We start from the raw sequence: 72,089 nt of genomic DNA on the forward strand, positions 1-72,089 counted from the left end.
CTTTGTCACACACTTGAATTTCACCACCCCTAGCTAATCTGACATTCTAGATAATAACAACAACAACAAAAATGGGAAGCACTACTTCCTCTAGATTGGACTTTGAATACTTTCAAAGTTAGAGAAATATTCGCCAAACAAACTACTTCTTGGCAAGTAGTGTAGTATGGTGATACAGTTCTCAAAGCTTAATGAGCCTAGATTACTTTCTTCAAGTGGAAGTTCAAGCATAAGCCCAAAATATAAAATAAACAAAGGAAGCACTGCTCCAGTTAAAGTGGGAGTGGGGTCTGAAAAGTCTTACTTAGCCTCCCTCTAGGTGTGTTTGAGGATCCCGGAGGAGTCCTCAGAGAGCACTGACCGGGCGTGTGATTGGATCCCTTTCTAGCTCTGCATTGACCAGCTATGTTATCTGGGACCTCACCCATTCCAGCTCTCACTCAATCACTCTTGTCATCAGCACTCTTTTGCCCACTCATCTGTCGTATTCTCACCAAAATCACACATATGCTCAAGCACCTTTCACTTTCTAACATCTCACCCTTGACTGCAGGTAACCACTCCATTTCTCTGCTCCCTTTCACAGAAAACTTTTCATATTGTGTTGATTTTTTTAACCTCCTATTGTTTCTGAAATATATTTGACTGCATCTACTCCCTGTATCTTCACAGCCACCACTGGTCCAAGTCAACATCGTCTCTTGCCCAGACAACTGCTGGTGACCTCCTATATAGTCTTCCTATTTCTACTCTTGCCTGCTGAATATCCACTCTCTATAGAGTGGCTAGTCAACTATTTTAAAAGTATAAGTTAGGTCATGACACCTGGCAATTAAAATATTTCAATGCCATCTCAATGCCTTTAGAATAAAATCTGAACTCCTTCCTCTGGTGTATAACACTCTGCCAGACCTGCCTTCTTCCTATTTTGCCAAAGTCAACTCAGACCACTCTCCACTCAATGTTCAGGGCCTCTGCTCCTGCTGTTGCCTGAATCTGGAACATTCTTGTTTCCATCTGTACCTACCTGATGCCTCTTCAATATTTTTAAAAATCTCACTGGCATGTTATTTCCTCAGAGAGGTTGTCATTGACCCTATGATACAAATTTAGTCTTCATTTTTTTTTTCTCATTCACCCTGTTTATTACCACAGCCTACAATTCTCTGGTTACTGTATTTGTGTATGTCTGTCCCACTTATACTTAAGCTGCTCAAGGGTTGGAACATGTCTTTTTTTGTTCATCCACATGGTCTAGTGCATGGCACAGATCCTGACACAGGACCTCATACATAGGTTATACTAGTATATATATATTTTTAAATTATATATTTTTTAGATATAAACATAATCCTGAGGATATGTTTATTGAGTTTTTTAGAGATAGGGGAAGAGAGAGAGAAACATCTATGTGTGAGAGAAACATTGATCAATTGCTTCCCATACGTGCCCCACTTGGGCTTGAACCCGAAACCTAGGTATGTGCCCTGACCATGAATCAAACCTGCAACCTTTTGTGTATAGGACGATGCTCCAACCAACTGAACCACTCAGCCAGGGCAGTATTTGTTTTTTATTATTGCCAAAACAAAGTTCATTTGGACTGACAAAAATGTTCTAAAATTATATTATGGTGATGGATGCACAACTCTGTGAATATACCATTGAGATTTGCACTTAAAATGTGAATCATGTGGTATGTGAATTATAACTCACTAAAGGAATGAGAGGGGACTGCTGAGGGCTCATGCAGCTCTATCCTTAAGGGTTACAACACATCTCAGCATTGTCCCAGGAAGATGCATTTACCCACCAACTCCCAGCTGTTATTACTTGAGAGCTGCTTCTGAGAGCATTTGCTCCCTAGCACTTTGGCCTGCCCTGCATGGGCCGCGCACACTCCTATGACTGAGAGTTGCAGGTGCTTAAAGGAATAAGACCTCATGGATCTGTGGTCAGACACAAATGGGGTCTTCTGTGCTCCAGGCATAATTCCCGGGCATACTGTGGCCCAGAGAAGCATTCAGGAGCAGCTGTCTACCTTCCATGGTATTCAGTGGCAGCAGTGGGTGGGCAGACCTGTGCAAGTTTTCCTGGACTCGGAATCTTCTTATTCTCCTTCATAAACACCTCCTGAAAACCAAGGCAAATTAGGATCCTGTGGACCTCATTATCACAGAAGATATTATTAGTAGCCAAGTCGAACTCTGGATTCCATGGTGGAAGTTGCTGCTCTGTGCAGAATGTGTGTGGAGGACACTGGTTTAATTAATTGTGAGACACATCCTGCTGTCTTCTCTGCCTTAATGTTTGTTATAACCCAAGTTCAAGTCTAAATTTCCTTACCCTATGAAGTCCACACTTCCTCACGACTTTTATTTGGCCCTACATATGTGTCATAAAGCTGGAGGTTTCTTGGAGACATTGTAAAACTGTAATAACTCTTAAATAATATCAGAAAAGATAAGTAACTTACTGTAGCACATAAATGTGTACATAACTTTTAGAGACTCTCTTTTCACACTTGCTACTTCAAAATTTAGAGTTGAAGCTATGTTAGACACTGCAGTTAAAATGGCCCAGTGATATATTATTGCCTTGAAGTTTCCCCTCATAAAACCAATGCTGCAGAAATTACCTCCCTGTACACTCAGAATTTCACTTCAGCTCTGTTTCATTTTGATATTTTAAAGTTATTTTAAAGATTATATGCACCTGCCCTTTGCTGTGTTAAGTGTGTTGGAGTGACTTTTGATCAAATGTAATAAAATCCTATCCTATTGAAGCTTACTTATCTTGCCCATCTTATCCATCTCATACTCCCTGCCTGCTCTACAGAAGTTGCCACTGTGGGGATCTGATAGCTCTGACCTTATTTGCTGGGGTGGTGCCTTGGAGTCTGAACAGAAACCCATGTGTGGAACTGAAGGATGCCACTGATGCCACATTAGCCCACAACTCAGGGTAGAGTGAGCTGACCTCATCTTCCTCAGCAATGAGAGTGATCTCACAACTGGTCCTCAGCCCTGGAAGATAGAACACCTTCCAATTTTTAGTTTTACTTGGTATCTGTCAATTCTTTAGCCCTGTGTCCCTGTGTATCTCATCAATGCCAAGGTAAAGGATGGGAAACTCTGTCATGTCACAACAATGTGATGCTATCACATTAGCATGTTCCAAGTCTCCCTGCTGGGCCTTTGTTCATGCCTAGTTCTGCCTGGAATGCTCCCCTCAGCCTGTCTCATTTTAAATTTTCTCCACTCATTTAACAAGCAGTGACTGGTGCTTATTATAAGCGAGGCACAATGCCAGGCCCTAAAGACACATGGTACGTGAAATGGATATATGACCTCATGGATCTTAAGTCTAGTTAGTGAGAGGAGGGAGACAATGAAAATACAAGGCATAAGCAAGTAAATAAACATATAATTACAAATTTAGAAAATTACCATTGAATAGGTTTAAGATGTCATTGGGAAGATATATCTGTGGACTAGCTCTATTTATATTGCATCTAGAATTACTGTAAATGTGAGCTTCAGGTTTTACAATCTGGGTATAAGGCATCACATGAATTGTATTTAATGGTAATGTCTGTCTTTGTCTCTTCTTAGAATGATGGAGTTATTTCTTCTATTGTAGTTTTTGAGTAGCACCAACAATTCCATGCTATTTAATAACTTTATTAGAAAGAATTATCTTTTACAGTTTGCATTTTTATTTAAGCAATAAAATAAAAATTCCAGTTTGTTATTTGAAAGTTATTATAAACAACAATTAGATTATTAATCCAGTTTTCCATTATTTCGTTTTTAAAAATATTTTTATTGTTTTGAGTTAGAAAACTCAACCAGGACATTACAAACATATGTGATTGTTTCTTTATTAATTCAATTTTATCATTTTAATGCATGATAATATGCTCAGCCCAGTATAACAACTGAAAACTGTGAGGTTCATCCCTGTTTTGAGGACAATAGAATATATATTTTGAGAAGCCTGGGATAGAGAACCTAATTGCTTTAAGCTCAATGTTGGTAAGTTAGTCCCTTATCTGATTATTTCAGAATATGTTTTTATCCTGGAACATTAAATGGAAGACCATTTAAAAGTGTCTCCTTTGGTTTCTTAAGAAATATAATTTTTCCTAAAATTAAAAAAAAAATCCCTCCTAAATCTTTTCAACAAATGGTACTGGAAAAAATAGACATCTACCTGTGAAAAGAATGGCTCTAGACACAGATATTACACCCTTCACAAACATTAACTCAAATTAGATCATAGACCTAAATGTAAAATGAAAAGCTATAAAAACTCCTGGAAGATAATATAGAAGAAAATCTAGATGACTTAGTGTATAGAAATAACTTTCTAGATACAACACCAAAGGCACAATTCATGGATGCAATAATTTATAAGCTGGGCTTTATTAAAATGAAAAAAAAAACACAAAAAAAACAAATCTGTTCTGTGAAGGACAATGTCAAATGAATGAGAAGACAGGTTGGGAAAAACATATCTGCAACAGACACAGCTGATAATGGACTGTTATCCAAAATATACAATGAATTCTTACAACTCAACAATAAGAAAACTAACAACCTAATTAAAATGTTGGCCAAAAATTGAACAAACACCTCACCAAAGAAGATGCTCAGATGGTAAATAAGGGTATGAAAAGATGCTTAACATCTTATGTCATTAAGAAATAAAAATTTAAACAACAATGAGATACCACTACACACCTATCAGAATGGCCAAAATCCAAAACACTGACACCACCAAATGCTATGACAGGGGTGTAGAAGAACAGGAATTCTCAATCATTGCTAATGGGAATGGAAAATGGGACAGCCATTTTGGAAGACAGTTTGGTGGTTTCTTACAAAGGTAAACATCCCCTTACCGTATAGTCCAGCAACTCCTTGATATTCACTCAAATCAGTTGAAAACGTATGCCCTGCACAAAAACCTGTACATGTAACTGTTTATAACTGTTTTACTCAAAATTGCCAAAACTTGGAGGCAGCCAAGAAGTCCTTTTGGATGAATAAAAAAACTGTGATATATCCAGACAATAGAACATTATTCGCACTAGAAAGAAATGAGCTAAAAAGCCATGAAAAGACATGGAGGAAACTTATATGCATATTACTAAGTTAAATAAGCCAATCTGAAAAGGCTACATGCCGTATGATTCCAACTGTATGACAACATTCCAGAAAAGGCAAGACAGTAAAAGAATCAGTTGTTGCTAGGGATCCGGGGAAGGAAGGCTGAATAGGCAGAGCACAGAATATTTTTTAGGACAGTGAAACTATTCTGTATGATACTATAATGGTAGATACAAATCATTACACATCCGTCAAAACCCATAGAATGGCGCTGGCCAGTGTGGCTCATTTGGTTAGTGCGTCATGCTGTGCACTGAAGGATCATGTGTTCAATTCCCAGTTGGGGCACACATACCCAGATTGCGGGTTAAATCCTCGGTTGCTGGCACATATGGGAGGCAACCGGTCGATGTTTCTTTCTCTCTCCCTTCCTCTCTCTCTAGAATTGATGAAAAGCATATCCTCAGGTGAGGATTAAAAATAATTAGTTAATTAGAAAACAAACCAACCATAGAATGTACAACACCACCAATGAGCCTCAATGTAAAAACTATGGACTTTGGGTGATAATGATGTAGGTTCATTAATGGTAATAAATGCACCACTGAGGTGCAGGATTATGACAGTGGGGAGGGGCTGTGTACATGTGGGAGCAGGAACTATACGGGAATTCTCTGTACCTTCTGCTCAATTTTTGTGTGAACCTAAAACCACTATAAAAAATAAACTAAGTCTATTGAAAACAAACTAGGAAACCCTAGTCTTCAGGATAAAGATTATTCTGCTAGCATGGTATTCCTGGTTCTCCCTGATTCCCTTCATCTATTGCTCATACTTTATATTCTACCACATCCACCCACCCATCTATAAAATATTTATTTTGATTCTTTACATGACAGATATTGCTAGGTGCTAAGGCAAAATGGTAAAAAAGCCAGACACTATTATAATATTTATAACCGTAAGTTGCAATCATTGATTTTTTTATTTTAAGAAATGTTTGATAACAAAGATTTTATCTTGTTTACCTAATATGATAGGTACTCAAAAAGTCTGTGGTTAGATATACAGTATGAATAAATAAATACATAAACAATGCTTTCTTTTATGACATTTTGAAATTTTGAATTCAGTTTGCATATTTACACTTCTGAAAATTTTCTTCTGAAGACTTTTAAGTAAATGGGCATTTTAGTCTACCTACATTATTAAATTATTAGACCTACTTATCAGCACCTCCTGAGAAAGAACCCAAGAGTAAGAGTATGTTTTATGTTGCAACAGCACAGTTTGCTAATGCAAGGGAATTTACATTTCTTTGGAAAAATGCAAAAGTGTATACTTTCTCTAACTGTTCAGGTTGACAATGATTGACAGAAGTCTTAGCAGAGTAAAAAAGTTAAAAAAAAAAAAAAGAAGACCTTGGATTTCAGTTTACTAATTAAAAGTAAGATTTCTGAGTCATCTCTATTTCAGATCTTCTTACTTGGTCATTTTCATACTTCATATACATAGGAAGAAAAGATATTAAAACAATTTTTAAAAAATAATCACTTAAATACGGTTCACTTGAAGGGCATATTCAAAACCTTACAAGTAAACTTATGAAGAGTAGAACTGCCCATAACATAAAATTATTTTAAAACCATCTTGAAGACAAAAAAATATGCAATTATATTTTATCTTATATAAATATAAAATATATAGAGAGAGAGTGCATACACCACAAAATGATTTTGGAAGAGTGTATGCCACTGAAAATAAATACATATAATTCATCTTTAAAAATTTGAAAACGTATTTTGAATAACAGTATTCCTAGAGTGGGAAAAGAAGCTTTCTTTCTACATTATACACTGCATCCTTAGCCTAACCAGCTTTGTTTCTAGAATAATGGGCTGATTAATTTCCAACCTTATCAAATTTCCTGGTTATATCAGATTTGTTTCAAGTAAAATACTTTTTAGACATCCTTGTTCATTTATATTCTGTTACATCATGGTTCATAGTTTTTCAGCATTTTCATCTGTACAAGCATTTTCATCCATTTGCAAATAGATGAGAGCAGAGAAAAGCAGAAATAGCTTTACCCCAGAGTCAATTTCCCATACATTCTAATTCAGGAGTCTGGAGGAGAGACAAATTATGAAGTCTCTATTTTTGTCACAGTCTCTTGCTCTCCACCATTACCTTCTCATCTCTGAAAGCTTTTCATCCTATCATTAAAAGGACTGCCAGCAATGTGTGCCTGTATTTTCGCATTTAACTTATAATTATTGAGAACACGTACCAATTTCCCCTCCAGCTAGATGATGAATAAATCCTTAACTGATCTAATAGGCGCCCAGTCACAAAGTTCAGTACCCACCATTTCCATTTCTGTGTGGCCTCTGATGCTACCTGACTCCTGAGAAACCAGCTTAGAACTGCAACGGATCTAAATTTGCACAAAGAGCAGTTGTCAGATGCCTGAACTGCCGGCCGCCTGGCAAACCCAACCTGACATGGCCAGCAAATACCACACTGAGAGTACCATCCTGTTCATGCATGGTACCAAGGTTTTGTCACTCCACACGAAATAGGATGTGGGTAGAGGGAGAAAGGCCTAAGTACATATATCAAAAGGGAAAATGAATCTCACAAGTAAAGAGTTAAAAAATATGGGCAGTACTCTTTGGCAGGAAAAATCTGGCTTTTGCTGGCACCACAGCTGGGCTGGGGAACTGAGGATAGAGGGGACGAGGAAGGGTGCAGGGACAGATTAAAGGTCTAATCTTTGACTTCTGGATTGACATTTCTTTCCAGAAGATATGCCTTCATTACATCCCACCCATTAGTTTAACACACATTTATCTCAGATGCACAATTAAATTTCACTACAGTGTGAAGGAATTTAGGAATAAAGATAATTGAGGGGGATATAATAAATATAATCTTGGGTTAATCACAAATATAACTCTTAGCACAAATCTAAAACAATTCATGCTTTCAGGTGGTCACTGTTGACATGTTACATTCAGATGACAAGAACTCCCTAAATGTAAATATGAAGTGTCATTTCTAGATAAGTGGCTTTTCTTTTCTTTTTTTGGGGGGGAGGGAAGGGGATGAGGACTGAGGGAGGACAGGAATCATTGATCCCTTTGAGAATTTGATGCCTGCTAAGAATCTGATCTCCCAGGAAAAAATGCAGAGACATACATTTCTACACACAATTTTAGAGGACCATGGGACCTCTAGTTTGTTTCGTTCCATTTCTATTTCACAGCACAACGACAATTTATTGCTTTAGAGCTCCTTTCTGCTTCTGAAAAGAATAAAGTCCTTCCCCAAGGGAATAAAGTCCTTCCCGAATTGAGCCTAGCCCTAGATTGATCCAGTTCAGCTAAAAAAAAAAATCAGTCTTTTCAGTCCCTCCCTCACCCAACAGCCAGTGTCCATGGGCCCACCCATCAGGGGTGGGCAAACTTTTTGACTCGAGGGCCACAATGGGTTCTTAAACTGGACCGGCCGGAACAAAAGCATGGATGGAGTGTTTGTGTGAACTAATATAAATTCAAAGTAAAGGAGCGGAGGGGAGAGCAAGAGAACCGGATAGAACAGCCGGATCCGGCCCGCAGGCGGTAGTTTGCCCTCGGCTGGCTAGATCTTCCTCTCTAACCTGACTTTCTGAACTATGTCCCCTGCTCAGGCATCCTAACTTGACATCTCCAAATCCTGGAGTCCTGGAGTGCGGGCAGTGCTGCCAGGCTGGCCATACCAGCTCAACTCTGCAGGAAGCATCCTGGCACTAGAAGTTCAGTTCACCACCTTCCACCCCTCAACTTTACAATTGCTCCTGTGGGGGAGCCCCAAGAATGACAGGATAAAGACAATTCCACAGTCTTTTCTCACAAATTCTAAAGCACTCAAGACCACTCCATTTACATTTTAATACAATACTCATTAGTCCCTTGATAAAGAGTTCAGCTCTTTAATTCACAGCACTGTTTTTTCTTTTTCTTTTCAAAGTAGGGAACATTTAATCACAAGCCTAGATAAAGAAGATAAAGTGTGTCTTAATGGCTCTCTTCATGCATATATTTTATTAGAGATTACTCTATTTCCAGGGCTACCAAAAAAACACACTATTTTCATAACTTAAAAATAAGCCAAATCAGCATATTTCTTATCTGACCTGTTTCTTTTTTTCCACAAAGATGCAGTATATGAGAATTAAAATTCTGTATATTGAAAATTAAATCCCTCTTGCAATTTTCTTATTTTATTGAGAAATAATATAAAAGTATACTGTATAAACCTGCCTTTATACATGACATGTAGAGTATTTAATATTGTAAATTTAATTATAGAAGTCTTATATTTCCAGGCATGAAGTAATTTTGAACAGTTCTAATTAATTACTGATCTGAATTTCAGGCTATCTGTAGTTTATTACCAAGTTTATTATTTGCTTCCTTTATGTTTTTTAAAATTTGTATGTCTCTTAAATAATGTCAGAAATAATGTCCACTAAAATGCATGCCAATACAAGATATACTTTTTATGTAGGATTATTTAAAGAACTTCCAATGTCTTCTTCATTTGAATAAACAGTAAGAAAAGCAAAGATTTTTGACAAGACATTCTCTGAGTAACTTTACTTATTCTAATTTTTAGAAAACTTAATAGTGTTAGCTACTCTATTTCTCTTAGTGAAAACAGATGAAAAAGATGGAGACAATAGAGTAATATTTCCAACTTGTTGACATGTCTTTCAATATATTATTCTCATTGACAAAGGTGATATTAACATGAAATTTACTAGTGCTACTTTATTTGGAGTCCTTCTAAGGACAAGATAGTCAGGGGGCCAAGTACAGTACACCAAGTCAAACCTCTGGCTGTCACAGAGAACATGGGGTGCCTCCCAGCACCTACGCTCTCTCATGGTGCTTTGAACACAGCTGTCATCCAAAGCTGCTCTACATTATTTACAGCAGCCAAAACATGAAAACAACCTAAGTGTCCATCTATGGATGAATTGATAAAGATGTGTACACACACATAGAGACATACACACATGCATACACAAATATTATTCAACCATAAACAATGAGGAAATCCTAACATTTGCAACCAACATTCATGGAACTTGAAGGCCTTACGCTGAGTGAAATAATTCAGACAAAGGAAGACAAATACTGCATGATCTCATTTATAGGTGAAATCTAATTTTTTTAAAAATCCTAGAAAAAGAGATTAATTTGTGGTTATAAGAGGAGAAGTGTGGGGGAAGGGAATTAGAGAAAGGTGGTCAAAACATACAATCTTCCAGTTACACGATCAACAGGGATGTAATGTACAACATGACTATAGCTCACACTGCTGTATGAATTATAGAGAAGTTATTAAGAGAGTAGATCCTAAGAGTTCTCATCACAAAGATAAAGTATTTTTTCTTTTCACTGTATCAGTATGAAATGTTGAATGTTGACTAAACCTATTATGGTAATCATTTCACAACATATATAAATCAAACCATCATGTTGCCCACCTTAAACTTATATAGTAATGTATATCAATTATTTCTCGATATAATTGGGAATAAAAGGTGCTCTAATTCTCCATTTATCTGCTTCCCTCTGTAACTACTCAAACACATGTAATTGAATGTAGTTTATGTGTTTTTGTGTCACCAGTGCCAGCTCCTTAATGGGTGATCAGTAAATGCTTCTTAAATGTAGATATGATATCAGTTCCTAATATGGTCTGAATGTTTGTGTTCCCTCTCCCCAAAATTAATATGTTAAAACCTAATGCCCAGCACTAGCTGGTTTGGTTCAGTGGATAGAGCATCGGCCTGTGGATTAAAGGATCCCAGGTTCGATTCCGGTCAAGGACACATGCCAGGTTGTGAGCTCTATCCCCAGTAGGGGCATTCAGGAGGCAGCTGAACATTGATTCTCTCTCATCATTGATGTTTCTATCTCTCTCACTGTCTCCATTCCTCTCTGAAATCAATGAAAACATATTTAAAACAAAACAAACAAAAACCCTAATGCACAGTGTAAAGATATTAGGTGGTGGGGCCTTTGGTAGGTGATTAAGTCATGAGGGCAGAGCCTTCATGGTTGGAAATAATGTCTTTGTAAAAAAGAGACCCCAAAAGCTAGCTCACCCCTCTGCAGGTGAGGTTACAGCAAAAGGTGGCCATCTAGGTAGTGGGTTCACACCAGACACTGAATCTGATAGCCCCTTGATCTTGTACTTCCCAGACTCCAGAACTATGAGAAATAAATGGTTGTTGTTTATAAGCCACCTAGTCTTTGGTATTTTGATATAGTAGCCCACATGGACTAAGAAAGTTCTCCCTGAAAATTTTCTTAGGACTTTCAATTAGGCTATTTTAATTAACTTATTGAGTGTCAACCTGATTATGCCAAGCTGATCCCTTTGCCTAGATTTCTTCTGAGCGGCTTTGCCTTATTAACAACTACTCATCTTTCAGTCTCAACTAAGATCAGGAGTTCCTTCCTGATCATCCTGGGGTAGGCTCCCCTCCAAGATTTCCCTACAGTTCCCTGTGCTTCTGCTTCCATAGCCAACCACCACCAAACCTGTATTGAGATTACTTAAAAGTGAAAACATCTGAGCTACAGAAAGTACAGAAAGAATGCTTATCTGAACTTTCCTTATCAGACTAGAACAGATCTTTATGAGAGCCAGTTGCCACAGTATCTCCCCTCCAGGGAGTTTCCAGTCCTGGAGGCACAGATCTTAGGCACCAGGACATTCCAAAAAATTTTTGGTGAACAAGCCTCAGCAAAACCCTACATTTTTGAAGCCCTTAAATTAGCTCCCCAACCCCCCACTCCAGCCTTTACTAAGCTAGTATATAAACCTTTACCCCAAGCTGCTCTGGGAACTTCTATTTATATAGGGTACTACTATTTATATAAGGTACTCCTGCATCCATAATAACATCTCTTGTTAACTGTTCTGTTCTCACTTAATTTGCAGGTCCCTGACCAGTATGACCCAAGTTGGTAGAAAAGTTTTCCTCCTAACACATGGCACTACTTATTACAAACTGAGTTTTGACATGACTACAAGTTCACTGAAAGCAGATATTGAGTCTCTCTGGTACTCATTGAATCCCCCAGGAGGTTCCTTAAGCCCATTCTTATGCTCGACTATTTTTTCACTTCATTCACACATGAACAACAAAGTAATTGGATACAGAATCCATATCCATGTACTGTAGTGGCCCCCACCCCTCCCAAAGCTAACTGGATATTTCTCAATTGGTCTAGTTGTTTTTTGTTTTGTTTTTTTTATCCTTGCTGGATATACCAATTATTCTCCTTATCCACATCCTATCCCATCCCATCCTCTAAATCTATTCCATGTTTCTCTACTCTGACCAGCTGTTTTTTGCCTCTGTTTGCACGATTGCTGGCTGTCTCTGGGTTTCTTCAGCCAATGAGAGGTACCAGCAGGAGAGTAGAGGGCAGGAGGGCAGAGAGAGAGGTCAAAGTTACCACTTTCCCCTCAGTGCTAATAGTAGCTACATCCCTTTGCAATTTTAGAACCCGCACAAAGTCCCTCCTCCAGAATTCCAGCTCATTAAACTCAGGTAACTCAATTTTCTCCCCTCATTCCTTCAGTTCAAAAGGTACGGACAGCTTCTCATTGTTGCTAATCTCTGTGTGCCTCACTTTCCTTGTTTACACCTCCAGTCCTCTCTGTAAGTAATGCCTTTATATGAAGTCTCTTCACTGAACCATCAGAGGTGGCTCCTGTTTCCTGAAGGGATCACAACTGAGACAGTAGATAACTTGATGGGTGGTTGCTGGTTTCATTTTGGGTGTGTCAGGGAGCGGGGGCATGTTGAAAATGTAAAGGTTTGATGGATAGATATATGAATTAAGGAGTTCAAAGTTCAAGAGTTTTTAAAGTTGTTACTGAAAGCAATTTCCATATTAAAAAAATTAAACTTTTAAATATCATTATCTTAACACACTGTCATTTCAACAAAATTGTGGGTTTAAAGAAAAGATTAATGTTTTTAAGCCCTGAAGTGTCATTTTTATTAAAATGTTATTGTTTACTAAGTCCTGAGCAATATCCTTTCTTTCTGTATTTGGAGAGAACAAATATGTAGATGAATTATTTGATTTGCAAATAGATCATGGGAAACATGGTGGTGTCAAGAAAGGAGGAAACTGATTTATGAGACGATATCGAAGTTCCATTTCCACCATTCTAGCCATATGACTTGGGTATGTCATTTAAGCAAAGTCTCAGCTTTCTTACCTGAAAAAATAAATACAGTACATTAAATTATAATAATAACACCAACTAAGATTTGCATAGCACTTCATGGTTAAAATGTACTTTTGTTCCCTCTTTTGAAGTAAATAACGCATATTTTTCAGAAGGTAAAGAATACAAAAGACTTTAAAATGGGAGAAAAATAAACCCAAATGATCTCTGGCTGCACTGAAGACGGAACAAAAGTAAGTGAATTTAAATAAAAGCGGAAATTAAGAAAGTACTCAAGTCCTCGACTTTCAGAATGATTGAACACCAGCATAGTCTATCTGAGAAAATCTGGGAGGTTCTCCTAAACGAGCATAAAAAAAGAGAATATACATGGAGTTTTCTATGATGAAAATGTCTGATGAACTGCCTTTTATTCTTCTAAGCCATGGCCAAATCTCATTCCTGTGAGGACTTTTCCTAATTTTCTCCCATTATTCCAACTCTCAGTCCAGGAGCAATTAGTTATCTTTTACTTCTGTGCTTCCATAGCACTCTGTATCCTACTCAAGGACTTCTAGTACATGTAACTTTCTGCATCCCTATCTACCTTCCCTACCACACTCTAAATAAAATCTCTGAGGCCAGGGACCCCATCTTACTAGTATTTATTATTCATCTACTTCAGTTCTTAAAATGATAGTTATTTCAAGATCATAACTGAGTAAAAGGTTTAAGGGAATATATAATTTTCAGTGAACATTCCCCAAAGAATGGATAAGTAAACCAAGAAATCCAGGAAGAGTGCCTGTTTTTCTATTTCTTTTAGGATCAATCAATACTCTTATATAGACCTTTTTGATTAATAAGTGATATTCTGTGGGAAATGTTACCTACCACAGGGATCCAGAACCAGCCTTTCAAACATGTGCCTTTGAGAAAGGACAGCAGGCTGGAAACATTGTAATCATCTGTCTACTAATACTTGCAGTCTCCTTCCATACATAAAATTTCAAAAAGTACTTGTTATAGCATAGACTGAAGGAAAATTGCCTGACACACTGCAGGGCACACCAATCATAAACTCAAGTGACAAAGCTGATGGACCAAACCCCCAAAACACTGTAAGACCACCTTATCAATGTCAAAAGCAGAAGTGACATCCAGTTTTTCACATTGCTTTAGAAGAGAAACAAAAGTAAGAGATTCGATTTGCAATAGAAAGACTGACTGAGAAAAAAACCATCAAGAATGAAATATCATAAGAGAGATTTCTTGACTCCTACTAGAGGCCCGGTGCATGAAATTTGTGAACTGGGGGATGGGGGGTTTCCCTCAACCCGGCCTGCATCCACTCACAGTCTGGGACCCCTCAGGGGATATCCATGGGGAATGGGCCTAAGCCAACAGTTGGAAATCCCTCTCATAGTCCGGGACCTCTTGCTCCTTACCACCTGCCTGCTCGCTGCTCCTTACCACTCGGCTTGCTGCTCCTTAGCACTGCCACGGAGGCAGGAGAGACTCGCGCCACCGCCACTGCACTTGCCAGCCGTGAGCCCTATCTTTCTGTGTAATTGTCTGTGGGCCAACTACTCTCTTCCTTCTAATTTAGGGCGAGCAGCATGTGAGGGCAGAGCGTGCTGTCGTGGAATGCAGAGGGCTGCCGGAGCTGAGGGGAGTGGTTGGGCCCACAGGGTGAGAGGTGGACACAGAGGACGCCATCTCACCCAATTGTGGGGCAGGCTGGCCAGCCTTCATCTGCCTGACCCCACCCAGGGAGAGACCGAGCAGGGTGTCTGCCTCTCCATTCTCCATCCTTCTATCTGTGACACCTGTCACCCTTGCCAGGCCTCCCCCAAAGTGAGTTCAGCTCAATCCCTGAATGTAAAATGGCACAGGGGAGGGCCTCCACACCAATGCCCCCTGATTCCCAGCGACAGGACCTGGTCTCAGGATAGTGGCCACAGATGCAGAACATAGATCTGTTTCAAAAAAAGCTGGGAATGCAGACTTTCGTATGAGCCGCTATTCCAAAAGGTGGCAGTTTATTCACATTGTGGCAAAGACACCTTCAAGAGTAACATAAGTGGGTAAAGTCAGGGCCAAATCGGGCCATTTCCTCATTCAGTCTCTCTGAGGCGTGTGGACAGAACCAAGTCTCAGCTCTTCACAGGACACTTCCGGGTTTTTTTTTTTAAGCCTAAAGGACAGTAGTCTGTCTCCATTCTTATTCTTTGGGGTTTTTTCATCGTCGGATAAAAGGATACGTACATCGGGGCAATCCTCTCCAGATACAATATTCCAGGTGCACCCATGTGATGATGACAGCGCCCCTCAGAGGGAGGGAGCCAGCAGATGGGGAGCAGGGAATTCTGAAAACCAAAGCAAAGGTCCAGAACACGGAAGAAGTCCTTGGTGTGCTGCTGAGAAACTTGGACTCCTTCCTCTGCGGTCACACAACTGTCATACGCCAGGCAGTCACTCAGAAATATCTTGGCATCGTCCAACTTATGGAATTCTCCCTTCTCTCCCTTTTCCTGAGCTGGACTCCAGACATTGACTGCAGCATTCTCTTGGTCATCATTTTGTTTTTGTTTTTTTCTAAAATGTTACAAAGTTTATATGAATATAATATACAAAGATGCAGCCTCCTTTGTAGGAACAGGGAAGGAAGGGGTGGTTGAGTAAGGCACATGGAGCTGCAGCAAGCACCAGCGGTGGGGAGGGCCAAGGGGGAGAGGAGGTTGGTACTGGGGCCGAGGCCCTAGAGCCGCTGCTGGGGAAGTAGGGATCCCCTCTGAGTGCCATTCTGAGGCTGAACTAATTGGTCAAGCTGAGGCAGAGGTGAGTGGCCATATCAGCCATCTTTCATGGTGTTTACCAATTCCCACCCCAGCTCTGTTGTAAACCCCAGAGCCCTGGATTCCAAAGGCCCCATCCAGAGCAGAGGCCCTGGAAGGGGGTGAGAGGAAGTGAGTAGGGCAAGTTTGAAAGCCGATATGCCTGTGTGCTGAGGGATGGCCAGAGACAGTGGTGAGAGGTAGCAGGGGAAGGGCTCTCAAACATACCCTTCTGTGGGGGCCACAGTGAAGGAGGCCAGGGAAATAGGGTAGGGATGGGGCACCGTGGCCCCAGCCTCTTAGGCATCCCTGTCTGTCCTCTGCAGTGTACATGGAGGAAAGGGCTGCCTCTGAGGAGGGGCCAGGCCAGTCCAGGTGACCATCTTGAGTTCTGACTGAGGGGATGGTCCTCCCCCTGAGATGCCTTCTAACTGGTGATGGACCCAGGCCTGACTCCTGCCACTGCCTTTGCCAGGACCCAGGTGTTCAGTCGTCCATCCAGTTGTGACAGCCCTAGGCTATTATTAGTATAGATAATATGCTCACTTAGAAAAACATGCATAACTCTGTAAAATATTCCTGTGTAAGAGTGATCCAGTACAATACTGGTTCTCCATGACCATTAGAGTAGACAAGTAGATGTGAGTTAAATAAGTTTGTACAATAAGGTTTCTGACCTTTGAAACTTAGGCATAATTGCATGGTGAAATAAGAGTAACATCTGTCACATCCTAAATAACAAAAACCTAATATGCAAATCGACTGAAAGGTGGAATGACCAGCAGAACGACCGGTCTCAGGACAGTGGCCACAGATGCAGAACATAGATCTGTTTCTGACCACCAGGGGACAGATGCCCAATGCAGGAGCTGCCCCCAGCCCACAGGCCCCAGGCCAGCCAAGGTGGGTGCCAGCGGGAGCCCCCCGATCACCCCGCCAGTCATTCACAGAGAGAGGCGACCCACAGCAGCAGTGGGGGGCGGGGCCAGCGAGCAAGTGGTGCCAGGCTGGCCAAGGTGGGTGCCAGCGGGGCCCCCCAATTGCCCCACTAGTCACCCTACAAATTGGCCCTGATTGCCAGCCAGGCATAGGGACCCTATGAATTTCATGCACTGAGCCTCTAGTCTTTCTATAATCTCAAAAAAAGAAAGTGATTCTTTATAGAATGCATTAATTTATTAATTCAATACATGTTCTTAAGTACCAGTTAGGCACTGTTCTCGGTGCTGGAATTAAAATGATGAGCAAAACATACAGAACCCTCTACTCATGGAACTTGAATTCTGGTGGATGGAGCTGACATTTTAATGATGATTGCATATTTCTTTTTAAAAAAATTTCAGGATCTTGTGGAATTATTATAGATAGTCATCATTTTGGACAAAGGATTTTCACATTATGCAAAATGAAAGTCAGTAAACAGTAATAGATCATCTTAGGAGAATAAGAAAGAGACTGAAAATATTTAAAGTACAATTGAATAGTATTTTAATTATGTAATTCAACATAATAGTTAAGTTCATTCTGAAAATATGGGAGTCTGGGCAATGGTTAGCATATTGTATAGTAACTTATATCTCTTGTCCTTGCATTCTCCTTCTACGCCTGAAACTACTAGTTACCTATCATAGGTTGAATGAAAATACACACACACACACAAACACACACATATACATATATATGAGGATATTAACCTTTAGATCTGAAGACTAAGCTTAGGCATCCTGCTAGGTGAAAAGGCAGGACCCAAAATTTTTATATGAAGCCAGGACCTTAGGAGAGGATTAAAGTTGATATAAATCAGTAGCATCACCTGGTTTCCAGAAAAAGCAAAAACAAAAACTTGCTCTGTGAAGGAAAATACCTTCCATTCAGGACCTCAATATTCGCTTAGATTCAGTGCTACTCTCAATTAAAAATCACCAAACCACCCTTGCCAATTTGGCTCAGTGGATAGAGCGTCGGCCTGTGGACTGAAGGGTCTCAGGTTCAATTCTGGTCAAGGGCACATGCTAGAGGTGCGGGATAGATCCCCACTAGGGAGCAGGTGTGCAGGAGGCAGCCAATCAATGATTCTCTCTCATCATTGATGTTTGCATCTCTCCCTTTCCCTTCCTCTCTGAAATCAATAAAAATATATTTCAAAAATAAATAAATAAAAATTACCAAACCATGGGAAACAAAGTACAATAAGTGAAAGTGAGCAAGACCAACACATAAAAGGTGATCAACCATCGAAGACTTAGATAACGAATGTAAAGTAATTATGGTTAATAATTATTTTACAGAAATTTAAGTAATGAAAGTGAAATAAAAAATGAGAAAAATACCCACGAGATTGTCTTAAAAAACCAGGTACTCATGAAGAACTAAATACAATGTATATACATAAGATGAGAACTACAAACACAGTGTGAATGAGCCAAACATTCAATTGAACACAGCTAAAGAGGACATGAGTTAATGTAAGTATAGATCTGTGCAGATTACCCAGAATGCAACACTGAAAAACAGGAGCTGGAAAATTCAAAAGGGAAGTTAAGATATCTGGAAGATAGAATAAGGTCTAACTTGTATCAGAGAGGGAGAGAACAGAGGTCGTAGCAGACAAGCAATATTTGAAGTGATAATGTTGGAGAAAAGAAAAGTGATAATGTTTCTCAGATTTGATGGAAGACATGAACCCACAAAAATAGAAAACATGATTTAACAGAATAAATCCTATATAATAAAGAGCTAATATGCTAATTAGACCGAACAGCAGAACAACCATCCGGACAACCTTCCAGACAAAGCCAGGGCTGTGAGGGCCGGACGGGGCTGTGAGGGTTAAGACCCTTACACAAATTTCGTGCATCAGGCCTCTAGTAAATAAGTAAGTAAGTAAGTAAATAAATCTATACTGAGAAGCACTGTAGTGAAAATATTATGATGGTTAATTTTATGTGTCAACTTGACTGGGTGAGGGGATGCCCAGATACCTCATAAAACTTTATTTCTGAGTATGTTTGTGAAGATATTTCCTAAAGAGATTATCATTTGAGTTCTTAAACTGACTAAGGCATGGCCTTACCCAATGTGGTTGGGCATTATTCAATCTGTTGAAGACCTGAATAGATCAAAAAGGTGGAGGAAAGGCAAATACTTTTCTCTGAGCTGAGCCATCTTCTTCTGCCTCAGACATTGGTGTTCTTGGTTCCCAGGCCTTCAAATCTGGACCAGGATTTATACCATCACCACTCCCAACCCTCTGGTTCTCAGGCCTTAGGACTCCAGATTACAGTCAGAAGCTGGGCCTCCATAATAATTATCCGAGCAACATATATATATCCTATTGGTTCTGTTTCTCTGGAGAACACTGGCTTATAGAAATAGCAAGGAAAAATAGGAAGTCTTAAAAATAGAGAGAAGAGATAAATCAGATAAATCATTTACAAGAGAATGACAACTGGACAAAGCACTTTCTCAACAGCAATATGCCATAAAGCGTAACCACCGACTACATAATGACCAGATCATGGATCAGCAGAAGGGTGGGGCAGTGAGCTACAAGTGGGTGGCGGAGAGCTACAGGAGGGGGCAGGGCAGCAAGCTATGAGGGGCGGCAGGGGGAACTACAGGAGGGCGGAGAGCTACTGGAGGGTAACAGCAAGCTAATGGCAAGCTACTGGTGCACGGATTTGTGCACAGGGCTACTAGTAAATTAATACTGTCTGTATAAAATGATAATACTAATAATTATGCTATCTAATCTGTGGGGGTTAAAATCACATAACAATTTATTTAAAAATGCATATAAATTCAGTGGAATTAGCGTTAACGTGTTTCTAAGGTCTATGTATTAGTCAAGATGATAGTAAGACATTAATTAACTTTAGACTTTGTTGATTTAAGAATAGGTGTTTAAGTTGTGTGCATAATTTCTGGGAAAAAAAAGCTGCTGCTTATGACTGAATTTTGGTTCTGCACATAAGTGACATCAAGTTGGCAATTGAGAGCTGATATCTGATGCAGTGTCAATCAGGAGAAAGGTGAGCCTTTTCATTCACAAAGGTCTCCTTACTCACCAATTAATGGAGTATCACACACAATAAAATAAAACCTTTTCTGATCTGTCTGTTCGAAAGGAGTGCATTATACTAAATGGCTCATGGCATTTCGTAGACATCCCTTCCACTAGAAGAAGAGATACAAAATAAATACCTTTTGGAAAAGGGTAGAGAAAATAAAATAAAAACATAATAAAAATAAAAGGAGAGGGATCATGGGAAGAAACAGAGACCACAAATATGTTAGAAACAATTGTAAACATAACAATTATGACTGGATGAAAGAAGGTGAAGGGATTAGCTAAAGAACATACATGCATAACCCATAGACACAGACAAGACAACAGGGTGGTGATGGCCATAGGGAAGGGGGGTGGGGTCTACTAGGTGGAGGTGAGCAAAGCATAGGAAAATGGGGGCATCTGTAATAGGGTCAACAATAAAAATAAAGAAAAATAATAATAAGGTCCAAGTGTATCCTGTCTAAAAGAGGCTCACTTTAGATATAAGGACACACATAGATCGAAAGTAGAGGGATGGAAAAGATATTCCATGCAAATGGTAATCAAAATAGAAATTGTATATGTAGACATACAAATAAAATAAAGTTATCATTGCTAATAAAGGAAAATCTCTAAGACCTATTATTAAATTAAAAAAGCATGGTGAAGAGTCACAAATAATATGATCAAAATTGTGTAAGAAGTAAGATTATACATCTATACATATGTATAAAATGTCTTTAAAGATAGACATGGTGTTTTTCTAGAGATTGGTACTGGGTATAAGACAAGGAGAAAGACTCTTGATTTTTTATCTTATACTCCAGAAATTTTTCTATGTCCAGTATTTCTTTCTTAATTAAAAAATCCAAAAATGATTTTATCCAGTAAATAAAGATTATATTTACATCAAAAAATGAAGAAGAAAGAGGACTAGGAGGAAGAAGAAAGAAAAAATAGGAGAAAAAGAACAAACAAACAAAAGCATAGCAGGTTATTATATTCATAGCATAGGCATGTTGTACAATAATAATTTGGTTGACCTGTTAAAAATTGGTGGAGAAAAATAAGTGCACCAAAGGAAATGTCAATGATTTAGCACATTGATGCTTTTTGTGGAATTTCTAAAAATTCATGGCCCCTGAATATCTCTCAAATCAAACCTCTTGCAGGAATGATCAAGGAAAAAAGAAAAAGGACATAGATAAACAACACTAGGAAATAATGAGCAAATCTATTATACAAATATACTAGATATTAAAAAGATAAAAGCATAAAGAAACTTTATGCCACTACATTTAGAAAAGTACATGATATTAAATTCTTATAAGAACATAACTTAACCAACTAAATCAAGAAGAAATGAAAAGCCAGAAATACCTGTAACCATGAAAGAAATTGAATCAGTAGTTTAAAATCTTCCTACATCAAGCCCAGATGGTTTTACAGACAATTTAAGGAACTTTAAAAAAACGAAACCAAAAATTTAGTTTATTTCAATCTTATATAGTCATTCAGAGGAGAGAAGAGGAAATTCTTCTCTACTCATCCTATAAAAGTAGTAAATCTTGATTACTAGAGCAAGACAAAGACAGCTAAGGAAAGAAAATTATAGGATAATGTTACTTATAAACATAGTTGCAAAAATTCTAAAGAAAATATTAGCAAATAAAACCAGCAGTGTGTGAGTAAATATATGATGATCAAGCTGAGTAAAAAATGCAAGGGTAGTTTAACACTAGAAAACTCCATTCAAATAACCCTCTCAATTAATAGAGAAGAGGCATTTGATAAATTTAATGCAATAAAGGGTATCTACCAAAAATACAGTAACTATCATTATTAATGGTGAAAAGTTAGAAACATTCCCCATAAAATAAAGGACATTTTCAACATTCTGTTCAACACTGAATTAGAAATTCTAGACAGCATGGCAACCAGAAAAAAGAAATAAAAGCAGAATGATGGAAATAGAAAAATAAAAACAAATCAACCCTTGCTGATGATATGACTATCTACATAGAAAATCTAAAAGAAGTTAAAGACAAATTACTAGACTAAATACGGTTTAGCGAAGTGACTGAATGTGCAATCCTAATATATAAAAACCCTGGGTCTGTCACATCCACAATGACCGGAGGCTCAAACAACCGAAAGTCAGTCCTGCAGTCAACGCTGGGTTGCTGTGGCGACGCAGCACTGCCTGCTATGGCTGCAGGCGTGGTGACCCAGCACTGACTGCTGAGGGGGCTGCAAATCAGGCCTGGAGAGAGGCCTGAAGGGAGAAGCAGGGTCTGATCTGTGCTGCCATCCTCACTATCCAGTCTCCTTATACATCATGTTTTTTTTACCTTCCTCAGATGGAATCCTGAAATTTCCATACAATGTGAACTTGTCCATGACCAAAAAAATGTTTTTTCTTATGTGAGATAAAGGAAAATATTTTCTTATGTACCCTTGGGAAGCATTGGGCAGACTTGCCCTGACTGGACTGGTTTTCTGGAGTGGCTCCGTAAGACTGCAGTAACACTCTACCTGTGGGTTCTTGGGCCTGGAGGGTGAAGAAAGGGTCCCAGGGCCTGAGCAAGCCAAGAGAAGCTTGAAAACCAGAAGCCACACAAGTCAGCACTTCCCATCTGAACAGGGGGACAATATAGAGACATACCTGGGAGATAGTGCACTGCAATAAAGCAAGTATCACAATGAAGTGAGCTGTAGTCTTTTTCCTGCTGGAGGGTCTTGCCTTCCATTTGTCAAAAACATCCTATCTAATAAAAGAGTAATATGCAAATTAACCTTCACTCCACTACAAAAATGGCGGCGCCCAGTCCTCTTAGCCCCGCCAGAGTCCCCCAGTCCCCCCAGCAGTGACAGTCCGGGGTGTCCGGCTGGGAGGCACCCATCCCCCATGCAGCGATCCCCGCCCAGCAGCGGCAGCCCGGGGTGTCCGGCTGGGAGGCACCAGCCCCCAGCACAATCCCTGGCCACAGCCTGGGCTGGGGTCTCAGGCCAGCAGAGCTGCGCACCCCCGCTATGTGATCTTCTGCTACAGCCTGGGCTGGGGTCTCAGTCCCGCAGGGCTGCGCACCCCCGCATGTGATCTTCTGGCCAGCGGCGGCAGCCTGGGCTGGGGTCTCAGCCTGGCCGGTCTGAGGAGGCAGCCTGGGCTGGGGTCTCCAGCCTGGCCGGGGAGCACACCCCCCGTGGCACCATCCCCAGCCAGGGGTGGCAGCCTGGGCTTGGCGGGGCACGCACCCCCAATGGCGCCATCCCCGGCCAGGCTCATATGGCAGCCTGGTCGGGGCGCGCACCCCCGGGAGCCATCCCCGGCCAGGCGTGGCAGCCTGGGGTCTCAACCACTGAGTCACACCAGCCAGGCAGATATGGAGGAATCTTAAATGTTTCTTTTTTTTAAATATATATTTTATTGATTTTTTACAGAGAGGAAAGGAAAGGGATAGAGAGCTAGAAACATCTATGAGAGAGAAACATCGATCAGCTGCCTCCTGCACACTCCCCACTGGGGATGTGCCCCCAACCAAGGTACATGCCCTTGACTGGAATCGAACCTGGGACCCTTGAGCCTGCAGGCCGATGCTCCATCCACTGAGCCAAACCAGTTAGGGCTGTCCAATATGCTAAAGAAAAAACCCTATCTAATAAAGAGGGAATATGCAGGGGAGGGCATTTGGGAGTGACCGGGTTGTCAGGGGAGGGCAGTTGGAGATGATCAGGCTGGCAGGGGAGCAGTTAGGCATCGATCAGGCTGGGAGGGGAGTGGTTAGGGGGTGATCAGGCTGGCAGGCAGAAATGGTTAGGGGCAATCAGGTAGGCAGGCGAGCAGTTGGGAGCCAGCAGTCCTAGATTGTGAAAGGGATGTCCGACTGCCTGGATTGGGCCTAAACAGGCAGTCAGACATCTCCCGAGGGGTCCCAGATTGGAGAGGGTGCAGGTTGGGCTGATGGACACCCCCCCCCATAGTGCTTGAACTTCGTGCACCAGGCCTCTAGTAACATCTATGAAACACAATAAAGCAAAAGCAATAAGCTGAGGTGTGCCTGTTTTGTGATAAAAGTGAATGTGGTCTCTCTCTCTCACAGCATATATCTTATACAGTACTTACCACTCTTCTTCTGATGAGGTGAGATGATGCCAGTGTGATGAGATAAAGTGAGTTGAAGGAGGTAGGCATTGTGACCGAGCATTAGGCGACTATAAGGATCACTCGAACACAAGCACTGGGATACTGTGACTGATAATCAAGGTGGCTACTCAGTGACTGGCTGGCTCAGTGTGGGAGTATGTTCAATGTGGAGACCTAGGATGATTCACATCCTGGGCGGGGCGGGGCGGGCCTCTTACAATCTCATCATCCTACTCAGATGAAAACAAATGAATTGTTTATTTCTGGAATTTTCCATTTATTATTTTCAAACTGAAGTGGGGACTGCAGGTAACTGAAACCATAGAAAGCAATATCAGCATAAGGGGTGACTGACTACTGTATAATCTTAATAAAGTGAAATAAAATGTCTAGATAAGTTACTACACACATGCTTTAAAAAAGTTAGCATCTTGTCCTACGTAAAATATAAAAAGAACCAAAGAAAGTAATTTATATAATATCCATATATATCATTATGTGTAAGCTTGGGCATAGTGATGGCATAGTCAAATTACACATAGAATCACTGTGAATACACTAGTTATAAATAGAGACCAATAAAGACATGTAGCTTTAGGACTTAAATGCCACAGTGATGCAATTTTTCAAAGTATTTAACTCTCAATTTACATGGTGGTTGTATTCCTGGAAAATTCAATGATATTAAAAACATGACAAAGAAAAAACAACAAAAAACTTTGGTTGGATTTACACGTGAAATGAAGTTAGGCTTTAGGCTCAGAGTAATAAAGGTTCTTCACTAACATGACTGCCCACCGAAACATTTGTAAATTGTATGGGACACAGGTCAATTTTTAATTGTGTGCAATTGCCCCTTGCATTGCAGCTTGTCTAATGTCCCAGTCCCTTAGTCCACCCCCAATCGTTATGACAACAGAATGCCCCTTCTCCTACACAGTTCCAAAGCCCCTGGGCAGCGCTGGTCTACTGCCTTTAAGCTAGCCCCGTGCTATCTTAGAGGTGGCACCAGACTGGGCCTTCACTGCTCCAGGAAGGTGTTTATATGGGTTGATAGTGTCCATTTAAAGGGCTCAGCATGCAATTGGCGTTGTTTTTCAACATTTTAAATACACAAAACTTGTACTCCAAAATTCCATTTCTATGAATTTCTCCTTTAATTCACTCAAGTAATTACATATGCAAACAATGTATTAAAGGATAATATCACACTTAATAGCAAATACTTCTGGGTAAAAAGTTGGAAGGTGAGGGTATGAGGTGGGGTTTGATTTTTTACTTTCTAACACATAGCTCTTCATTATAATGAGCTCGTTTAACTTTTATTAAAATACTAGCAGCCTGGTGCATGAAATTCATGCACAGGTAGGGTCCCCAGGCCTTTCTTTCCCCCGCTGCTGGCTGGGGCCTTCCTTCCTTCATGCTGCACTGACCCCTGGTGGCCAGTACACATTATAGCAAGCAGTCCAACTCCTGGTTGGTCGAATTCCCGAGGGGACAATTTGCATATTAGCCTTTTATTATATAGGATTAGTTTTTAAATTCTAGTTTTACTCAAGAATAATTATAAAGACTGAGAATGCAATGATTGCCTTCAGTATTGAACCCATGGTTTGCTTCACTGACCTAATCAATTGACCATATTAGTACCAACAAAATGTTGCCTTGATATTGTATTATCTTTGAATCATTTTTAATCAAATAAAATTAAATATTCACAATTTTTCTTAGTGTGCTTTAACTTTCAGGGTTATTCCTAGATCTGTTTGCTTCTCTGAGGTCTTTCAGAGCAGAAGTGAATTAGTCAGGGACTGCCTAGCAAAAGACTCCAGGAATTCTTCAAAGTCACACCCTTGGAGCACTGTTAGTATTTCATATTAGGCAAAGTGTCAGATCACAAATTTCACATACCATCTCAAGTTTCTAAATTTTAGTAGTTAAGGGATTCTTATAAATATAAATACTTTCTACTTTCCTCCTGTTTCCTTTTTCCTTCAGTGATTTTTCCTTTTCTATATCTGCCCCCATCTACCCACTCACCCACCCAACAGGTTCCTTATTAATAAAAACACCCATTGAAGGGAGAAAGAACTAGGGAAGGGGAAAGAAAGCCTTCCTCTAGGACAGCGATTTTCAGCTATTTTCATCTCATGGCACACATTAATTATTAAAATCCCACGGCACACTAAAAATATATTTTTTTTCTGACCTGACCAAAAAAATAGGTATAATTTTGATTCTTTCACACTAGGTGGCTATTATTGTGTAGGCTGTTGGACTTTTTTATTTGAAAATCTAAGGGAAGCCCTGACCGGTTTGGCTCAGTGGATAGAGCATCGGCCTGCGGACTCAAGGGTCCCAGGTTCGATTCCGGTCAAGGGCATGTACCTTGGTTGTGGGCACATCCCCAGTAGGGGGTGTGCAGGAGGCAGCTGATTGATGTTTCTCTCTCATCAATGTTTCTGACTCTCTCCCTCTCCCTTCCTCTCTGTAAAAAAAAAAAAAAAATTGAGATCAGGATTCTCCTCATAATAAATCATGATAGAAAGCTTTAGAATTGAAGTTTTTTTTAAAAAATGACATTTACTGATGGTTTATTTTCCCCATATATTCCCCCCCTCATATCTTCTTTAGTAACTTTGATGTTATAAATTTGTCAGATGATTTCTTTTTCTAGTTGATACATGAGATCATATCTGGCAAATTATTAACAGGGTCTAAATTAACCTTTTACATGGGGTTTCTTCCCTTACAAGTGTTTTTCTAATACCTGAGAACCACATACTACACAGAAAGGAATTTACCCTTATTTTACTCAACACCTATTATAGGAAGAATATGCCTTACCCAGCCTTAACATTCAGCAACCAGTTTAGAGGAGAATGGTATTTTTAAAGGAATAATAAATCACACATTTTCCTGATTTTCAAGTATAGGGAAACTATGTCTCCTTTAGTTGAAAGAGTAACCCCTACTGGGTAACAATTTGTAGCATAGTAGCAATAACCACAGGTGGGTCAGACAATTTATCAGCTTAAAGAGACATATCATTCCTCCAACTGAAATACCTTTCAATATACATAGTCATCCATTACATACATCCTGGATTCTTACTTAAGAGTCTCCAATTTGGTATCAGTACATTACATCCTTCTCTGGGCCTTAGGTACATCCTCCAAAGCTCTCAGATTCATAATTTGTTTACTGTTTTTCCTCCGAACAAGCAGAATAATTAAAATATCCTATGTAATTTGATACAGCTGAGAAATCAGTGGACTATTACATCAGCTCAATGATAAGTGGTAATAAAATCTTTCATTGAAATTTTCTTGAAGCTTTTTTCAATGTGCTTCTACCTTTATTACCTTATTAGACATTTCCAAAGACTATGTAAAAGAAGTCAGACAGATTAGTGTTATTCCCATCTCACAGAATGGAAAAGTGAGGTCTAGAAATGTTCAGTGATCATCTGGCTCATCAGTGCCATAGCTGGGGGTTATATCCACATCCCCAGATGTTCTGCTTCCAAATCTCCCTCATCATCCTATCTAAATCAATAGTTCTTTAAACAAAAAATAGAAAACAATATGCTTTCAATTTTTCAATGCTGTCAAAAGAATAAAGTCTGAACTATACCTGGTTTCTTGAACATGTTTTGGATAAAACAGACAAAACAACGAACCCACATTGGCTTTTGCCAGTTCTCATTTTTTTTTACTGGCAGCTGCATTTCAAGGAAAAGCCAGTGAACTGCAGGGAGTAGATAATGGGGACTTCTCAAGGTATCAGGACATCCAGAACACTGTGAAAGCAGATAATCGACGGCATCTGTTTGGAATGGGAGCGACAGCAAAGAAGTCACAGCTGAGCCCCAAGAAAACCTCAAAATGTGAGCACTTTATTTATGAATCAGCTGCCCACCCTCTGGTTTGAGAATTAAAAAGCCTCGAGCCATACTGTGGTCCTTTCCAGACATGTAATACAAATGCAGCCACAGTATAGCAATAGTGGTGGGAGAAATAAAAACAGCAATCATTTACTGAGAGACCAAGTTCTAGGCACCAGGCTGGGAGTTTTGTGTTTATTATTTTATTTCGTCCTCATAACCCAAGATAGATGGTTATTTCTTTTTCTTTTTTAAGTTCCTACCTGCAGTTGAAAAAACTATGAAGTACACTAGGACGAGAGCCAAGTGACTATTTAAGAAATACTCTTTCAGTGCTATTTTCCGATTATTTGCCATATTTTCACATCATAATACCAATGCTGCTTGCCCAACTTTCTTTAAAAAATGAAATATTTAGACATGTAATTTTGTAGCCTCTTTAAAGTATAGACTTTTGATGACCATTTTGCAAGAGTTTAATCAAGAGGGAACAAAAGCTTTATTAACCTGTTTTCTCACTTTCCTAATTTGCTCTATGTACTTGTTTATCTGTGAGAACATGCTCCTCATATGGTTTGAAATGAAAGGATGATCCATCTCCTCATTACCAATCCTCTGCTTGGTGATGAGAAACAAAACAAAACATAGGAACAAAGGAAAAATGCCTTCCTGTCATTTCTCAGCCTTCCTTGCTGCTGCTCAGCTGGGACGTTAAAGAGTGGGGTTTAATGAAAGAAGGTGAGAAGGTGAAAAAAGCGTCCTAATGAGCATGTGTTTAGTTATGGAAAGATCACTGAGAAGCGGCTATGATTTTCTTTGTGCCTAGCATAACACAGTGTCCCCTTAGGTCAAAGAAGCCCTCGTCCTTCCTCCCTCACCCATTCCTTCCCTGCCCTAGCAACTAGCTTCTCCACCTAGAACGAATCTCGTGAAGTTTAATTTCTGACGGTGGAGTGAAAAACAATGTCATTCCCCGTCACTAGCTTATAGCTCTTGAGGCGCATGCATTAGTGGTGCGGGAGGTTCTTTAGGCTGCTTGCATCACTGGTAGAGCATCTCATGAGCAAGCATTTCTGACCTAATGCTCAGGATGACAGAGCCCCAGCCTGGTTTGTAGGCTTGCTGACACTTACCCTTTAGACTGGGAATGAAGAAGCAAATTCCCATCTAGCAATACAGAGCCACTGGAAAACAAAATGCTTGAATGCTTCAATGGAGAGTTGATAATAGCTGTCAGAATGCTAAAGCAATGCTCTGAATTAGAATGAAATCGTGCAGTTATAATATCATTCTGAAAATGTCTTTAATCAGAGAGGGTTCTAGCCCTGGGGTATGAGCATCACACCTAAAATACCAAAACAAACAAACAAACAAACAACAAACCACGAGAACCAAACTCAGAAAGAACTCCCAAAACTCTAAGAGTAATGTTTTGGTTCACCAGCCATAACAAGAAGAAAAAGGAAGCTTAAAGTACAGGTCCTTTGGGATCAACAGCTATCTCAGGGAGGCAGGACATGCTTCCCCAATGTCTACGTCCAGTGTAACTGTTAACACTAAGGCAGGAATGGAGGTCTTCCTTTGAAGTTGAAATATGCAGCCTTCATTGTGCTCTCATCCACTACATTTCACTGAGTGAATACCTAAATTACACAGAACAGCAGTAAACTGGCTCATCATGGATCTGTTCTAATTCGAAAAGGATAAAGAACCAAAAAAAAAAAAAAAAAAAACACACACACACAAAAAAAAAAAAAAAAACCAGACAGCCTCACATGTAACAGTTCAGGAACTAGTAAAGTTTATTAAGGGGCTGCCACACCCTTTCCTCGGAAGGTCATGAGTTCAAATTCAACCTAGGTTTGTGGTCTAAGGACCATTTAATGTCTTGTGTTAAATGTACATGTGCCTTCAGCATAATGTTCCTAAATAGGGATGTTGACAGCGTACATTTGTCATTCTTGCTGACTCTCTTAGGGAGTACAATGGCAGGCCAACCACATGTGGATACTAAATCACTCCCTGCCACATGAAGGTGATCCTTACAAAACGTAAACTCTGGGGCACTAAAGGACATCCTGCTTTCATGCTGTCCATTCTCTGCCCCTCTTCCACCTCTGATAAAAAGTGTAAGCAGCTCTTTGACTGGCAGTCTAACATGCTGACGAGCCTAGGACAGACTTTAAATTTTAAAGACCTACAAGCATGTCCACAAGAAGAGCGTTTTCCACACAACATAAGAACTCTCTCTGTTTCCACAAAGCATTCACTTGTGGTAATAAAATGCCAGGTCACAAGCCAAATTTTGACTCCATTACTGGGCATTATCCTTGAGTTCTATTTTTTTTTTTTAAATATATTTTATTGATTTTTTACAGAAAGGAAGGAAGAGGGATAGAGAGTTAGAAACATCGATGAGAGAGAAACATCGATCAGCTGCCTCTTGCACACCTCCTACTGGGGATGTGCCCGCAACCAAGTTACGTGCCCTTGACCGGAATCGAACCTGGGACCTTTCAGTCCGCAGGCTGACGCTCTATCCACTGAGCCAAACCGGTTTTGGCATATCCTTGAGTTCTAAATGGAAAGGCAGAACAATTCACGAGCTGTCGGGCTCCAGCCTTACCCCACCCCAGAGCAACAACAGAATAACAGGCTAAACAATGATAGCTGCTATAGTCACTGCTTGATTAGATTCTGAATGACTGGCTCTGTCCACAGGTCACTTCAGCCAGTCGCTCAACAAATAGATTTCAAACCATTTGGATCCTAGGCTTCTGCCTGTAATTTCATAGAATTCAGTGAAGAAATGCACCATCCATCAAAAGAGATTTGGGGTGACTTAGAGACGCTTAAGGTAATCAGATTGCTCCTCTTCACGAAAAAGTAAAAGTTGGTGTGGCTGAGTTGAGAGAGGAGATTTCCATGGAGTTCCTTCCAAGGTCGTAAGTGGTTCCCACCTCTAGATTTGATGTTGACCACCAAGGGGTAAGTTGATGAGTGGGAGGATGCACTATAAGGGGCACCCCCAGAATGTGTTAGTGCTGTGCATGTAAAGGGTGCTAAACACGTTGGCCACCCCAAGAGCACAGGTCACCTGGCTACAGGGGAGGGTGGCAGCACCCCTGTGAAGCCCTGTTGCCTGAAAGCCTTCCGGGAGCCCAGCTTCCCAGCTCTATCTGTCGCCTGAAGATGTCCTCATCGCAGCCAGAAGAGCTGCCTACATCCTATCTCTCAGTGACTGGCAACCATTTGAAACTGCGCTGCTCGAAGTCGCAAGACTTTGAAGTTATTTCTTGTCAAGTCACCAGATTGGAAAATACTGGAAAGTCTGGAAAGTCATGAGGAAGGCAAAACTTTGTGAATATTTCTCCTGCCAAGGGTGAGGTGAAGGTAAAATCTAACAACCATGACCCCTAAAAGGAAGAAAGGCAACAGATGCAGAAGCCTCGCTTCCCCGCCTGATAAGTCTCCAGAGTGGAGGTGGCTGAATCTGCCCCCGGCTGAGGCGTCAGGTGTGATGGCCAGTGCTCATGCCACCTCTACCCTCCTATCAATCATTCCTCCGTCTATTAATGGGTCCATCAGATCTTTACTTACAACCTATTCCAGCTGCCTACCTAGTAGAAATTGATCATCTCAGTTGTGGCCATTTCCCTGATGAGGAAAACAGGAAATACTGTCTTCTAACCTAAAGCAGTCTGGGGGGGGGGGGGGGGTTCAAACACTGAAGTGGCACTCTGCAGGAAGCCTTTCTAGATTTGGCCAGATGTTCCCTAAAGCACTTACAAGCTCCCCACCTCGCCCTGTACCCACCAACCTTGGGCTTCCTCCCCACCAATTTTCCTCTCTTCCTTGAGAGGTTTGCTTTTCTGGATTCTCAGCACGTAGTTCAAAGATGGGGATCAGACCTGTTACAACGGCTGTTGGGCTCTGTGCCTGGGCCGGAGGAGAGTGGAGGTGGGAACGAGATAGGTATGTCCCATGAGAACTGGGGCAGAATTTGCTAGATCCCTGGCCAGGGGTCATAGAATGAACGCTGAGGCGGCCACGGAGCGGAGATTTGGGAACCGAACCAAGTGCCTTCCGCAGGGCTCTTGGGCCAGAGTGACGTGGCTCCATCAGGTGGAGAGCCTGCGGTTCTCCCCCGACCCAACGCGTGCGAGATAAAGATGTCTAAACAACCACGACCATCCATCGCCGCCACAACCAAGCCCAGGCCTAGGGGGAGGGGGGGAGGAGCCTCTTCTGCTCAAACAGCGGCTGGGGCTTGTTTGTGGGTTCGCAATTCACCATGATAAATGTAAAGATCAATTAAGGTTTGATCCGAGCACACGGGAGGCAGACGGTGGCTGATAGTGGAACCAATTAATGAGCATGTCCCCTAATTCCTGCCGCGGCCGCACCGTGGATCCCCTGGCGCCTGCGGCGGCTGCCCGGGAGCGCCCCGCGGCTCCCTCCGGGCTCTGGAAAGGGCTGTCCTCCTCCAGAGAGAAGGTGCGAGGAGCGGGGCCCCAAGGTGGCTGGGGAGGGCCGTGCCCTGCAGGGAGGCTCAGAGCCAGCCGCGTACGAGCCCAACTGTTTGCAACCCGGGCCGGGCGGCTGGGGCGCGCCCGAGTTATCTGCCGGGCGGGGATGGCGGCTGTAAGGCACCCGGCGCTCAGCCTGGCGGTGCCCCGAGGGCGAAGGACAGGTGGCTAAGCGGCCGCCGCCAGGTAGCAACGGGCTCGGGAGCTGCGTGGCCCGGTCCCAAGGTTTCGCTTGCACGGGGCCCGGCTTGCTCTGCTCGCGGCTGGGGCGACCTGGCGTAGTTGGTGTGGGGCTCCAAGCAGCCCCCCGGGTCCAGGGAGCCCTCGGCCTCTCCCCTCACGCTCCCCTTTCCCTTCCGGCTCATCCAGCCGCCCCAGACGTGACCCCCGCGCAAGGTGTTGGTGCTGCGCACAGCCGGGGCGGGCGTGATTGATGGCCCCAAGGTCAGGGGCGGCGCAGGCACGAGCCTCTCCTTCGCTAGGCCAGGATGTGAGGGTATCTGGGAGGAGAGCCAGGTCATGGAAATGGGGACCCTGGGACCGCGGCGGCGGAGGAGGAAGAGGAGGAAGAGAAGCAGGTGACTCGGGTCGGAGAGGCTCGTCCTCTCTGGCCCCGGGGCAGGCTCCGAGGCTAGTCCCCCGCGGCAGCAAAGTTTGGAGCCACTGGCGCCGCGCTGCGCGGTGCGCCGGTCCCTCCCCGCGCAGTTCCCTCGGCGGGGTCCGTGCCGCCGTCGCTGCCGGGGCAGGACAAAGGCTCATTAACACGTGATGGGACCGCGCCTCATAAATGGGACTGGATCGAGAGGGAGCCAGAGACAGAGCGCGAGCGGAGGGAGAGGCAGGGACCGCGCGAACTGGGTGAGGCGCCGCGCACCCGGACCAGCGGAGACGGGCGGCCCCACGCTGCGCCCGGCTGGGAGAGCGGGAGGACCAGTGAAGAGCCCGGGGAAGGGGCGAGGCTCGCGGGTGGAGGGGGCTCCAGTCCCGATCCTTGTCACTTGCGGGCGCTGCAGGCTGGGGACACCAGCGCGCGGGTAGCGCGGACCGACTGACTTACTGACCGACGGACTGAGGCACATCCCGCTCCACCCCACCCCTTGGCATCCCAGCGCCGGCGCCGCCTCCCTCCCGCTGCTCCCGCGGCCACCCCATCCTTCTCCACTTCTTTTCCGCCTCCGCCTCCTCTAGGCTCCCGCGGCGCCAGTGCCACCCCCTGGCCCGGGCGGGGCGCCTCCGCTCCCTGCAGAGCTCTCCGTTGGGGGACGTTCCGTGCTAGCGGAGAAGCAGTCCCTGCGCTGGGTGAGAGGTGCCCAGGGAGCTTCCCATCCGAGGACCAGGGGATGCGAAGGGTAAGACCTGGCAGACTTTCATTTGGAAATACTTTTCTCTCTTCCCTCCCCCTGGGTACTGACCTGTGTGGTCCCCAAGGTCCATCCTAGAGTTCTTACTCCGCGTGAGCGAATCGTGCGTTAGTGTTTACTTAGCTGTGTAGCCCCCGCCTGCTAACTGTGGTCTGTGCTACTTACTTCTGGAGGTTTCTACCATTTGCTAGTTACTGAATGTGTGTGCACCTGGCTCTCTGTATGCACTGATGCCTGTTTGTGGAAAATGTGTAATTGTGCATGTTTGAAAAACAGGCGCTTGAGTTGGTGCTCAGTGGCTATAAACCATATCAGCAACTAAGTCTTCCCAGAGAAATACATCAAACCTAGAAACTGTCTGAAGTAAATTATTAGATGTCATGTAAAGAAATGTATGTCAAATAATAAACTTTTTATACAGGAAAATATATAGCAGCAGGAGCCACTCTTCTTTGAGGGGAAATAAATGGGCACGTAACTAATATCTAAATTTGAATGTTGATGGAACCATTTAACTCAGAAGTGGCCATTAGCTGAAAAAAAAGTTGATGTGCTTTTAAAAGACATTTCTTGCTAAGGCTCAGAACCATAAAAGGATCACCTCCTAAAGCAAATGTGTTTGCTGTGATAGACGTGAGAAGCTGTCATTTGGTCATTTGAAAGTTTAGAAGCAACATGCATGTATCTAATTTTAGTGTTAAATTGAACAGATGAGGAAAAAATTAGTCACCTATTAATCATTTTGTCTCTCATCTTTTTTTTTTCTAAAAAAAGTGTTATTCTTGCCTTTGTTGTTGTTTTCTTGATACATTAAGCATACTCTGGCATTTAAAACAATAAGAGATTAGAATAGATATACTGGCTTAAAGGTGTTGAAAGATATTTCTGTGGGTCCCATAACTTCTCATTTTTATTACCAAGATAATATATTTTGAACAATGGGAGAAATGTAATTTCTTAGCAGAAATGGAGTGGACATTGAGTATCAGTGGGATGCCCACTGCCATCAATCTATTTTGCAGAATATTGAGAAGCTCAGAGCAACCAACCTTTAAGGTTCCCATAGGACTTTATCTGATGTAAAGTGTTGCTGTTCTAATCCCACCCTGCTGACAGTTTACCAGGAAGATAGACTGATTGATTTCTCTTGGTCCCCCCCCCGCCCCAACTCTCCTAACTCAGTTATAGACATTTTATCAAAATAAAAGGCCATGTATAGTTTCTTAAGTGAGACACATTATTTTCTGATTATATCCATACACGAACAGTATCCAGGCATCTCCAGAATTTCAGACGTTGTATACTGCAGGCAGTTATTTGTAGGCACAACAGCAGTTACCATAGTTGGGCAGGAGGCTTGAGGATGGACATGGTTTTTAAAAACTAATCCATTTTAGGTTATCCAAAGAACTTACTGTAAAAGGACTCTTTTTATTCCAAAGATGTCTTCACTCCAGGCAAGGAGCAGTCTTGGCGAAGGTATGTATCAAGTGTCTGATAGGGAGAAGTCTCATTGTGTTCCTAAGTCTCCGTGGGGGTAAAATGATGCCACAGGGGGGAAATGCTCAGTTCTGACCTTTCAAAGATGAAATGGCTATGCTTGCATACTCCTTGTTAGGAAGGCAAATTAGATCTCACCCCCACCCCCCCGCCCCCCGTTGTAACAGACAGCAGCAGTAGATGTGCATACAAAAAGAATGTGATGCCTAGTCCCTTTAATAAACCATAGGTGATAGTATGTAATTTGGTGTGTGAAGTTTTCCATTCTGGTGAAAATGCGATCGCACGTTGGAGTAGTGCTGGGCTTTGTTTGTTATCTGCTGTTTTCTGTCTCTTCCTGTTACCCTTTTCCCAGTGGACTGCGAGCCTCTCTGTCTCGCCTGTGAGATTGTTCTTCTCTAATAAGCCTAGCTGCTGGATCAATGTGTTCTTTTTGGCATTTCCAAATGTTAAAATAGTGAAATTGTTAAATGTTACCAAGATGGAACTGCTGGGAATAAAATTCTCCGGAAGAACCACTATATTTGTGGCATATTTCAGTCTATTCCAAAAGAAAACTCCTTGGATCGGTTTACCTGTTTTCTGAAGAAAGCAGCAGCCCCATTGATTAGTGTTGATAAGTGTTTAGTATGCAGTGTCAGCTTATTAATTACTAAGGCAAAGGCTGGAAAACTCTTTCAAAACAATGGTGTGACATTCCCTTCTCTGCGTTGACTCCGAATTAACATGAACCACCAGAAAATTTAGGCAGGCTCCTTGGTTGTCTTGCATGTTAGTGCTTGGGTTTAGAATTGAAAAACTTGGATGTATAAGAATTAACTATTATGAAATGGAACTTATCACAGAGTTACAGTTCACCACGCTTACCAAATGTTTCTTTCCAGAAAACAGTTGGCCTAATAAGGGAGGGGATTATTTCTCATAATTAGCTCTCCAGGAATGCTGCAAAAAAAAAAAAAAAAAAAAGTGATATATTGAATTTGGAAATCCCTAACAACACATGATGAAGAAAACGAGATTGGGTTATAGCGTCATGAATTTGGTCAGTAAGATGGAGCCTGCCCTTTGGGTTGCTGCCTGTTGTTCTAGGGGGTAATTATGTTATCTCAGTTGCATGATGAACACAGAGAACTTTCATCCCTGCAAAAAAGGATGCTATGTCTTCACCAGTGTAAGTCTGGCTCTTCTGTTTTTGTAGTCATCATTTTCTAATTGAACCACCCAAGTAGAATAAAACCAACATTTGGGTTTAAGTTATTTATAATTCTGTTTTTGACTCTGAAACAACCTGGACCCAGTAGTGTTTGAAAAACTGTGCTGGGACCAGGTTTATATAGTGTACACCTACATTGTGAGGGACAGCAAACTGCTGATTTTTCTTTTCTTGACTGAAGACTGGTAGAGAAGTTAAAGAAATCAAAACCAATTGATGTACTTCATATTTCCCTCCTGAATCTCCAACTCTTTCCTAATCCTGTTCTTTAATAATGTTAAATTTGTGTTATAACTGCATGAATGCTGTTTTTGAGGGGAGCAGGGATTCAACACTTTGCCACTGAACTGCTATTAGATGTTTTGATAGCCATTAATTAGATCAGATTAACTTTTTAACAATTACAGATCAACTCAGATTTCTCTCAGATATATTCTGTACTAAAAGAAACGATAAATGTCATCCAGAATATGTATACTGCATAATTTTAGATGACTGGACATATCAACACACTTTTTTGCATAGGTATGAACAAACTTTTTCATAGATGTATATCTAGACCAAAAGAAAATTAGACACTTTTCTTTTTATATTTGAACATGTAGTTTAGGTCTTAAATAAATATTATAGATTTGGGGAAGTGTCCAAATTTAGGGCAACTGTGCAGATGGGCACTGAACACTCAAGGCAAAAGGAACTATCCACCTTGAACCAAAACAAGGCTGTTCTCATTTTCCACCATAGTGGAATAGTTTTTCAGTCCCATGTGTTCTAAGAATCTTGCAAAGATGCCAGGATGGGCATAACCACATTTTATCAATCTTGCTGACTGTTGTTTTTTTTTTTATTTTGGGGAAGAAAGTTGAAGGAAAGCTGGAAGAAAATATATGAAGTTATTACTATGTCACAAAATGCACATTAACATGGTAATATAACAAATTATAATACTATCACAAGTAAGTTACAGCTATAGGAAATTTGTGAGACCTGAGAAAGGGAGAATTATGTTCAGTGGTTTTCCAATGTCTATCTCTTGGTACTATTCAAATGGTTTGATGTTAGATGAACTTCTATCTCAATCAGGCCTTCATGGGTAATAGTTAAGTTAGGACATATCAGGAATATTAGGTCAAAACTATTATATAACGTAATCACTGTGAACTTCTAGTTCATAACATAAAATATTTGCCAAAAGTTTTCCTAGGTCATATTTCTTCAATGAACAGGGTACCTCATTTTAAAAAAATGAAGTATTACATTTCATTATAATAGTTTTTATAGGACAGCCGCAATTACAAACATTTTGATCTAGTTTTCATTGAGATTTTCCATATAGATTATTGATGTGTAATTTTGGGATGTCCAACAATTTAAAAGTTTCATTTGGGCAGGTTAATTGCATAACTTAGTGACCATGGACTTCTTGAGGTTCATAGTGGTGTTTGTATAGGCTTTTAAGGGAAGGATTTTACTCACCAAACCTGAGCAAATGGGCCTGCAGAGTCATAGTAGTTGTTCCAGAATACTACGAATTTTGTTTTAGCCCCAGCTGGTAACATTCTCACACCTGCACTTTAGGAAAGCTTTCAAAGTTGTTCTTTGTTTGTTTTGTGTTCTTTTGTTTTTGAATATGTGAGTTGAGACTAGTCAGGTAGGAATCAATGTTTTTTAGCTAACTCTTTTTAACCCACTGTGCTATTGCATTATATTCTGTATTTTTTAATAAGATTCCTAAAGTCGATTTTGTATTTTTTAAATGCAACAAGGGATGTAAGTTTCCCCTTTTCCTAACACAGATGGCAAATCATTTTTCCCTAAGAGTACAATCTTTTATTATCTAATTTCTTATTTTTCTACTCTAATTTAGATTCGTAATTGTTCAGCGTTTGGATTCGTTGAATAGAAATTTGATCTCTTTGGCTTGATTCCTTACCACCATTATCAATTCTGAATAGCATTTTAAATTGTTTCTTAACTTCGGGCGATAAAGTGCAGTATAGTTACCTAAGTTTGACGGTGTAATAGCTATTTTTTATTCCAACTAGCAAATTCCATGCTATTGCTTTTTAAAGAAAAGCAGAGGCTTTTTTCAAAGATGTGCCAGGCAATCTGTTGTGATAGTTGAATATACTGGCAAGTGCTTTCACAAACTGTGTATGTCAGTAGTATATTTAAATATAATTAAAATAACATATAATTAGGAAATAATGTTTGTCAAAGTTTAAGTTTAAATGGGAGGGTTCCCCTCTTTCCTTCATCATTTCTTCATTTGTCTTTTAGACCATATATTTAGAGAAGAAAATTGGAATCAATATGATTTCCATGAATTAAGTTACAAGGAGTTTGAAATTGGTGATAATTTCCATTATGTTTTTAAAAAAACAATATTCTACTTTCACATGTGGGCATTTGTACTAGGAAATCTTACAACATTGATTTCTGTTGGTCAAAAGGCTAAAAACGATGTTTTTAAGACAGCAAAGTGAACCACCATTATAGATAGTATACCTTTGTCACTCTTGCTTTTAACTCAGCTATATTTAAAAATAAATCAATTTTATATATTCTTTACAAAAGAGACTTAATTTAATGCTACTGTGATCTGTGTATTTTGGTTTATTCCAGTGTGGGTTGTTAAATGGATAAGATTTTCAACTCATTTTAGTGCATTGCTACCAGAATTTGTAAATGTTTTCTCCCGTTTTGGTATAAGTTGTGGTGAGCAAGCAATATGCATGTGGAGAAAGAGCAAAACTAAACAACACATAACCAAAGTAAGCAAGAGATCATCCAGAGAATTCTTTATCTTTTGCATGTGTGAGAGACTTTGGAAAATGTACTGTGCTGCTTTTGAAAATTATATCTACGTTCTTACAAATTAAAAAAAAAAGGAAATCTTTGAATGATTTCAGTCCTCAGCTATGGAAACTAACTTTGAGTAATCGATGGTCCATTTTTTATTGATGAAATAATCAGAGAGAGAACAGTCTGCCCAGAGTCATATATTTTAGTGCTTTGGGATACATTTCCATATATTTATAACCAGTAGATATTTTTGTAAGATACTTGCCATCTATAAGCAGTGTAAATTGCATAATTACCAGGATAATTCTGTAAGATAATTTGCATTACTTGAGCCTCCTGCAAAATTTCCATTTCAGTTTGTCGTTTTCTGGGTTCATCTCCTGTGATACATTATTTTATAGTTCTGGAGAAAGAAGAACAGAAACAGAGATATTTCCATCTTTTTTAAAAAAACCCGGCTGGAATGCTAACTACTTTTGCTTTTCCCCTGTTCTTTTACGTGCAGGAACCATGGGTTCCCTCCCATTGGTGTTGAAAGAAAAGGCCAGCAGTGCTATAAAACTACATAATCCTTTGCCAATAGAATTAGGAGAAAATGTGTTGAGTTCGTAATTTATGTCTGCATACTGGGTACTTACATATTACATCTTGAAGCCACTTTTCTTTGCTGGACAAGATATGTAACCGTAAGTTTCCGGAAACAGCACAGAGAAGCCCTCACTTGCAAGCTGAGAGGTTCCCTACTTGTGTTTATTTTCAGGATAGACTACATTATTCTATTCCAACCAAATAGAAAGGCCTTGGTTTTAAAGATCAGTGAGATTACTGTGGCTTTGTAGTACAGTTTGGTATCAGGTAGCCTGATTCCTCCAACTTGATTCTTCTTTTTCAAGATGGCTGTGGCTATTTGGGGTCTTTTGTGGTTCCTAAAACAGCATGATACTGGCATTAAAACAGACATATTCGATCAGTAGAACAGAATAGAGAATCCAGAAATAAACCCACACCTTTATGGTCAATTAATATTTGGCAAAGGAGGCAAGAACATACACCCCAATAAATTCAATTTAAAGGCATCCTATCATCCTATTCAATAAATACTGTTGGGAAAACTGGACATATACGTGCAAAAAAAAATGAAAGTAGACCACCTTCTTACACCATACATAAGAATAAACTCAAAATGGATTAAAGACTTAAATGTTAGACTTGAAACCATAGAAATCTTTAAAAAAAACATAAGCAGTAAAATCTCATACTTTTCTTGTAGCAATTTTTTTTCTGATATATTTCCTTGGGCAAGGGAAACAAATGGGACTAGAACAAACTACAAAGGTTTGCACAGCAAAGGAAACCATCAACAAAATGAAAAGACAGCCCACTGAATGGAAGAACATATTTGCCAATGATACATCTGATAAGTGGTTAATTTCTGAAATTTATTAAAAACTTATAAAACTCAGCACCAAAAAAACAAAAAACAAACACAATTCAATTAAAAAATGGGCAAAGAACCTGAATACACTTCTCCAAAGAGGACATACAGAGAGTCAATAAACTTGAAAAAATGCTCATCATCACTCATCATCAGAGAAATGCACATTAAAACCACCATGAGATATCACCTCATATCTGTCAGAATGGCTTTCATCAATAAATCAACAAACAAGTGTTGGTGAAAACGTGGAAAAAGAGGAACCCTCGTGCACTGTTAGTGGAACGCAGATTGGTGCAGCCACTGTAGAAAATAGTATGGAGCTTCATTAAAATTTTTAAAAATGGAACTGCCTTATGACCCAGCACTCCCACTTCTGGAAATACTATATCCTGAGAATCCCGAAACACCAATCAGAAAGAATATATGCACACTTGTGTTTCATTGCAGTGCTATTTACAATAGCCAGATTTAGAAATAGCCCAAGTGCCCAGCAGTAGATGAGTGGATAAATAAACTGTGGTACATTTACGCAATAGAATACTACTCAGCTATAAAAAAAAAAAAAAGGCAGGAAATCTTACCTTTCACAACAGGATGGATGGATCTGGAGAGTATTATGCTGAATGAAGTAAGTCAGTCAGAGAAAGACACTACCATATGATTTCACTTACCTATGGAATCTAATAAACAAAATAAACTAACAAAATAGAAGCAGACTCATACATACTGAGAACAGACTGACAGTTGTCAGAGGGAAGGGGGACTGGGGAGTGGGTGAAAAAGGTGAAGGGATTAAGCAAAACAGAACACAATAATTAAACTCATAGACACACAGACAACAATATGGTGATTACCAGAGGGAAAGGGGTTGGGGAAATAGTAGAGAGTAAGGGGATAAATGGTGATGGAAGGAGGCTTAACTTCAGGAGGTGAACACACAATACAAGGTACAGGATGATACTATAGAACTGTACGCCTGAAACCTACAAAATTTTATTTACCAATGTCACCCCAATAAATTCAATTTAAAAATCTGTGAAAGTTTACTTTATCATGAAAGAAGTCTCCCTTCGCAGTCCATTTCAGTGGTCTAAGCACCACCCATAGATCAGTCTTCTTTGCTATCTAAGCTCAGTTCTACCCCTCCTCCCTCAGTCTTTTTCATAGCCGTAATCTTTAACAATGGTTCTTGAACTTTAGAGTGTGTTAGAATCTGCTGGAGGCCTTGCTAAAACACAGATGCATTCCAGCCCTGTAGTTTCTGTTTCTGTAGGTCTGAGGTATAACTTGAGAATTTGCATTTCTCTTAAGTTCCTAAGTGATGCTCAAGCTGCTGGAGACAGATGACCCTTTGAGAGTCACTGACTATAAAATAACTCCCTATGCACTATCAACCACTGTGGGACTTCTCAGATTGTTTTTGTACAGTGGAATTTCCCAGCCTGTTCTCACCTGTCTTGTTTCCTAATTCTTTATCTTCATGTTATTTTTTCTGAATCCTTTCAGTTACTTAGCTCCATACAAAATTGCATAATTGCATCATGCAAACCTAGGAAGGATTTGACCTTGAATAAGGTACAATAAAACTACCTCATGGTTTCAGTAGCATAAAATTCTGTACTTGCATCCAGTTAGAATACTTCCTTCTTAATCATAACTATATTTCCAAAGCATATCTTTACTGAAGGCTATTTCTTCAAGTTCTGTTTTACATAATTATTTGCATCTTGAAAGCATATTTCTCTGTTTATATCTTTCATTGTTAGTACACACTGAAAATTTTTTATTTAACATTTCAACTTAAGAAGGTGATACGTAAAGACCTACTTTTTAAAAGCATGTCTGAATAGAACTCTGAATTTACACAACAATAAAAACTTGTTTAAAATTATTCCAGTGAGAAAAGATATGAAGGGAATGGAATTGTCTAGAAAGCTACTGTGTCCTCAATTTGTATGAGTATTTGAACAAATATTCACTTCTCTTGTGAAAGATTCCAATTTAAACCCTGTAATAATAGAAGATAATTTTCCATTCTTTTTTATCACAGAGTTATAACCTTTGTTGGTGATTTCATATTTGAAAATTGGAAAGCTAAATGTTTCATAACGTAGAAATGAGTTGAGTTTGTTATTAGAATTGATTTTGCGCTTCTGAGACATTCTCTTCTTTTAACCATATCTCGGCATAAACATACCATTTGTTTTCAGTAGAACTACTTTCCTTTACTCATTCTTAATTACTTTCTTGAGGCAGAATTCCAAATATTCACAATTAATTTTTATTAATGTATTAAGTTTTCTCAATGTCCTTTTGCCTCACAAAAGCAATTTGGAATTTAGTTTTTCTAGGCAGTAGTAATAACCCATTTTAACCCTCAATAACATATTTTCTTATTTATGTTTTAATTAATTTAATTGTAAAATGCATAAAATGTTGTAGCAGGAGGAGAAATTGCTCAACCAAAGCAAGAAATATGTCCTGAACAGAATAACAAATTTATTCCTGAGGGCTTATAAAAGCCACTCCATCTAGTGGTTGAATTTTCACATAACTTCTCTTGACAAGTATTTAAAGGACACTTGCATATGGAGAAACCCATTTGGGAAAGAGCAATGCTTAACAGCATGCTTTTGAGGGAAGGAAAAAGTCCATTATAATAATAATTCCATATATTGTTTTTAAAGGTCAACAGTGTATAAGTAGGATTTGCTTAGAGTTGTGCATGTCACAAATATTTCTTTATATATCATTGTTATGTGGCTAAACATTGCAGTTCATAATATATACCTGGGCTAAACAAGAATAAGAACAAGAAGTAAATATCAGATCTTGCAGCCGTGGGCAAACTACGGCCCGCGGGCCGGATACGGCCCGTTCGGCTGTTCTATCTGGCCCGCGGAGCCGAAAGAGCGGAGGGTTCTCTTGCTCTCCCCTCCACTCCTTTACTTTGAATTTATATTAGTTCACACAAACACTCCATCCATGCTTTTGTTCCGGCCCTCCGGTCCAGTTTAAGAACCCATTGTGGCCTTCGAGTCAAAAAGTTTGCCCACCCCTGTCTTAGAGCATAACCTCCACTTGCTGCCAATATAACTATTTGATACTGAGCTAAAAGATCTTGGGATAAATCATTGTTCATGCCTTTTATGTAACTTTTACATTTGGGCAGTTTCTTTCAGATGGAAGTTTGTAGGACACCAAGAGTTAGGTTTAATTCTCTAATGATCAACTGACTTTATGTTAAGGAAAAGTATCCACAGTTAAAAGCCATTCTACTAAGACATTATCTGCCATGTTGCCAGTGCACACCAATATTCATTTAGTGAACATGTATTGAGTACCTTCCTTGTGCCGGGCAGAGGACATATAAGGCCATATATGACAGCTTTACCATCAGGGTCATCATCTGAAGGGTTTAGAAACAAGAAAGAATGCTATAGGATGATTCAGCAGTGCCCATCATCTCTCTAATTGGGAAAAACCCTCAAAGCATATATAGGAAGGGGATTTACACAACCCAATACTCTTTGAAGATGAAGTATCATATGCCTATTACATGTGTTCATATCCAATTCTATTCTGTCATCTGTGAAAGGACAGATGGGTGGGCTTTATTAGATGGGATGAGGTAGAATGGACAATCATTTCCAAGGGCTTCCTTGACCCATATTCATTACACAGGTATTATACATGGATATATAATGTACACAGTACGAGGCATAGAGAACACACACAATAAAAATGTGTTCAATGAAGCATCGTAGGGCCTTTAACTTTATATCCATCAACCACATTGCTGCAGTAACAGCTCTCTGCCCTTTGGGCACTAAGAGTTGTAACAAACACTCTCTTGTTGGAGCCCTGCTATGGTTTACAGAATTTCTTCTGCCTAATACTAGCCAAGATCTTAGGAACTAGCCATGGAGAGCCTACTTCACTCTGGGTCTAAGAAAATTATATTGTTCAAGGTGGGAAGTTAAGCAATTTCCAATGATTTTGAATTTCTCTATATAAATAATGAACGTTTAAAGCTTGCTTACTAACAACAGTCATGTCTCATTCAGACCTAAAGAAGGTGCCCTCTTCATTCCTCAGTTGGTGGTGTGAAAACTGTCATTACCATCCCCAGTCCTTACAATTGATTAATGAAGAAAACATAAACCTACCTAATTAAAAAATAATAGTGGCAGTAACAAGTTAGATTTTATTTACTTGACAATAGTCACTGCAGATAAGGTGCTAATCCAGGGTTGATATTTATAGTTTATAGTTAATTGGCATACTTTGTTCTTAAAGACCACAGAGCAAGGATGATTTGCAAGTGCCATAGGCATCCTTTTTGCAGTCAGCAGGTCATTCCTCCAGATTTTAGTTGTTCACTATGTAAAATTATCATGTACTATTTATTACTCCCTTTTCCCAAAATCAACTCTTCCCCCTTTCTAAGAAATGGGAAGAAGAGTGTCTTATTAAATGATTCCTGGGCCTCAAAGTTAAGAGCAGGCACTTGGAGTTTTGCAGAGCTGGCTGAAGTTTTAGCTCTGCCCCTCTAGTTGGAGACCTTGGACAAAGCATTTTACCTCTTAGTTTTCTCATATGTACAATGGGGATTGTAATAGCACCTATTTTATGTAAATATTAAGCAAAAGTAATATTTATGTCTAGCACAATGCCTGGCACATAAACATTCAAATGTTTCTCATTGAAATATTTGGGAATTGGAATGTTCTCTGTTGTGCATTTAAAGCACTCAAATTCTTTGAGATGGGAACCTGGAGAATCAAGTCTTTGTTTTTAGTTGGATTTAATATGTATGCTCATGGATTCAAAGAGAAAATAACATTTATTGAAGAATGAATGAGGAAACTTGAAAAGTATGCTGCACCATTTGGACAACATGCAGCACACTCAAAACTATTGCTATCCTTGGTAATGGACTGTAAAGATAATCTATCTAATGGGTTCTATACACATTACATATCAGAATAATATATTGCTTCTGACTTTTAATGACCAGACCTCATATGCAAGTTAAAGACAATCTTATGGAGTATTTTATATGTGAACCAGGCTTCTACTGAATTAAAAACTGTATGTTCTATTTCAAGGAAAGGCTGCTTCAATTATGCCTGATTATTTTCTTTATAGTTTATGTAGAAAAGATTTCCTCTGGGGGGAAAAAAGCAAAGGCACATATCAGTGGGAAACATCAAAATAGCAGAGCAAAATTAAATGGTAAATGGGATTAGTTATAAAAGTCAGCAAATTATTCTGTTTATATCAATTATTTGCCCGTGTGATAGGCTCTTCTTGTGGCATCATTACCTACTAGTGAGTGCTTATCTGGTGTGGTTTAGTTTCTTGAGCCATAAAATTCTTTGTTTTAACAAGCTTTTAAGTGTTAAATGATTAAGCATACTTCGGATCAAATTTGAAAATAAATATAGCCTTATAAGGTCTTAATGTCTGTTTAGCTTATATAATTGTTATATATTTATGAAAAGTCTAACACTTGTTTTGTTAGCAAGAATAGACCAGAGAAAATAGTGCTGATTAATAACTTCTATGTTAAAAAAAAAATAAAGAAAAGCTAAAGCTTTGAGAACCAACTGAGCATTACAAGCATAATGGAATTTTCTTTTATATATGAGAGAAGGAGCTGACATTAATACAAGGAAGAGGGATTATGTATTTTTGCCTAAATTATCAGGATAATTAAGTCAGTCCTTTATTTCTCATTGCTATAGAAGATGATGCAATAAGTTACCAAACTACTTTAATAATTCCAACTCTAATGGTTAGGACAGACTTACTTGCCCACTCAGCTGTAGCAGAAATATTCATTGAGTTATGATGTTGGCCTGTGAGACCATCCATGTACATTGAGGACTTGGCTTAGACATAATGCAATTATGAGTCAACTAAAACTTTCCCTATTAACTTTAAAGAAATATATTAGCAAGTTGTTTTTCTTGATCAAATTAGTAGAAACCAGACTTGTTCCCAGAAGTGAATGGAAAATAAATATATCCACTGGTACAGTTGTTCTCTTGAACCCTTCACAAGACTCTTCTATGAAGCTAGCCAAGCAGAACAACACAGAACCAACAAAAAGTAGGGGAAAAACAGGGTTAAGCCGGGCCTGGGACTTCTGCATTTGATATCCTGGGCTCCTGTCAATTTAGATACTATGAGCTTGGCATTGTCTCCTTAGAGCATTTATAAACTTAGAAATTTAGGGAAAGAGCCTGGTGAGCTGATACAGTCTGTAACTGTATTGGGAGCACCAATCCTTCTGATGCTTCCAGTGGCTTTTCTGCCTTCCTGGACAGGACAACCTGCGGGAAGCAAATACTGCCTAGTGTCTGTCCCCCCAGAGATGCTGTACAGGCCAGAACTGCAGGGATTTTGACTCTGGATGCAACAGTGATAAATATCTAAAATATTGAAATGTCTCTCTGAAACGTATAAGGTCTCCAGCTGGGTAATGAAGAAAAAAATAACCTGCTATTAAGTTATACTGATATGGAAAAAATGCTATTTGTAGTCTTGTTTTGAGGACTTTCTTTATGCTCACCCTAATCAGAACACAGATGTCTTCTATCATTAAAGGTTATAGAAACAAAGATATACAAAGATATAGACTTTGGGTAGACTTAAAAAAAACAAAACTCATGTTGCTGCCATACCCATAAAATTTCTTGGATGATACCATAGCTTGATAGTTGATGTATAAATTGGGGAGGGGGGGTTAATGGAGAGGCAGGTGTGCATATAGAGAGATGGATAAAAAGAACTGGTGGTGGTGTTCTAAAAAATTGAAGTTAAAAAAATAATAGATGCATTGCATTAAAATATTCTTATTGTTATAAATGCATGATTTATAGCTTGAATTATTAGAATATGTTGGTTTATTTAAGTAGAATTCAAGGAAAATCCCCTTATATATCTTTCAGTCATTCTTTTACTATAACTGGTATAAAAACAACTGCTTTTTAATAGGTACATCTACTATGCATCTTGCTAGAAATTTGCAGTTATGATTTTCCCAGTAGCAAACAAAAACAAAATTAATGGCAGCCGCATCCCCCAAAGCATGAACTATATTACTAATGAACTCTCAAAGAAAACTCTAGGTGCAAAAAGTGAGCAGGTGAAAATTACTGTAATAATCCAAATGTAGAAATAAAAGCAAGAATTACTGAAATGCAGAGAACAATTTTCCTGCCATGATCCCATTAACTTAAAATAGCCTGTGCACTGTGGTATTTGGACATTACTGAGATCCTCGAACTGCTCAAAATTCATATATATTTTTAACTGTATTCTTTAATTAAAGTTGGATTATATTGGATAGAAATCACTTTGTATTTAACTCATATTTTATCTAGCTGCTTTGTTTTGATGAAAGTGCTTGGTTGCATTAAAATGGGAAATTGTGTTGATATATATGATGATTTTAACCTAGAGTAAATCACAGGCACACAGGTTTTGCATTACGGAAATAAGATCTGTGATCCTTTTTCTTCACTTTATAGCTCTTCCAGATACTGATTTTAGTCCTTGAGGCCATGCCAGTAGGCAGATCCCACAAGATGCTAGGACAGGAAAGAGTGATTTAGTAGGAGGTAGTGTTAATTACTACAGACTGACAAAATGCCTCAATTTGTGTTTGTAAGAAGCTGGAAGGCTTGAATATAAGATGCAAAATGACTTTCTTTTAGTTACCGTTAATCCTTAAAACTACCAAAACCAGCAGCTCTGGTATCTGAGAGACATGGGTTCAGCTACAAATTGTTCATGTTCTGGACAACTTATCATCCAGTTGGCCTCCATTTCCTTGTCTGTGAAATGGGAGTTATAAATAAGCACCTGACAGATTTGTAATGGCAATTTAATGATAGAATAAATGAAGAGTCTCTCAAATGTCTGGAATATACAAATAGACATATTCCTCTACCTTTACCCATGTGTATATTTTCTATTATCTTTGTGCCTTAAGTGCTGAGACAAAAATAAAAATTGAATAAACATCCCATGATCCAATTAGGGCAATTAGATCATAGGGCAATTAGATATTATCTCGATATATAATTAATAAATAGGGCTGAAAGCCATAGTACTAAGTAATGATAATAATTAATATTTATTGAAGAGTTAAATGTTGTGCCAGGCACTATGTTAAATGTTCTTTAAAATATTTAACTTTCAACACAAGTCTATGATTTAGGCTTCAACCTCCTCCTTCCTATTTTACAGATGAAATACTGAAGTTTTGAAAGACTAACACGGGTCTGACACTAACACTTGGTCTGTGTAACTCCTAACTCAGAGTTCTCTCCATTAGTAGTACTTTGACTGGTTGGAATCAGTAAATAAATATTGGTTTCTGTGATTATTTTGATTATTATAGATATCACTCACTACTACTAATTTTTTATAAGCTAATAGCCACATTTTAAACCAAGCATTTATAAATAGTAAAATCAATTCTCTGGCTGTTTATTTTAAAACAAAACACAATTGCTTAGCTTAGAATTGAAGAGCCCTTACAATTTGGCCTGTCCTCTCAGTCATCCTTATTTCTAGTGCCATCCACGTGAGAAGCCTTGAATGATGAGACGTGTCTCTTGTCTTCAGTGTGCTTGTGGCATCAAACCACTCATGGGGGACACGGCCAGGAAGCACTGTCCATTATCACTCCTCTCCAGCAATACGTATCTTGGTCTTGCCCTGGCTGGGTGGCTCAGTTGGTTGGAGTGTTGTCCCATTCACCAAAAGGTTTTGGGTTCAATTCCCAGTCAGGACACATACCTAGGTTTCAGGTTTGATCCCCAATCGTGTGATCAGGTATGTAGGAGAGGCAGGTGATCGATGTCTCTCTCCTTTTCTTTCTCTCTAAAATCAATAAAAATATATTCTTGAGTAAGGATTAAAAAAAAAAATCTTGCTCTTCTCATGAGCCCCAGTGAATGTTAGCCCTTTGTGACATTTTCCTTGGTTGGTGTAGACATTTTTAAAAGTTTTTCTCAGCCATGGCTCAGTCCAAACGTCACCTCTGGGTCAAGAGACTTGCCTGCTAGAGCCAGGACTGGGATCCAAGTTTTCCTGCACGGCCACATTCTTCCTTTTGGTCCAGCAGTTTTTTCCTCTCCCTTTACATTCAACACACAGACCACACAGCTCAGTCTCTGATTCCACACTGTCTTGTTCTTTGGTTGTCTTGCACATCCAGTCTTACCTGTGTGACAAGGTGATTAAAGTCTTCAGGAACATCGGGATACTGCTTGGGGGGGGGGGGGGAGGGCTGTAGAAGCCAGGTGGTAAACACTTCCTAACCTGACTGTGAAATGCACACCACACCCAAGCACATGTTCTTCACTTGACCCTCAGACCCTGGCACTCCATAGAGGACTCCCACAGTGGCATATACAGAGAGCTCAGACAGTGAAGAAACGTGTTTCTGGTGCATGCCACATCAGCAACTCCTGGGTGGCTTTTCTTTAACTAAGTGACTCACTCACTTGGTTGACGAATCTAGCAAGGATTTTACCTGTATTCAGAGACAGAAATGAAATAACATGATGGTACTCATTGACGTTTGTTTGAATTCTGGTTTTCTCACCATCCGGCTTATCTGTTTTCCCTGTTAGGAGTCCCTGCTGCCAGCCTCTTTCTCAGTCATTTGGAGTTTGGCATAATTGAAGACGGAGGGTATGAAGTCGATCCTAGATGGCCTTGCAGACACCACCTTCCGCACCATCACCACGGACCTCCTCTACGTGGGCTCGAATGACATTCAGTACGAAGATATCAAAGGCGACATGGCATCCAAATTAGGGTACTTCCCACAGAAATTTCCTTTAACTTCCTTCAGGGGCAGTCCCTTCCAAGAAAAGATGACTGCAGGAGATAGCCCTCAGTTGGTCCCAGCGGACCAGGTGAACATTACTGAATTTTACAACAAGTCTCTTTCATCCTACAAGGAGAATGAGAACATTCAGTGTGGGGAGAACTTCATGGACATGGAGTGCTTCATGATCCTGAACCCCAGCCAGCAGCTGGCCATAGCCGTGCTGTCCCTCACGCTGGGCACCTTCACGGTTCTGGAGAACCTGCTGGTGCTGTGCGTCATCCTGCACTCCCGCAGCCTCCGCTGCAGGCCTTCCTACCACTTCATCGGCAGCCTGGCGGTGGCAGACCTTCTGGGGAGTGTCATCTTCGTCTACAGCTTCGTTGATTTCCACGTGTTCCACCGCAAAGATAGCCCCAACGTGTTTCTGTTCAAACTGGGCGGCGTCACAGCCTCCTTCACAGCCTCGGTTGGCAGCCTGTTCCTCACAGCCATCGATAGATATATATCTATTCACAGGCCCCTGGCCTATAAGAGAATCGTCACCAGGCCCAAGGCTGTGGTGGCATTCTGCCTGATGTGGACCATAGCAATTGTTATTGCTGTGCTGCCTCTCCTTGGCTGGAACTGCAAGAAACTGCAATCTGTTTGCTCAGACATTTTCCCACTCATCGATGAAACCTATCTGATGTTCTGGATCGGGGTCACCAGTGTGCTGCTGCTGTTTATCGTGTACGCATACATGTATATTCTCTGGAAGGCTCACAGCCACGCGGTCCGCATGATTCAGCGCGGCACCCAGAAGAGCATCATCATCCACACGTCGGAGGATGGCAAGGTGCAGGTGACTCGGCCGGACCAGACCCGCATGGACATCAGGCTGGCGAAGACCCTGGTCCTGATCCTTGTGGTATTGATCATCTGCTGGGGCCCTCTGCTTGCAATCATGGTGTACGATCTCTTTGGGAAGATGAACAAGCTCGTTAAGACGGTGTTCGCCTTCTGCAGTATGCTCTGCCTGCTGAATTCCACCGTGAACCCCATCATCTATGCTCTGAGGAGCAAGGACCTGAGACACGCATTCCGGAGTATGTTCCCCTCGTGTGAAGGTACCGCGCAGCCCCTTGATAACAGCATGGGTGACTCAGACTGCCTGCACAAACATGCAAACAACACAGCCAGCGTTCACAGGGCCACGGAGAGCTGCATCAAGAGCACTGTCAAGATCGCCAAGGTGACCATGTCTGTGTCTACAGACACGTCTGCCGAGGCTGTGTGAGCCTGACGCCTACTGGGCAACGCAGGAAAAGAAATCCGTGTTTTGTTTTGTTTTTTAAAGCTAAAAATCTAGAAGAGTCTGTTGTCTCATCAGTTATATTTTTTAAGTTTATCATGCTCACTGAAAAGGTGATTGTCACCATGATCAGTTGTCTGTTTGCTGATGTTTTGATCGTGTAGATTCTCAAACTCAGTTCTCCAGGGGTTTACAGTGAAGAAAGCCTGTTGCTTAAGTGACTGGAAGGTCCCAAGTCCCCATGAAACAGGAGGGAAACCTTGTGCTACACAATTTGCAGTCTAAGTACCACTGGAACAATGCCATGAAATGAGTAATGCCTTTGTAACCACCACTTTCATTATAATGTGAAATGTTTGTGTCCATCAGTATCAGAGCTGTCCATTTTTACAACAGTTATAGTACTAAAGTAGAGCTATTTTGTAAAATGTATTGTGTCCTATGAAATGTGTATCCGTGTTTACTATGTGTTGTTTATATTTGTCTAGCTCAACAAAACTGAAAAGTAGAATTTTATGAAAATAGTGGAATATAAGCAGTGGGTACATGCCAATGAGACCACTTTTTTTAAAAGAGTATTGCCCATGATATAACTTTAGAAACCTTAATATTTTTTCAAACATCTCTATTTAAATTTGACATTGGAAATAATGATAAAGGTTGTTGTGTTGTTTTTTTTTTTTCTGTTAATACAACAAGAAGAATTGGAAGACTCTCCAAAGTATTGAGCAGAATTTAGTGACACTTAAAAATTTATTAGCTCTGCATTTTCATACAAGGACATTTATTTATGATCTTCTGGACTAAAGCTATCTCTTGGGTGATGGATTACAATTAGAGTTGGGGAAAAAGGCATATTGACTTTTTTGGCTGACGTCTCTGACTTTCTTTAGTCTTTAGCTATTACTGGACTTCTTAAGACAGCATGTGTCAATCTTAATGTATATTGTTATCACTGTGCAATTGCTGTTTACTTGAAGAGTATTGTATTCTTATATTCCAGGTTAAGTAGATTTTATGCCTGAGTGGCCAAACAACAGTCTCCCATTTCTTTTTCTTAATTGAAAAGAAGTATTGTCTGGATCAGTAAAATGATACTGTGTGTGAGTGTGAATATAAATGTGTGTATGTGTGTGTTTCTAGCCTGTAACTGTTACCGTAATGTCATAAAGTGAGAAAACTGTGACCAAGTGTAAACTGTACCACTTGCTGCACTCTTGTACATGAATTCAGTTTCTAAAATCGAGTTCATTAAGATAATCTTGTTGATAAAAATACTGACCATGAGCATTCAGAACCCTCCCCCTCCCCCACCCCCCTACCCCTCCCTTTAAGAGGCTGCGTCAAGTATTACTAAATGGACCTTCAGGTATTTCCTAAGATCAGTGTTTAGCAAGGAATAATCAGTAATGAACATTTAAGTGAAGGTCTGTAGTTACCGTGTTAATAGCAGGAAATGAGAGTGTTTTGGTTTCTGAGCACCTAATACGAATCAAGTCCATGGAGATGTAAGTCATTATAAAGGAAGTGGTTCTTGTAGGTAGTGCAATCCCGGCTTAAGTAACATACACAGCTTGCTGGAAGTGAGACGACCAGGTCTAGCCCCTGTGGCTAAGGGGCCTATCAGACAGTGAGTGGGTGGGTGAGACCAAAAAGGGCAGTGAGGAGCTGACACACGCGTGATAGAGGCCTGGATGACATATGGCTGCTCTGTGCTTCATCCAGATGCCCTTGGGGACAACCCAGCACCCAGCTGGTTTAGGTTAAGGAATAGGCCTCTTCTCTGGTCCTGATAACCAAGATCTGCTACAGCATAAGGATGAGCATGGCTTCCTTTCCTCCCACGCCCTGGTCTGCTACTCCTTAATGGTGCTCAGAGTCAGGCCCTTTCCCAGCAAGCTTAAGAAATTGATATTGCTTAAGAAACTACTTGACTGGCAAACTTATAATCTCCTTATGCAGACAAAGCACGGCTCCTGCAGGATCCAGAGGCCTGCATAGCATGAAGTGAAGTGGAGAGCTAGTGTTTTTGGTGACTTTTTAGGTGTTTAGATACCTGTGCAGCCTGGTGGGGTCTTCTTGCAGTGTATGGCCTAAGGCTGAATGTGGCCTGTGGACCAAGCTGAGATACTTTAATCATCTGTGTATATAGCTCAAATCCACCCACTGGTTCCCTTACTTTATCTCTCTGTGATATGCAGATGAGGGCTCAGGTTGCTAGAGCATTAATAAGATCTCTTTAGAAGAAGGAGAAAAGATTCTTTATGAAAAAACTCACCAGGGTCTAGTTTTCATTTAAGAAATGCCACTCTTTTGTCCCGCATTAGCCTGAATATTAATCTACATGTCTCAGAGCTCACCAGACAGTACAAACTTTCTTCTCACAGCTATGAAGACATGGTAAAAGTGAAATTCTACTTGTTGGTAAAAAACAACAACACCACAAATCTCCAGGATTCATTTTTGAAACTGTATTTGTGTGTATGCAATGTAGATTTTATAGTGTGTTGTGTTTTCAAGATCTAAATCATATATAATCAATGAAGGGACCATGGGGCTGACAGCACTAAACTTGGTGCTTATTGATATTCTAAGAAATATCTGTGAAATATCATCATGTATGTGTTATACCTACTTCATTTTAAAACAAATGAGTTTGATTCCCTTTGACACTTTTAATAATCGTTTCCTAACCAGGTTACTCAGATGTTCTTTCATGAATATACTCATTAGAGTTACCATTTATTAGTATCGTGCATTAATTAGTTCCTTAATTAGACCTATTAATTTAAATATAATTTAGATTTCAGTAAGTGTTTAAAGGTCCAACTTCAGAGTTATCTACTTTCCTCTGAGAATAATACATTTGTCCTGACTATGCATTCCACCATCACATATGTCTTCAGAAAGGGCCAACTTTCCAACCTGCTCCCTTTCTTCCGAGTAATGATGAACCTTTCAGTCCTGCACTGGGAATGTCTTTTCTTTGCATGGGGCTCTTAGAGATGTGGGCAGACTTGCTTATTTAGTGGCTAGTCCATATTAGGAGTATACATACATGTGTTCTGAACCAGCTCAGACTAGCCACAAACATAGCTTTGTGGCTAGCAAAAGAGAAAGAGCAGTTTACAGAAGGAGGGCTGTTCCCAAGAACCTCTAATTTTTCATTATCTGAAATACTAGAGGCCCGGTGCATGAAATTCGTGCACAGGGGGGTGTGTCCCTCAGCCCAGCCTGCACCCTCTCCAATCTGGGACCCCTCAAAGGATGTCCGACTTCCCCTTTAGGCCCGATCCCAGTAGGATCGGGCCTAAATGGGCAGCCGGACATCCCTTTCACAATCCAGGACTGCTGGCTTCCAACTGCTCGCCTGCCTGCCTTCCTGATTGCCCCTAACCACTTCTGCCTGCCAGCCTGATCACCCCCCTGCCAGCCTGATTGATGCCTAAATGCTCCCCTGCCAGCCTGATTGCCCCTAACTGCCCTCCCTGCAGACCTGGTCACCCCTAACTGCCCTCCCCTGCAGGCCTGGTCAACCCTAACTGCCCTCCCCTGCAGGTCTGGTCCCCCCCAACTGCTCTCCCCTGCAGGCCTGGGTCCCCCCCAACTGCCCTTCCCTGCAGGCCTGATCCCTCTCAACTGCCCTCCCCTGCTGGCCATCTTGTGGTTGCCATCTTGTGTCCACATGGGGGCAGCCATCTTTGACCACATGGGGGCAGCCTTTGTGAGTTGGAATGACTGTCAATTTGCATATTACTTTTTTATTAGATAGGATATGTAAAAGAAACACCGATCTGGGAAAAGCTGATGACATACGCCTACACTTGAGATGATTCCCAAGCCTCCCCATCCATCACTTTGACTCAAGTCTATCTGGCATTAGGTGTCAAGGCATTTTGGCCGCCTACACTCACCCTACCACCAGATGAGAATTAGAGCCTGGATGAGTAGCATTCTAGTTAGTGCCCTAATGATTAATTTCTGCCATTTCATGTCTGTAAAAGAGACCACCAATATCATGCGCAAAAATAGATTTCTCACAATCTAACTGTATATTTGTATGATATTTTAAAATCTCCTAAATGCTGGGCAATGGCTATTAACAAATGTCTTGCACTGGCCTTCTGATGAAATGTTAACAATGCCTATTGTAATATAGACAAAACATTTTATCTACTGATTTGGGCTGAATGTATGTAAATAGGTCTTTAAAAAACAAAGTCAGATGTTGAAGCAGTGGCCTACGAATCAGTAATTTTCAGATAGAAGAGTTTCTTTCCTTTGCTGTAGCATCCTAAAAGCTGTCTGCACGTAAATTTAGTGCACTGGGCCTGCTGGGGACTGGAGTCCCCAGGAAAGGAAACCCTTTCTTGTAATAATATAAATGAGATACTAGATCATCTGGATTCTTCCAACGTTTCAAGTGGAAAACAATTCTTTATTGTCTGTAAATCTAACATTATTACTTTTCCTCTTAGAAAAATATTGTATTGTTAGATGTTTGTTGAGCTGGTAACATCCTTGCAACTGCTGCAGTTTTCTTTGTTAGTAACATGTATAATATTTTGTACACTAGTACCAGTAAGATTGTTATTCACTGTAGCTTCAGTCATTAAATTACTATAGCAAAGTAGTACTTATGTAATATTTATAATGTATTAAGCCCACACTCTATTTTATTTCAGTGATGTAATTACATTATTATTTACAAAATTGTTAATTACAAAGGAAAACATCCCATCATGTCGATTGTCCAAAGTTACCTGGAATCAAATAAAAATTCTAGATTATCATGAAGGACATAAAATATCTTTGAATTCTGCCTTATTTTACAGTCTGGTGTTAAAACATTCAAGATTTAAGTTCTAAAAGGTTGTTAAACAACTGATTACCAACTCCCCAAAAGCACAACTTTATTTGAGAAATGGAGACAGATTGGATTAATATATTCATTTTTAATGTGGGAAAAACATGCAAAAGCCATCATACATAAAAAGGAAGAAAGCCTGCCATGCCTTTTTAAAGCATTATTTCATCAAAGAGTTGAATGATAGTGCAGTAAATTAAACAAATGCACTGTTTACAACGTGTAAACTAAATTGAAATTTGGCAGATTTATTAAAACATATGTCTAAAAAATTTTATAAAATCATATATTCTGAACCATGTGAAAGAGATTACTTTTCAATGTAGCTTGTGAAAACACAATTTTTATTTGAACAGTAAGAGAAAATAGTTTAAACACTATAATGAACTAAAAAAGCATTATAATTAAGTTTATACATTATTACTGTCTAAAGTATGTTTGCAGTCAATTTTGAAAGAAGACTTTAAATTTTCAAATAAGGAATTGGTAAATATTAAAAATCTATTATTTTTATTTTTAATAGCTATAATAAAAAATTTTAATTTTCCCTTCTTTAAGGTAAATACTATGGTAACTACATAAGCTGAAATGTGTCTAATGAAAAGCAGATGATGTGTTTAAAGTTCTTAAATTTTATACTGAGACAAGATGGGAATAAGATACTTATTTCATATCTTCACATAGCATCTTGAAACTCAAAAACTAATTCCCAGTCAATAATGTGTGCTCCATCCATAATGAAATATATATTTAGATTGATGTAGGAACAGAAAACCAATTAGAGTATGCTAGAAGCTCCACAGTCTCCCCATAGACAGTTCCAACTGGAAAAATTCCACCCATACCTAGGCTATCCTATGATCACAGTTTCTTTTGACTTGGAGGTGATAATATGAAGTTTTTGGCTGCACACTGGAATGTAGAAAGTCAACAATACACATCAGCATTGTTTCTAACTTTCCTGTCCCTGGGATGCTGGTAAGGAAAATTTGGAATGTACATATCTGATTACCTTACGGGTAATGAAATATGGAATGGGCATATCTCTAAACATCTCAGAAGTACCAGTCATTGAGCTACTACTGTCTTAACCACTTAAGAAGTTTCTAAGTAAGGTTAAATAATAAATATATAGGATTTTAGATACACAGTTCCCTATGACATAGCCAAAGGAAAAGAAAATGGTAGGAAGGAATAAAAAATGAGATGAAAATACAATACAGTCTTGGATTAAGAGAAAAATGAGATTCTAGGACTCCAGTATTAATTAAACATATTGTTTATTACTTTGAACATGAGTACTAAAATATTAGTAGAGCAAATTAATAATTTTTCTCTTAATACTAAGAAGTAGGTGACTAATGCAGCACTTCAGTTAATGATAATAATAATAATAATAATAATAATAATAGAATTCCTAACATCTTTGGATAAGTGTGATCCATTTGAAAAGGCTCCAGTGTTCTTTATCAGGTACACAATCTTTTTTACTAATATCAGAATTATGATGAATGTCAAAGATACTCAGCTTTGCTAACAGAGGCAGCATTGTGCTGGAAAGAACACTGGAGAAGAAATTATTAGGTTCAGAATATAGCTCTGGATCAGTCACTTTCTGGCTGTTTGGCCTGGGACAAGCTACAACCTCTGGTTTGGTTTTCTCATCGGTAAAAATGCCAACTCTGAAAATGTCATAGCATCAGGTGATACAAAGTGTTTTTGAAGAGCTCTGAAAACTGTGAAGGACCATACCAATGTAAATTAGAATAAATTCATTTTCAAAGAATTCATTTTATTCTAGTTACTCAGTTAATGTTTACATCAACCCTTTAGCTAATAATCAGGAACAAAGAAGATACATTTTGTTGTGTCTACTGAGTGGCAGGCATTGATTATACCAGTACTTTATATATAAATGTATATTATTTAATCCTTAAGCAACCCTCTGATGAATATATGCATTACTAGAGGCCCAATGCACAAAATTCGTGCAAGAGTAGGCCTTCCTTCTCCTGGCTGCTGGCACTGGCTTCCCTCTGGAACCTGGGACCCAGGCTTCCCTTGCAGCTCTGTCTTCATCTGGAAGGATGTCCAGTCTAATTAGCATATTACCCTTTTGTTATTATAGACTAGAGGCCTGGTGCATAAAATTCGTGCGGGGGGGGGGAGGGTCCCTCAGCCTGGCCTGCACCCTCTCATAATTGGAACCACTAGCTCCTAACCACTCACCTGCCTACCTGATCACCCCTAACTGCTCGCCTGCCTGCCCGATAGCCCCTAATCACCTCTGCCCACCTGCCAAATTGCCTCTAACCACTCACCTGCTGCCTGATCACCCCTAACTGCTCGCCTACCTGCCTAATTGTTCTAACTGCCTCTGCCTGCCTGCCTGATTGCCCCAAACCACTCACCTGCCTGTCTGATCACCCCAACCACTCTGCCTGCCAGCCTGATTGCCCCTAACCACTCTGCCTGCCTGCCTGCCTGCCTGATCTCCCCTAACCACTCACCCGCCTGCCTGATCACCCCTAACTGCTTGCCTGCCTGCCTGATTGCCCCTAACTGCCTCTTCCTCGACCCCTGTCACCACAGCTTCGTCCAGAAGGATGTCCAGAATGAGGTCTGGAAGGTTGTTCGGCTGTCTGGTCTAATTAGCATATTACGCTTTTATTATTATAGATACTTCATGTGATAGGTGAGACAAAAGCTCAGTGAGGTAAAGACTACATAGCTAAGGTCAGAATTCAGGCCTTCTTGATTCCAAAGCCCTTATTGTTTTTTTTATTACCACAGTGCCTCTAGTTATCCATTCATTATTCACTTAAAGCCAGATATTCTAAAGGTATATACTGAAAACTTCCCATGTGCTAGAAGATGCCATGATGAAGAACTTGACTTACTAGAATGCCTAGTAAAAATAATGCCGAAAGTTCTAGTGTTTTGCAGTATGTTTCCACATATGTAGGCCCAAGAGGCCAAGTATCTTGTGAAGTTCACATGGAAAGTTAGTAGTAAGCTGAGACTCCAGAGCTCTAGTGCAGGTCCTTGGGCTCTGAACCCTGGATCTTTCTATCACGCCACATGGCAAGGGAATGTAGGGTGTGATGAGGTACATGGTTGTAACCAGATATTTGCATTTTCCTTCCTTCATTCTCCAGAGGGCAGCAATGCAAAAACTTTGTCAAATCCATTCTGGATGTCAAAATAAATTAAATTTGTGTTCTTTATTACTTGCCTAGTATGACTCATCACTCACTTGGGTAGCTAAAACAGTGGCTGAGGAGAAGTTTGATTTATTTTATCCCCAGAGCTGGATGCTACAAATATATTCCTGATCCCACCTATAATAGCTGTTTTTCCAGCTCTTTGGCTACTTTCTATAGCAAAGTTTTCATTTTAACTCTTTTAATTAAACAAGAAACGTGCTTTTTATTTTTAACTTGCATGCAGAACAAGGTTTCTAGGAAACAATAATCTACTAGTCAATGAGATACAACTTGTTAAAATTGTAAAATACAATTTAGCAAGTACTTACTTAGAACCTTTCTTGTACTTGGCACTGATAATAATGGTTAACATTTACCTCATTTATTATGAGATTCATCATCTTACTTCAACCTCTCAACCAGCCTCTGAAGTAGAATTATTGCCACCTGACAGCCAGTCACCTGCTCAAGGTCACACAACTAGTAAGTGGTGAGTTGGATTTGCTCTTAGTCACTACATTACTGAGTTGATAGCCACAAGCCAATTTCCATTTAGCAAATTGTACTGTGCATCTATTCCGTTCAATTCAAGCAACACTTACTGAGCATCCACCATAAGTCATCAACTGACTTAAGATCTAATGAAAGAAGGTGAATACTTAAGCCAATAATCTCAATGCAAGGCAATCAATGCTAGTATAGATGAGGCTATGGGAAACCAGGAAGGGCACAAGTAACTGGCTTAGGAAGAAGATGGGATACTGAGCTGAGTATTGAAGACCAAGTAGGAGCCAGCCAGGAAAAGAGGATAGGGGAGAAATGAGGATAAACAATATTACAGGGAGAGAGATTCTGATGAAGTGGGAATACAGGTGAGAGACGGAAGAGAGCCTGGTGTGTCCAGAGAATGACACAAAGTCTTTTGTGGCTGAGATGTGGTACCAGCAGGAGAGTAATGAGGATGAAGGCAAGAACCCAGATCACCAAGGGCTATAGACCCTAAGGAAATTAGTTGTTCTTGGTGCACCTCCCTGTGATTTGCAAAAGCTTGAGCAGATTCACAATATTAGCCAAAAAGGTCAAAGTTTAGATAGCCTATTCTTTAGCCTATTCTACTAATTCAAAGAGAATTTTAAAAAGCATCATATACATATGTAAAAGTATCACTTCCAGCTTGGCCCACTAGAACACCCAGGGATGGGGGTGGGGCTCCATGCTCTGTTTTCTCATTAGCTGGCCACGTATTTTCCCTCCTGATGACATTACTGTCACTGCTAGAACGAACATTATTCACTAGGAACTGAGGGACTTCAATTAGCTCCCCAAACGGTACAGTCATCAGTCACAAAGTGTTCCTGGTCATTATTCACCGGGACTGGTCAAACCCTCTGATCTCAGGATGACAGGGACAGTATTGAATGCCGTCCTTGGGGCTTCAATCCTCTGCCCTCCTGCCCTCTTTGTAAACAAGATTATTGCTGCTACTACTGCTGGTTTGCCTGAAGAGATATAGAAATTCTTCAGGGAATAGAGAGATAAGGACTAAGGAAGAGATTCCTTGAAAACTCTCCAAAGAAACCCAACCCTACACCTGACTCAAGTGTAATTATTTCATTCTTATTGAATAGCACAGGCTGCTTTTCAATTAGGAGTTTGAGTTTTTTAAGGGAAGGAAGAAACGGAAAGCATCTTTGCTATGGGTAGGGAAGTAAAACTTCAAACTATATTCTGGCATTAATCCTTTTCCAAATCAATTGCATATTTCACAGTTTTTATAAAGATTTCACTATACATATATTCACAAAATCTACACAAAGACATTTTCTGTCTTTTTAAAGGAGGGGGAGCTTTACCATACGTTTTTCTTAGAGATTTTATTATTTGCATTTATAACCCAAACAACAATTTTTGTGCTTTGTGCCTCATTCAAATCTCTAGTTATTTTAGAAAGGGAAAGAAACACTTTAGCTATTCAATGCAGCCTCTGATTGCTTGTCTTGTTAAATCCCAATCTTTCTAACCTGGGTGGCTATAAGCAATTTGTCTTAGTTGGTCATCCAAAGCAAACATTTTCAAGTATTAATCTCTTCCCACTGATTGAGGAATTAGCGATGGAAAGCCTCAGAAAATGCGCTCCATTCCCTAACAGGGAAAATCCCAACTTTTTCAGCATTATTCACCAAAATTAGAAAAATCCAAATAGCCCTTTGAATTATCCAGAATACGTCACACTTATTGCAAATCCCATGGTCTCCTGGGGACTGCCTCCAGGGAGAGATGAGTGTGATGGTGCCCATGGCGGTTACAAGTATGATCGTCAGAGATCTTGGCACAAGTTGCCCTATCTAGAGACTCTTCCTAAAAAGTGGGGGCATCTCAGTCCCAAGCCTGCTTGGGTGAGCTCCCTGGCTCTCACAGCCATTATGATGTTCAAGTGGAAGGAGAAAAGCAGTGTTGAAATGTGAGAAAGGACTGTTGGACAGTGTTTTCTTCCGCAACAATTCTGATCATCCCAAAGCCCGAGAGCTCTTTGTTCTAATCACATTATGTCTAAGCCACGGGAAGTAGGAAGAGAAATATTGATTCTGAGAAACTTATTATGAAGGTAAATTCTTTAACAAGATGACCTCACAGGAGATGCCTGCAGTAGAACAGGAAGATTCTCGAGGCTTCGTGTGCATAGTAACAGACCACCTCGGTAGTTTAAAGCTGGAAGCAAACATTATCATGGTTGAAGTGCAGTGCCCACCAATGGAACCAGCGTGCATGGCTCTCCTTTTTAGGTGGCACGTACCTAGCCTTCTTAAAGTTGGACAATGACTGAAAGCTCTTCCAGGTCTGCTTCTAAAAATAATCAGGTATGGAACCAAAACATGACACCTCATCTTAGATGCAAAGATGAGAATGAAAACCAAATCCAGGGTACAGTCACCCAATCCAGGGAACCAAACCCAAGGGACTTGGCAACGAGGCGTAATGCTATTACTCTCATTGCTGTCACCTCTGACAGTCAATAGTACAAATCAGTCTGAAAACAAGCTCTCTCCTTTTTGTCCAGAGATAGGTTATTCAGAGTACACCTAATGGATGTCAGGCAGTGGAGCAAAAGAAACTAAAACTGTAGACAAAATCGGCATTACTATGCTTACACACTTAAAATTTCCTTGGCTTATTTTTCATGGCACTATATGTTTGTGTTGGAACCCTGAAGCCATCTACACAAATGACAGCAAAGACAGAGCAATCATCTGAAAAAATGAGAGCTAAAGTCGCTAGCTTTTATTTACGGAGAGAAAGGCAAATATGAGGTATCAACAACAGAAAAAGGTATGAAATGTGTAAGTGAAAATGAATCTGTTCCAGTTTGGAGGTCTCAATGAAAATTCTGTAGGCAGGGGGATAAAGTATTAGCAAAGTTACTCCATTTAGAAACTTACAATAAAAGCAAACAGGTCTTTCTTACCCAAACATGCATAAACACAATAAGCATTAGATTTAGCATCACCTAAAGCAGAAGCTTCTAGACCTGACTCTAGGAGCTGGTCCTTTTGCTTTTCTCCTATATACAGAGAATGAATTTTGAAATGTGTAGGAATCTAATCAGGTGTGGCTCATAAAACACCTTATGTCCAATTTATGATGAGCACTACTCAGCTTTGAAAGTGGAAACAGCCAGCTAGCTTCTAATGTTCCCAGGAGAGAGCGAATCCGTTCGTCTACCAGGCAGTCAATGAAAAGCATCTTGGCAGATTTAGCTCTCACAGGTGTTGTAAGACAACCTGACATATTCAAATTCAAACTCATAAAAAAGACAAATGAGGAGGGAATTATTTCCTCTCAAAAACACTTTGCACCTGCAAAAGAGCTTATAGCAGGGTGTGCCTTGAGTTGTCCGCTCCACTGATAGATTTAAAGGGTAACTAAGCATTCATACATCCAATTTATAAAAACTTCAAAAATTGCTCTGTTGTTCAAAGTGAGATGTTCCTATAATTTAAAGCTTTTCTACCCATCCTGCCCTTTAATCCCTATACAAGCATTTCGTGCATACTTCTGTGTTAAGTAACCCAGAATTGTTTGCCAGGGATAGATATGATGAACTAACATGTTCAGTTCTTCAGGGCACCAGACCCCTCTGCAAATTTGAAATTGCATTAGGGATAGAGGCAAACCTCAGCTATTCACAGGAATAGTGAATGGAATAGAGTGAGTATTGAAATCCATAAATAATCTCCAGATGTCCAAATCCTTTACAGCTAAATATGAAACATTCTGTAACGATTTCCATTGATGCTAACAAGTGGAGGAGGAGGCTGATTAATGTCTGATGGCTTCTCTCACTGACCTCTCTCTGCTGAGAGAAGCAACAGGCAGGCAAATGGCGAGGGAGCAGGCAGTACAGGCCTGGGAGCAGAGACACACTCAGCAGACTGCATAATTAGCTCCTAAGTAACAAGGAGAAGACCATAAACAAGACAGAAGCAAGCCAGAGGGACTTTACTTTCACTTAGTAATGATTTCACCATGCCCGCAACGTGCCGAGAAGACTACACCTGGGCCTGCCTGGTACCTTGGATTGTCTCCCAAGGCTCCCCAGGATGGCCATCATATCAGGCTGGGTCTCAGAGGCTCCATAAAGCTGCAGAGACTCCCTGAAGCTGCTGTGCTGCAGTGGAAAGGATACCAGGCCCTGCTCAAGGCTAGACTTGTAGCTGAGTTTGATCTTGAGTGTACTTCTTCCCTGCCCCATAGATGAGGCCCCAACAATCCTTCTCCTGGCTGCTTTAGCAGGGGCCAACAGGCTAGAGTTGTAATTAAATGGGATCATTTCTGTGGCCACACCTTAAGCCTTTAAGTGCTATATTATCTAATAAAAGAGTAATATGCAAATTAACTATCACTCTGCTACATCCACAAGCCACGCCCACCAGCCAATCAGGAGCGAGTATGCAAATTAACCCCAACCAAGATGGCTGTGGCCACGGAGCAAGCAGGAGGTTTGGGTTTCCCCAGCAATGGAGGAAGCCAATCTTTCCCCACACCCTGGTGGGCCCAGGCCTCCACTCAAGGCTACAAAGTTTCAATTATAGAACATAAGTAAATCCCAACAAAATTGGCTGTGGCCACGGAGCAAGCAGGAGGCTTGGCTCCACTCAAGGCTACAAAGTTTCAATTACAGAAGATAAATAAATCCCAGATACCAGGGCCTCCGCTTGGGTCACTGGGGGGCATGGCCAGCCTGAAAACCACCACAGGCCCCTCACCCAGGTCACCCCATGCCCCAAGGGAACCCCCACCCTGAGCCGGGACACCCTTCAGGGCAAATCAGCTGGCCCCCACCCATGCACCAGGCCTCTATCCTATATAATAAAAGAGTAATATGCAAATTGACTGTCACTCCAACACACAAGAGGGCTGCCCCTATGTGGTCAAAGATCCTGCCCCCATGTGGACACAAGATGGCCACTACAAGATGGCCAGCAGGGGAGGGCAGTTGGGAGGGACCAGGCCTGCAAGGGAGGGCAGTTGGGGGCGATCAAGCCTGCAGGGGAGGGAAGTTTGGGGCAACCAGTTAGGGGTGACCAGGTCAGCAGAGGAGGGAAGTTTGGGGCAACCAGGCCTGCAGGGAAGGGCAGTTGGGGGGGGGGGGGACCCTGGCCTGCAGGGGAAGGCAGTTAGGGGCAAACAGGTTGACAGGGGAGCAGTTAGGCATCAATCAGGCTGGCAGGGAAGTGGTTAGGGGGTGATCAGGCTGGCAGACAGAAGCGGTTAGGGGCAATCAGGAAGGCAGGCAGGTGAGCAGTTGGGAGCCAGCAGTCCTGGATTGTGAGAGGGATGTCCAACTGCCTGGATCTGGCCTAAACGAGAAGTCAGACATTCCTTGAGGGGTCCCAGATTGGTGCAGGCTGGGCTGAGGGACACCCCCCCCCATGCATGAATTTCGTGCACAAGGCCTCTAGTATTAATATAAGGTTCGGGAGGCTTTAGAAAATGAGATAGCCATTCAAGTAATGTCAGTTGGACTGTCTCTTCCAACGAACTTCCAAGAGGGCCTCCTCCCTTTATTCTATCCCACTTTCCCTACCTTCCTCCAAGAGCAACAGCCTGAAGGGGAGTATGGTGTTTGCAGCCAACATTGAAAAGATATGTGGCCAACCTCTGCTATATGGCTGAATTGCTGAGAGAATTCCTTTTAAAATATGATTCTGTCTTCTATGATCAAATTCAGTGCCACCTAGCTCTTCCCAGAGCCTCCTGGGTGACTCTGTAGCAGTCAATCTCTGTGCACAGAATTCATATATAAAGTCAAACTCTTCAATAGATATTACTTTTTTCCAAAGGTCATATATATGCAAAAAACTGAAGGCACTAAAAGTAAGTAAAAAAAAAAAAAAAAAGTGGATTTAGAAGTATGAGAAGTATGCTTGAAACTTCTCCATGTAACTGATTACCACTATTTCAGTCCTGATTTGAGATCTAATTTTGGGCATCAATTTGGGGAATATAGATTGAAAACTTAACTTGAACAAAAGTAGGATTGTACTGTGATTCCCAGCTCTCAAATATTGCATTATGTTTTGGTATGATTGCTTATTGCTACATTGTCCTTGAATTATTAGCCAGGATAAAGCACAGCACACATATAAAATTATTTTATTCTGTTCCTTCCTTAACGAGTTGGATCAATTAGAATTTGATTCTTTGTTGATTGATATGTTATTCATTCTTTGTTGATTAATATGTTATTCACTCAACAAACACTTGTGCAAATTTACAGTCTGTTCCAGGAAGACAACTCAAAAGCCTTTGGAGGGCATATGGCTCTGTGATGATTCATAGTAGATGTGACTCTCCGCAGTCAAGGATCACACTCGGCAGACTGCATAATTAGCTCCTAAATAACAAGCATATTCCTTGGTTTTGAATATCCACTATATTCTTACTAACATTCACTTCTCCCTCCAAAAATAACTATTTTTACCAAGTCCAATGAGATATGAAGTCATTTATAAAGGTGTTAGGATAGAGAAGTATAGGTGACACGAGACATCCTGCTAAGAAACAATATTGATAGTGTGTATTTTACATCGCACGGGACTAGTCTGCAAGGCAGGGAAAGAGAAGCTGTGATTTCTCCAATTAGAAATGAATTCAGATGAATGACCTATTGAACTTATCAGTCATTTATACCTTAATATAAAAGTTTTAAAATAATAGCTTCAATTATAAGTATTTTTAATAAGTACTTACTATGTGGTGGGCACTATTATAAATGTTTCATAGATAGCTGATCTCATAATAAGAGTATCCAACTGCAATACTCAGGAAAGTTCTTCTCCAACTTTTAAAAATGTCACAGCACACATAGAACATACACTGAGTGGCCAGATTATTATGATCTCTGAACGCATAATAAACTGGCCACTCAGTGTATATCCTATATAATAAAAGGCTAATATGCCAATTGTCCCCTCGACCAGGAGTTTGACCAGCAGGCAGGCCGGCCAACTGCCCATGTCCCCTCCCCCATGACCAGGCTGGCCAGACCCCACCCATGCACGAATTCATGCACTGGGGCCTCTAATAAATACACACACACACACACACACACACACACACTGAGTGGCCAGATTATTATGCCTTCAGAGATCATAATAATCTGGCCACTCAGTGTAATATTACACTAGAGTAAACTTCTGCAGCTGCTCATGGCTGGAAACCACTGCCCTCAGAACCCACCAGCCACCCTAAGAACTAAAGAAAGAAATCATTCAACACAACTGTAAGCATTCAACACACACTTTTTCTGGCACATTGGCTGGGAATGGCTGACTTGAGAAGCTGAGATTAAATTTGGCAATTGTATAAGACAGGGAATTTTGGAGCAGGATGTATTTAGAGGAAGTTGGAAGACTTTGAACAACCAGGGGGTAGTAAGAAGTCTTAGATTCTTTTAATCTGCCTGAATATGAAATGATAGGATTTTTCTTCATTGGTTGTTAGTGTATTACTAGTCAGATTTGAAAGCCACTCGGTTCTGGTACTTAGGGAGGAGAGCCTATAATTTATGATACTATATAAAGCCTATGTTTAAATACAACATGTCTATGTAGTTCGGACCTATGGTCAGCATCCCCTTCAAATCAACCATGGACTCTTCTGGCAGTTCTCCTGAGCATGTCTTACCTTGTTTGAGAGGAGGCCAGTAGTCTGCTTTCATCAATTCAGTCTAAAGTCTTTTCACCACCCAGAGTTTCATCTCTGGGAATTTCAGTTTCTAAATACACACTGTAGTAAGTCATTGTTTCTGAATAAAAATGGTTGAAAAATGATTTTGATGGGCTGCAATGTGAGACGTTCTGCATTCTTTTAAAGTTAGTAATGATTTTATTCATATATATGACATTTTTTTCTACTTGAAATAGTGTTTTCTAATAATTTATTAGTTTTACTCCATTGAATGAATTTGCCCTTTGATCTCCATGGTTCTTATTATAGGTACATTCTTCTATTTCCCAGTAGTAATTGTTGTTATGTTAAAATCTTTCATTTCTGTTTTAATTGACTTAATTCTTTGACCCAGGAAGCCAGAAGTCATTTACAAACAAATTACTTTTTAAAAATCCATCAGGCAATAGCCATTACCTATCATGTACAGATGTAGATATTCCATTTACAAATGTAAATACTAGAGTCACCTGAGAGTGCTTCCTCTTTAAGGTCATGTACAAATACATAGTAGATTTGGGAATTAAAGTATCTAGTCACTGTAATATCTTTCTTAAATGATAAGGAGACAGTGAGGTGGGGAAAGTAAGGTAAGAGAAATAGCCCAATGGAATTCTTCCAAATTAAACCAATGCATTGAAAATGCCTTCAGTCTCACTGATTACATATTCGAGCCTGCAGAATAACAGAAATTGAGTGCAAAATTTAGAATACAGAGGCTCCTCCACTTTTGTCAGGTTACAGTGCAAAAGGCTGGCACATCCTTTTTTCCACACATCCAGAAACTGGACATTTATCTGATTGAGAGTAGAGGTTCTGTAAGTGCCCATCAATAGCCAAGTGGATGAAGAAGTTGTGGTACATATATACAATGTAATGTTACTCAGCCATGAAAAAAGAATGAAATATTGCCATTTACAACATGGAGGGACCTAGAGGGTATTATGCTGAATGAAATAAGTCACAGAAAAACAAATACCATGTGATTTAACTTGTATGTGAAATCTAAAATACAAAATAATTGAACAAATAAGACAGAAACAAACTCATAGATACAGAGAGCATACATGGTTGCCCAATGGGAAGGAGTCAGGGTAAGAAAGGAGAAGGGATTAAGATGTACAAATTGCCAATTATAAAAACAAGGTTGTAAAAGTACAGCATAGGGAATATAGTTAATAATATTGTGATAACTATGTATGGTGTCAGATACGACTAGACTTACTAAGGTGATCACTTCATAAGTTACTTAAATGTCTAATCACTATGCTGTCCACCTGAAACTAACATAATATTCTATGCCAACTGTAATTGAAAAATCTTTTAATTAACTTTTAAAAGGAGTAGAGGTTCTGGGTCCGAGTGCCTGGGTTCAAACCCCACTTACCACTATGTGACCTGGGCAAGTTACTTAGCCTCTCTTTACCTCCAGTTTTCTCCATTTGTACCATTTTGAGAGTTCATAAAAAACTGTGCATAAAAGGCAGTGGGTCAACTATTTAAAGTTTAAACACGGATCATTCTCATTTTTCATTATTGTCTTCAACATCTATTCCCAAAATAACTGAAAAATCTGTTGGGATAGTTGCCTTCTACCTTGATGACTTCCACCTGTGCCATGGGGTGTTTCTTGGCTTTATGACAACCAACCTGACCCTGTTGCCCCCTACACAGTCTAACCCTGAGCAAATATCAAAGAAGACCTTGGACCTATGGAATCTTCCATGGCTCATGGCAAAAAGTCACCAGGAGCACTTTTGTTGTGGTTTGATTCTAAAACAAACTGCAGGCATGCTATTGAACTTACATTAGAATATTAAGGGTTCTATATTGGTTCCAATATTCTGGCCACACACACAAAAGGTTTCCCCTCTGTCAATCACTTTCTTCTTCTTTATCTAAAGAAAAGGTCAATATTTCCAATTGAGAATTTACTCTCGGACCACATTCAAATGCTGCCAAAACAGCTAGCCCTACCCCTACTTCTTGGCTTTAAAATAGACAGGGGCCCAATGCAACCACCACCTCTGCCCATCCATCAAAAGGCCCCAGGGAAGAATACTAAAAGAGGCCTTCTTATATTTAATAACAACTATTTTCTTCCACTATAAAAATGTAGAAGTGTAAAAATATCACTACACCCTTATTGATGGAATGGATCTTCTCCAGCTATCCCTCAGCCCAATGTTGAGTCATCAAATGTTACTTTTAGTAACCCTACCATTAAAGGAGAGAAATGTATTCTTGGCATCCAAATACATTTCTCCTTGTCCTTTGTAAATAGTGATTATATCTAGTTAAAAGCAGCACTATTAATTCTATTATACAGGCACAATATGGTTACCTAATGGCCATAGATAATAAGATATCTATAGGAAAACTTTCTCCAAGTGTTAACTACTTTACAAACTTTAGGGAATGAAAATTACCTTTAGACTAGATGCAACCTCAAAGATACTCTCTTTATTGCTTAAAATTCCAGTGAGGTCAGAGCTTGACTTTCTTTTGGCAGTCCTAGATGTAGACCAAGATACATCACCTGTCTGTTTCTCAACAAGCTGTGTCATGGAACTGTCCATGTGGTTTTACCACACACCTTTTACTTATAATGGCTTTCCCTCTTTATGGGTCTGGAAAACACCCATCTTTCAATACTCAACTCAGGCATCTCCAGCTCTGCAAAGCTTTTTCTGACTGCCCTCCACCCAACTCCAGTAAATGGACTTGACTATTCCCTCTATTATACTTTAATTGTACTCTATTCATCAATATCATTTTATGCTTTTATTGCACTATTGTGGTCTGCCCTAGGATATAAGCTCTGCAGGGTCAGTGACTACATTTTAATTGCTTTTGGCATCTTAGGAACTTAATATTGATCTTCATAGTAGGTATTAATAAATATTACATAAATTCTCATATTTCCCATCTACCTAATAAAAGAGTAACATGTTAATTGACCATACCTTCATGATGCCCACCAGCCAATCAGGAGTGAGTATGCAAATTAACCCAACAAAGATGGTGTGTTAATTTGCATATGCAGGCACTGAGTAGCCGGGGGCGGAGTGGGATGCAGGTGTTCCACACCACCCCAGCCGCTCCGGGCCTCTGGGCAAAGTAGGAAGGCGGAAAGGTGGCTCCAGCGAAGGCACTGCCGGCAGCCAGGGGAAGGAAGGCCCATTCTTGCATGAATCTTCGTGCATTGGGCCTCTAGTTATTGTATAAAATAAAAACATCTATTTCTGATATATGACCTCTCATCATAGATATACCTTTTTTAGCATTTAAAAATGTTTATCTCTATTGTTTTTATTTCCAGAAGTTCTATTTAATTCTTTCAAAACTTATGTGGTCTCAAATTTATTATGTTCAAGACTTGGGTAGCTAGTTTTCATTTGTTTTTATGTCTTGACTCTCCTTCATGGTGATTCATTTCCTCATGTGGTTTGTAATTTTTTAATTTGTGAACTCATCTTCTGCAAAGCCTATTTTCCCCTGGAGATCCTGAT

At 40.2% G+C, this 72,089-nt stretch overlaps 1 protein-coding gene across 6 annotated transcripts; it reads left to right on the top strand.

Annotated features, from left to right (window-relative positions):
• The first annotated feature begins 32,901 nt into the window (after window positions 1-32,901).
• Window positions 32,902-57,076, top strand: CNR1 (cannabinoid receptor 1). Of its 6 annotated transcripts, none has more exons than XM_080666133.1 (3): window positions 32,902-32,994; window positions 33,997-34,157; window positions 50,782-57,076. In XM_080666133.1, exon 3 carries the CDS (start codon window positions 50,845-50,847, stop codon window positions 52,258-52,260), a length of 1,416 nt encoding a protein of 471 aa, XP_080522259.1. In that variant the 5' UTR covers window positions 32,902-32,994; window positions 33,997-34,157; window positions 50,782-50,844; the 3' UTR covers window positions 52,261-57,076. The 6 variants fall into 6 exon arrangements, with proteins under 6 accessions (XP_080522259.1, XP_080522258.1, XP_080522261.1 ...); XM_080666132.1 differs by lacking the exon at window positions 32,902-32,994 and adding an exon at window positions 33,253-33,386; XM_080666131.1 differs by lacking the exon at window positions 32,902-32,994 and adding an exon at window positions 33,397-33,666.
• Window positions 57,077-72,089: the final 15,013 nt, after the last annotated feature.

This window comes from Plecotus auritus (genome assembly GCF_963455305.1).
Source record: "Plecotus auritus genome assembly, chromosome: 4".
NCBI classification, from domain to species: Eukaryota; Metazoa; Chordata; class Mammalia; order Chiroptera; family Vespertilionidae; genus Plecotus; species Plecotus auritus.

Excerpts from the sequence above, each read along its gene's own strand:
- CNR1 (XM_080666133.1), top strand. The coding sequence starts at position 50,845 with ATGAAGTCGATCCTAGATGGCCTTGCAGACACCACCTTCCGCACCATC.